Source organism: Schistocerca nitens, chromosome 7 (genome assembly GCF_023898315.1).
Source record: "Schistocerca nitens isolate TAMUIC-IGC-003100 chromosome 7, iqSchNite1.1, whole genome shotgun sequence".
In the NCBI taxonomy this organism is placed as follows: Eukaryota; Metazoa; Arthropoda; class Insecta; order Orthoptera; family Acrididae; genus Schistocerca; species Schistocerca nitens.
The window spans coordinates 53,936,885-54,008,973 of NC_064620.1; the positions used below are offsets into that span (position 1 = coordinate 53,936,885).

Here is a 72,089-nt window from a genome sequence, read left to right on the forward strand (position 1 = left end):
CCCGGGTTCGATTCCCGGCGGGGTCAGGGATTTTCTCTGCCTCGTGATGGCTGGGTGTTGTGTGCTGTCCTTAGGTTAGTTAGGTTTAAGTAGTTCTAAGTTCTAGGGGACTTATGACCACAGCAGTTGAGTCCCATAGTGCTCAGAGCCATTTGAACCATTTTGATGGTGCTCCACCGCACTTCCGTCATGATGTTCGGCATTACTTAAACAGGAGATTGGAAAACCGATGGATCGGTCGTGGTGGAGATCATGATCAGCAATTCATGTCATGGCGTCCACGCTCTCCCGACTTAACCCCATGCGATTTCTTTCTGTGGGGTTATGTGAAAGATTCAGTGTTTAAACCTCCTCTACCAAGAAACGTGCCAGAACTGCGAGCTCGCATCAACTTTTCATTAAATAAATACACAAACATGAAAAAATGTGAGGTGTTCATGCTGTATTCATTTGCTGTATAATTCTCGACCATACGATGTTCTGACAAACATTTTCATAAAGAAACGCTATAAAAACCGTAATAAACCAAGAAATAAAATAGAAATAGGTGTATTAATTTCAGAGGTGGTAACTATAGGATAACTCTATCATCTTCGGTATCGTATGTTGAAAGCACACTAAGTATTTATAAGTTGTTAACTCTGAGATTCATTGGGAAAATGTTTATTCACAGTGAAATATGAACTTCCGTGGTTTTATAGGTACTGAAATACTGTTGTGCCCCTGGACGCTACTCAGTTTTTCAGATCGCAGATGTGCTCAGTTTGCTTTAATAGTTCACTGTGAATTATTATGGAATCTTGAAGAGTTATAAGAAGCCATCTTCCGGCTTGTCTGACACTGTGCCCTTTCTTGGAATATTGTCTGTCTTCTTAAGCATCAAACTTCCCCATATCCAGATGCACCAGTTTCTGGCCACACGCTCCTTGTCTCCGCATCTGAGCACGTCTGGAGCAACCACATTATGTTTCCATCCCGCCAGCTCGCACCCAGCCAAGCACGCAAATTCAGCTCTCCTGAGTACGTGCCCTAGGTGGACGAATAACTCGCTCACGTACTTTCAACGTTACAATGCGACCATTACTTTCAGAAACTGCACATTCATTTAGTAAAGTCACTGAGGTCTATGTTCCCCTAGAAAGCTCCTCTTACACTTGGCTCAAAAAGCTACCAGTGCTGTTTAAGGTTCCTCCTTCCGCCAGGGAAGCGTTTTGCCGACATCCAGGTCAGTAAAATTATGGCTGTCATCGTTGCAGCAGAAAGCGAGCACCATACATATTGTATTCCACCGACTCGGCAGCGTGGATGGCTCCTTGCATGATGGACTTCGGACCCATCGGCAGTCATATGTACCTTTGGCCTGGCGCTTATCCCATCTAAGATCAGTGGGGTGGAGGAGTCAGGATTGTTCCTCTGTTCAAATATTCTTTCCCTTTGGGGCAGACACAGTTCACCAAAGGCGTCCTAAGCCATACTCAGTACACAAGCAGAGTCTAACTACAAATGAAGGAACGAAAAAATGAAAAGAAATCGCCTATGCCGTTAGATTAGATTAATATTTTTTCCATTAATGATAAATATCACAACTTAGTACTAAGTTAATTGTGTCAGATTAACAAAACTAGAGGCTTGTCTCACTAGGGGTAAGATAGATACTGCCTACAGCAAAATTAAAGAGACTTTTGGAGAGGAGAGAACCACTTGTATGAATATCAAGAGCTCAGATGGCAACCCAGTTCTAAGCAAAGAAGGGAAGGCAGAAAGGTGGAAGGAGTATATAGAGGGTTTATACAAGGGCAATGTACTTGAGGACAATATTATGGAAATGGAGGAGGATGTAGATGAAGACGAAATGGGAGATGAGATACTGCGTGAAGAGTTTGACAGAGCACTGAAAGACCTGAGTCGAAACAAGGCCCCAGGAGTAGACAACATTCCATTAGAACTACTGATGGCCTTGGGAGAGCCAGTCATGACAAAACTCTACCATCTGGTGAGCAAGATGTATGAGACAGGCGAAATACCTTCAGACTTCAAGAATAATATAATAATTCCAATCCCAAAGAAAGCAGGTGTTGACAGATGTGAAAATTACCGAACTATTAGTTTAATAAGTCACAGCTGCAAAATACTAAGGCGAATTCTTTACAGACGAATGGAAAAGCTGGTAGAAGCGGACCTCGGGGAAGATCAGTTTGGATTCCGTAGAAATGTTGGAACACGTGAGGCTATACTAACCTTACGACTTATCTTAGAAGAAAGATTAAGAAAAGGCAAACCTACGTTTCTAGCATTTGTGGACTTAGAGAAAGCTTTTGACAATAATAACTGGAATACTCTCTTTCAAATTCTGAAGGTGGCAGGGGTAAAATACAGGGAGCGAAAGGCTATTTACAATTTGAACAGAAACCAGATGGCAGTTATAAGAGTCGAGGGTCATGAAAGGGAAGCAGTGGTTGGGAAAGGAGTGAGACAGGGTTGTAGCCTCTCCCCAATGTTATTCAATCTGTATATTGAGCAAGCAGTAAAGGAAACAAAAGAAAAATTCGGAGTAGGTATTAAAATTCATGGAGAAGAAGCAAAAACTTTGAGGTTCGCCGATGACATTGTAATTCTGCCAGAGACAGCAAAGGACTTGGAAGAGCTGTTGAACGGAATGGACAGTGTCTTGAAAGGAGGATATAAGAAAACGAGGATAATGGAATGTAGTCAAATTAAATCGAGTGATGCTGAGGGAATTAGATTAGGAAATGAGACACTTAAAGTAGTAAAGGAGTTTTGCTATTTCGGGAGTAAAATAACTGATGATGGTCGAAGTAGAGAGGATATAAAATGTAGACTGGCAATGGCAAGGAAATCGTTTCTGGAGAAGAAAAATTTGTTAACATCGTGTATAGATTTAAGTGTCAGGAAGTCGTTTCTGAAAGTATTTGTATGGAGTGTAGCCATGTATGGAAGTGAAACGTGGACGGTAATAAATTTGGACAAGAAGAGAATAGAAGCTTTCGAAATGTGGTGCTACAGAAGAATGCTGAAGATAAGGTGGGTGGATCACGTAGCTAATGAGGAGGTATTGAATAGGATTGGGGAGAAGAGAAGTTTGTGGCACAACTTGACTAGAAGAAGGGATCGGTTGGTAGGACATGTTTTGAGGCATCAAGGAATCACAAATTTAGCATTGGAGGGCAACGTGGAGGGTAAAAATCGTAGAGGGAGACCAAGAGATGAATACACTAAGCAGATTCAGAAGGATGTAGGTTGCAGTAAGTACTGGGAGATGAAGAAGCTTGCACAGGATAGAGTAGCATGGAGAGCTGTATCAAATCAGTCTCAGGACTGAAGACGACAACATCAACAACAACAACAACAAAACTATTTTACATGTCATAATCATCTTAGATCTTTTTTTAAATAACTGTATGATTACTAATTTGTATCTAAATATTTATCTATTGACTAGAAGGAACGGTCATTCAGAAATTTTTTAAATTTGTTTTTAAGTAGTGGTTGGTTGATTGTCAGACTTTTGATGATATTTGGTAAGTGACCAAATACTTTTGAGAAAAAGATTTAATCCAGAATAGTGAAGATCATCCTTTTCCCTAGTGTTGTAGCAATACACATTGCTATTGCTTTTCAATTTGGACGGATAGTTAATAACAAATTTCGTAAGTGAATATATATACTGTAAGGTACTGCGAACATCGCTTGTTCCTTAAATATGTGTCTGAAAGATGATCTTGGATGGGCTCCACTTATTATCCTGATTATCTTTTACCCAATGCACACTTTTTTTTCCTTAATAATAAGTTATTCGAAAGAATTATGCCATACAAAAGCAGTGAATGAAAATAGGCATTATGAGATAATTTACTGTCACGTTTATTGCCAACATTTACAATGATCCTAAAAGCATAAGTAGATGCTCAACATGTTTCTTCCAATTCATTGTTTCTCATCAGTGCACATACCTAAAAAATGGAAATATTCAGCGTTAGCTACAGACTTCTGTTCAAACTCTGTATTTATTAATGATGTTATGCCATTTACTGTACATGATTGCATATATTGCGTTTTATTAAAATTTAATGAAAGTCCATTTGCAGAGAACCACTTAATAATTTTCAGAACGACATTTTTTACAGTACCTACAACTAATTCTTGTTGTTGGATGTGATTACTGTACCTGTATCATCAGCAAAAAGATGTAGCTTTACATCTTAGTGGTCATAGAGTGGCAAGACATTAACATACATTACAAATAATAGAGGACCGAAGACAGAACACTGTGTGACCCCCATTCTTGATACTTCCCCAGTTTGAGGCAACTATTGACTTTTCTGCATTGTGTGAAATATTTATTTCAATCTTATGGCTACAGTTCATACCCGCATCCAGCCATCCTGATTAGGGACCGTCGACACCGACATTGGAATGTTGATGACTGGAAACATGTTGGCTGTCGGACGAGTATCGTTTCAAATTGTATCGATCGGAAGGACCTGTACGGGTATGGAGACTTGCCCATGAATCGATGGAGCCTGCATGTCGGCAGGGGACTGATAATGCTAGTGGAAGCTCTTGAATTGTGGGGCATGTGCATTTGGATTGATATGGGACCCTTGATACGTCTAGATACAACTCTGACAGGAGACACGTACGTAAGCATCCTGTCTGATCACCTGCATCCATTCATGTCCATTGTGCATTCTGACGGACTTGGGCAATTACAACAGGACAATGTGACACCCCACACGTCCATAATTGCTACAGACTGGCTACAGGATCAGCCTTCCGAGTTTAAACACTTCGACTGGCCTCCAAACTCACCAGACATGAACATTATTGCACATACACACATCAACAAAAGTTTTACGTTAATAAGTTCTGGTGATAGACGTTGACTGTAGATATTGTATCACAGACACAGTTTGACTGTTCAGAGATGTCACTCAACCCGCTTGCAGCTGTAGACAACCATGCACGAGCAGCGCCTATTAGGCGGAGGGGGTCCGACAGCCGATGAGTTCCAGTCATTCCACCAGGAATGAGGTACACAGCTCGTGTGGTCTGTAGTTAAACCATGTCTAAACGGTCAGTAAAGCGTTTCGATCGCGTCTACATTGTTACTTTGTGCGCAGGAAGGGCTCTCAACAAGGGAAGTGTCGAGGTGTCTCGGAGTGAACCAATGCGATGTTGTTTGGACATGAAGGAGATCCAGAAAGTCAGCAACTGTCGATGACATGCCTCGCTCAGGCCGACCAAGGGCTACTACTGCAGCGGATGACCGGTACCTAACGATTATGGTTCGGAGGAACCCTGACAGCAACGCCACCATCATGAATAATGCTTTTCGTGCAGCCGCAGGACGTCGTGTTATGACTCGAACCGTGTCCAATAGGCTGCATGATGCGCAACTTCATTCCCGACGCCCATGGCGAGGTCCATCTTTGTAACCACGACACCATGTAGCGCGCTACAGATGGGCCCAATGACATGCCGAATGGACCGCTCAAGATTGACATCACGTTCTCTTCACCGATGAGTATAGCATGTGCCTTCAACCAGGCAATCGTCGGAGACGAGTCTGGAGGCAACCCGGTCGGCCTGAACGCCTTAGACACACTGTCCAGCGAGTGCAGCGAGGTGGAGGTTCCCTGCTGTTTTGGGGTGGCCATGTGTGGGGCCGACGTACGCTGCTGATGCTCATGGAAGGCGTCGTAACGGCTTTACGATACGTGAATGCCATCCTCCGACCGCTAGTGCAACCATATCGGCAGCATATTGGCGAGGCATTCGTCTTTATGGACGACAATTCGCTCCCCCATCGTGCACATCTTGCGAACGATTTCCTTCACGATAACGACATCGCTCGACTTGAGTGACCAGCATGTTCTCCAGACATTAACCCTATCGAACATGCCTTAGATATATTGAAAAGGCCCGTTTATGGACGACGTGACCCACCAACCACTCTGAGGGATCTATTCCGAATCGCCGTCGAGGAGTGGGGTAATCTGGACCAACAGTGCCTTGATGAACTTGTGGATAGTATGCCACGACGAATCGAGGCATGCATCAATGCAAGAGAACGTGCTTCTGGGTATTAGAGGTACCGGTGTGTACAGCAATCTGTACCACCACCTGCGAAGGTCTCGCTCTATGGTGGTACAACACGCAATTTGTGGTTTTCACGAGCAATAAAAAGGGTGGAAATTATGTTTATGTCGCTCTCTATTCCAATTTTCAGTACAGGTTCCGGAACTTTCGCAACCGATGGAATGCAAAACTTTTTTGATGCGTGTATATACCTGGGATAACAGAATGAAAAAAAAAAATTGTGTGTAAACAATTAGTATAAATAGTTAGAACATGTTTCCAACAAAAAAATGTTTTTTCCTCTTATACTTTAACAAGTTTTGTAAATACTCGTAGTTAAAATATGTTTTCAATATCTTTTTTTTTTCTCCTATTCTTTCAAATTTATACTTTCATCCCTTCTCTGCCTCGTGATGACTGGGTATTGTGTGATGTCCTTAGGTTAGTTAAGTTTAAGTAGTTCTAAGTTCTAGGGGACTGATGACCATAGATGTTTAGTCCCATGGTGCTCAGAGCCGTTTGAACCATTTTGAACTTTCATTCCAACTACCACACAATCTCGTATCAACTCCCGGGGCGGAGCTGGATACCTCAGGTAGTATTGCAATATAGCGTTTTCGATCCATGTCCACTTCCTCTACTTCCTGAATGTTTGGTCACACCTGTTTCTAAACACGCAGTTTTCCTAGTGCCCATGATTATTCAAACGTGATGGAGCTGTACTCTCCCCTTCTCTCAATGATGATGCGATCACCGGCTCCCTCGCTGTTATTTCAAACAAGTAACATGAGCAGCTGCGGTTGAAACATCGCTGTATTCGCTAAACTTTTATAAGAAATGCCGCATTGTGGAAACGTTTTGCAGAATATTACAGTGAGTGAAAGTCGTGTTCGACTTTAGTGTTATATTTACCTTAAATGTCAAACAGTTTTTAAACGCCGGAGTACAAGAAAGAACAGAGAGAAGATATCGCACTGCGCCTGATACACGCGTTTCTTTATCCGCGTCTGGCGGAAGACGTCGCTCCTTTGTACGCACAGGGTAGCAAATCAGATCTGGGCTCGCATGAAACGCAAAACTCTTGAGCGAGAATTCAAAAGGCTCCACGGCAACCGGCGAAAGAATTGTCGGCCGGCGCTCGGCTGCCCGTGTTTTGTTTATTGATTCCCCGAGTCCCGCGCGGTGCGTGGCGGAGGGTGGGTGGTCGCCACCGCCACCGGAGCGGCGGCCGTCGCTTTGATCTCGCGGACGCGCAGACCGCTAGGAGGGACAGAGACAGAACCAGAGGATGAGGAGGGAAAGAGGAAGCAGGAGGGTAGGGGATTGGGGAAGGGGAGAGGGGGAGGGGCAGAACCGCGAGGTCGGCCGGTCGGCCGCGGCCGGCAGAAATTGAAAAATATAATGGCGGTCGCGCGCGTCGGCAGCATCCCATGTTTTATGCACGACTGGCTGTCCCCGCCGACTTTCCCGATGCCTTCCGCGGAAACAAGGCGCCGTGGTAGTATCAGCCGTTTGAGGTGATAAACGGCCGCAATTAGTTGACAGTGCTGACACTGTGTGAGTGGCCACAGTTGAACGAGTCTGACCTATGAAATTCCAAAAATCTTAGACTTGTTCAAAAACAAGGGGTAATGTTTCTATTAATTTGCGCAGTACAGTTTCAATTCAAATAATGACATATTTGAAATTATTTCTCATATGTGGTTTTTTGCAGCTTCTATAACTTGTCTGAACTGCATGTGTATTCCAGCTGGCCCGTTATTTGTCCTACGAGTTGCGACAATAAAGTAATGAGACTGTTTTTCTTTGCAAGATGTGGCAACTCTGCAGGCTTGCGTAGGCACAATATCTTTGACCTTGGTCTATAAGCTGCTACTAGTCCAAGCGGTACATCGAAGCAACTGCTCAGTCGTGAGTTGTGCCGTAATACGTTAGCACGTGTTTGTGTCTTTCGTCACGGAAATGGAACCGCATATTATTGCACAACGGTATGCCATTTCTTTTTTGTGTTAAATTGGGTGAAAACGCAGCGAAAACTTACGGTGAGCTATAGAAGGCTTTTGGAAAGGAGGTTATGTCAAGGGCTCAAGTTTTTCGTTAGCATAAAATGTTTACTGAAGGCAGAACGAATGTTAAAGATGAAGACCGCAGTGGACGATCATCAACCTCACGGGTGGATGTCAACTTGTCCAGGGTGGGTGAACTCGTCTTGAAAATGATTGCAGAAGAAATGAACATCAATCCAGAAACGTTCATCTAACAATAACTGAAGATCTTGGTATCAGAAAGATTTGTGTAGAAATGGTCCCCAAAAATCTCACACCACAACAGCGAGAAACACGGAAAAATGTGGCAGCCGATCTGTTAGAGCAAACGGAAATCAATCCAGAATTGTTGAGCCGTGTTATCACTGGTGATGAAAGTTGGTTTCTTCTGTACGATCCAGAGACAAAACGCCCAAGTTCGCAATGGTGCTCGAAGGGATCACCCAGACCAAAACATAAAAGCTCACATGTCAAAGTCAAAAGTGAAATGCATGCTTGTGTGCTTGTTTGATTCCAAGGGAATTGTTCATAAAGAGTGTGTGCCACCTGGACAAACAGTTGACCAATATTACTACAAAGAAATTTTAGAAAGACTTCGTAAAATAGTTCTTCGTGTCCGTGCCAACATTGCTGATAATTGGATTCTGCATCACGATAATGCGCCATCCGATACTGCTCTGTCGGTACAGCAATTTTTAACCTCAAAACAAATTTCAGTACTACCACAGCCACCTTATTCACCAGATATTGCTCCGTGCGATTTTTTTCTATTTCCAAGAGTCAAAACGGCGCTCAATGGATACCATTTTCAAACAACACAAGAGGTCCAAAAAGCTGTGACTAGGGTCTAGGAGGATATTACAGAAGATGAGTTCCAGAAGTTTTACCATCAATGGCAGAAGCGCTGGAAAAGTGTGTGCAATCAGAAGAGAACTACTATGAAGGAGACAACACTAAACTTGACTGAAATGGGAGTAACATTTTTTTTTTTTCACATCAGTCTCATTGCTTTATTGTCGCACCTCGTATTTCATATTGTTTACTTTAGACTAAGACTCATTTACAAGCGGTACCTATGTAAAATATATGGACTGGAAGAAAAAAATTTAATACATACTGGTGGTAATGAATGAAAGTGTGGGAGAATGTTGCAAGAGGTCCCCCAGTCTTGCACTGAAAGTTCGACGTCACATCGTGAGGTCAGAGTGACTACCGCTCCAAATGACGTGGCTGTTGAAGGAGCGGGAAAGCGTGTGTGTCTATCAGTGAGCTATTGCGGTGCACTATGTTGGTGTTCCTCATTACAGCATGGCCCGGAAAGAACAGACGAATAAGTTCACACGCGGCAAAAGCATCCCGGAACTAGAAGGAGGACGAGGTTTGACAAATGTAGCCCAGGGGTTTGATATTGCGCACAATATTTTTTCACGCGAATGTGGAGAGTTCCGAACCAGGGGCACTGCTACCCGAAGCAGAACAGGTGGTCTGCCACGGTCAACTACACAGCATATGACTGCTACATTGTGGTACACACAGGAAGGGCCATGCATCAAACACCGTGTGCAGTTGCAACGACATTTGACAGGACTGGAAGGCACGCAATCTCTCGCTGCACAGTGGGACACCGACTCCATGGTGGGATCTCCTTACCCGCTAGCCAGAACGTTGCGTTTGACAGACACACACACATCGGTGGCACTACTGTATTTGGTGTGGCCGAGAGGTTCTATGCGCTTCAGTCTGGAACAGCACTGCTGCTACGGTCGCAGGTTCGAATCCTGCCTCGGGCATGGATGTGTTTGGTGTCCTTAGGTTAGTTAGGTTTAAGTAGTTCTTAGTTCTAGGGGACTGATGACCTTAGATGTTTAGTCCCGTAGTGCTCAGAGCCATTTGAACTACCGTATTTGCAATGGCGCCAAGATCACAGCAACTGGATGAACGATGAGGAGGTCGCCTGCTCTTCTTGGATAAGATCAGAATCAGAGTGAGTGTTCGTTCTGCACATACCCTCGTATGGCGGGAGCATGTGTTGCACCCGGGAACGTTGATGGACGTGAACATGTTTGCACGGTGATCAAGGTGTTATGGTGCGGGGAGGCGTCATGTTGTGAGGGCGTACTGGCTTTCATATCTTGGAGCACCGTTCACTCACCGATCAGCGTTACTGCAATACTGTACTCCTTTTCCATGAGCTTCTTTTCAGCTTTTATTTTCGTGGATGACAGTGCGCGACTGTATAGAACTGCGCAGGTGGGAGAAGCTGTAGGAACGAGACTATATTCGGCAGATGGACTGTCCGGCCCGTCCCTCGACTTAAATTTCATCGAGCTCATGTGAGATGCCTTACTGCAGCACGTCCTTACGTACCAACGATCATTCAGCAGTAGCCGTCCGCACTGTTGGAGGAATGGAACTCCGTTTCACAAAGAACTTCCTGCCAACTTTGTTGCCGCATGGGAGCACGTTGCACATCAGTGAACAATGGGTTGTAAGCTCCCTCCTATTAATCGACCTATCCTGCTTGCGATATAAAATATGACCGTGGTTCGCGTGTATGCCTAATGGATTTTTTCTAATTGTATAAGATTATCTTTCCCGAAGAAGTGATACCGATATGCAGGAGGAAAGTGTACAGCCCACCCTTCTGATGGAAAGTCTACTAAAAATAAAAGTAATTAAACCGAACAGGGCTATAATTTGGAAAATGAAAGTTCTTTGTGCATTCACTCACGAACAACATTGGACGGGAAGGGGTACCACTGATCATGAGTCCAAAAGTTACACTAATGAACGAAAAGGAAGTAATTAACGGTAGCCAGTGCAGTAGGGCAATTTACATCCAAAATCCTGTATAAGATGATGGGAAAGAAAAATCTGTATGATTAAACACTGACACGGCAACTATAGGTTGCCACTTTATTTTTATTTATTTTTTACTTTTTTGACATTAATTTTAAGTTAGTATGTAATGATAAAAAAAAAACAGAGAAGTCACTCTTACGTTATGTTTGGCATTACATTTTGAAAAAGTCAAATCGACTAATCATTTGAAAACATGCAATTAAACTGTATGTTAGTACTAAACTTCGTTACGTAAACAACGACTTTCAGTGATCTCAGCATAACGTCATCAACGAAATTTAGAAAAAAAAAGCAAGCACTTTTCACTTTGCCGTTAAGTATTTTGTAAAATTGAATTTCATATTATTGTCTGACCGACTGAGCCTTTTTTAACTGATTCGAACAGAATTAAATACTAGCATACGTACTAAACCACACAGCCGTGTGCTCCAGTCTACATGTAAAATAAATAAAATTCTGCACTCTTGATTTGTGCATTTCTTTAGATTTGGATGTTTTTCCAGTGATTGATTCTCAAACTTGAAAAATAAAATTTCTTTACTTTAGTCATATACTGAAGCCTCTGTTGTGCAACAGTTAATTGAAAGTAGACTGACAAGGGGGGGCCGCCAATTGTGAAATACAGATTAAATTCATACTGCGCATAATAAAAGCTCATGGCCAGAGGTGTAATGTGGCAAATCACCAAGATGCACTTCTCAGCCGTTGTCGAGAAAATCGACAGTTAAAATAAACCGTTGCCGTGAAATACTCTCTACGATTAATAATTTTCTACAGCGTCGTGGCGCAGTGGTAAGCGCTCAGGTTCGTAATCCGAAGGTCTCGCGCCATGCAACTTTTTTTTTTTTTTACTCGGCAATCAGTTGCAACAATTATGCATATAATAAGTTGTTGAAAGTCGTTTGTCGTGGAAAAACTGGCGACTTCGAACATCATTATGTTTTCCGCAAACAAAGTTGTATTTCACAAATGTTATTAATTGTATTCATAATGTTAACCACGTATAGTTAACGGAAGACGTAGAAACGATATTCCGAAACGAATACGTATAGCGTAAGTCAAACGTTCGAATTAGAATAGAAACCCCACGAAAACAAATTTGCTGTGGCAGGTATGAAATATAAACTCCGTTACTCGCTCGTTACACTTGAAGGACAGATGTTGAATGGGCCGAAACGAGCCGCCGCATAACAGCGTAGTTGCCTGCTAACTTCGAAAGAAGGTAGATGCGGTCCCTAGCGCAACTTATAACATCGTCGAAAATCAATACAGAAGTGAGAGCTTTGGTACACCCTGTTAAACAAACGGAAAAATGGAGGCGGTACAACTGGAGAGCGATCCGCCTTCACCAACATGCATAAGCAATTCATTAATAGTTTATATATATATATATATATATATATATATATATATATATATATATATATATATATATATATTACAAAAAACTAATAATAAAAAAAATGTTTCATGGCGCGAGATTCGATCCGGCGAACTTCGGATTACGAACCCGAGCGCTTACCGCTTCGCCACGACGCGGTAGAAAACTATTAATCGTAGAGAGTATTTCACGGCAACGGTTTCTTTTAACTGTCGATTTTCTCGACAACGGCTGAGAAGTGCATCTTGGTGCTTTGCCACATTACACCTCTGGCCATGAACTTTTATTATGCGCAGTATGAATCGAATCTGAATTTCACAATTGGCGGCCTCCCCTTGTGAGCCTACAATTCTTAGAAGAGAAATTATTCATTAATGAACTGGCTGTAACTATGCAATTTGTTTCTTATGACACTCAGTTAGCATCTTAGGAGAAAAAGGAACAAGGATCCTGTTTGGTAACAATGTCTGGGGACAATGAGGACACAATCCCCCTGAGTTTAACTGATTACTATTTAAATAAATCTTATCATCAAATCACATTCAGTAGTGCTGAACAGTCTTACTTCAGTGATGTGCATACGACGAAACCCGGAGCCGACGACGAATCTGTGTTGCTGGAACTGCTGCTGTTGTTGAAGACAGTAGCATATTGTGGAGCCACGGCTAATTATAGGAACGGTAAATCGTAATTAATACAGCGTCTTCCGCCCGTCCACTGTCCGTACTCCTGGTTTACATACCTGGCCGGCGCGTACATGATGCCGCCGAAAATAGTACTCTCTACTGCGAGAACGTTAACACCACACTACAAGCGCTGGCACCCCCCCCCCCCTCTCTCTCTCCGCGCGCTCTGCGGAACAACTCCCTACCCAAAGATTTTACAACGCACACGCACTGCTATTATCGTTGCTAATCGATGCAAATAACAATTCCTTTGGCTTTTTCCCAGAGCTTATAAGTTTCACAGTAAACCACAGATAAATTCAATGAAACTTGAACAGATTTCTACGTAATGTAGACATACAGCGGAGCAATGTCCTTACTTATTAACAGAAAGTATTTAAATTACAAATATTGACATACAATTCAGAAAAAAAAAATTATTTATCACTAGCAGGTGCCATGCATCCTGTATTTTCGGTGTTACAGAGTGACAAAAAGACAGGAAGAAATTAAAATGCATCCGTTTGAAAGGGAGTTTCCAAAAAGAGTAGAATGATGTACAGCGGAAGATCGTAAAAGAATTGTCGTTATCAGGAAATATTAGGTAATATGTAACCCAAACGAAAACATAAAAAATACAGGAAATTTGAAGGTACACCTAGACCTTAAGGGTGGAAAAGGACTCTCAGTGAAGATCTTAACTATAAATGCACTGGCAGAATGTTATGTCTGCGTAAGCAAAAGAAAGTAACGATCAAAGTCAGAAAACAATTTATTGGACTGTTCAATTAACCAAAACAAATTCTCCAAGTGTAACACCAACACAAACGGTGATCCGTCTTCGAATCACAGCTACATACAAGAATAATATAGAAAACAACTGAAATAATTACCTACTAGTCTCCGCCAGAGGCTTCTCCGATATACCAAGCGTAATCCAGAGATCAGCGAGAAGATCCAAGCCGGGCTGCCAGGGTGGCAGCTATCCACGTCTACTGGCGGTCGATGAACTGCCGATGTGCGGCCGTGCGCCGGCCTTCATAGCGTTTCGGCGGATGAGTGCCTCGGAACTATTTTCAATCATGTGGTTTTGATGTATGAAAATAGCTCCGGGATCTGCAGCGGTCTCTTCCTTATGTTTATTTGGACAGGTAGTGGCTCATGGTGGCCGCTGGTGTCTTTGCTGTGGCGTTGTTGTTGTGGTTGTTGCTGTCGCCGTTCATCAATATTGCCTGTCGGTTGTGTAGTGCTTCGGTGTGCCTTTGAGGCGGGCAACCCGCGGCTGCAGGCTGTCAGTTTGGTTGCAGATACTTTAGGCGCCGTGATGTCTGGTGGAGTAGGCCACAGCACAGAATAAATGTAGAAAGTGCGTACAGGAGATGGAAAACCGTAACAAGCAATTTGCATAAAGATTTCTAATATTCAACTAAGGCGTTTCTAGAACCATTTATACTTAAGGGGCTCCGGAACGCCCTATACTTGCAATGTTAAAATAACGCTAATAAATTACATCTTTCCTCACAAAGTATTTGAGGTAGGAAGTTGAACTTTTTACAGATTATTTATTGGAATAAGGGCTACAACTTAACAGAGGGATTTTACAAAATTTTAGTTCAGTTATTAAAGATGATTTTTTTTCAATTGTAATAAAAATTCACAACATTTTTTTGCAATTTTTTATTTATATATTAAAAAATATACAGTTTTTTGGAAAAAGGCTGTGTTAAATTATGCAGAAGGTACTGTGTAACGTTTACTGAAAGTTTGAAACAAATATGTTTGGAAGATCCTTAGAAAACATGTAATTAGTATGAGAAAATAAAAGTTTTGGGAATCGAGCGACAAAGATTGGATTAACTTTTTAGTGCATTCCAGGTTCATAGGATGGATTATCTTCATCCTCTGCAAACTCCTCCTCCAGCTTCCTCTTGTTCCTCCTCCTGTTTACTCTTGCTTGTATTTCTAGACTCTTTACAGCCCTGTCTGCAGCCCGAAGGCGTTCCTTGTCTAAAGCAAGCATCGCTCGTACCATGTTAGAACCTATCTTCATTCCCATATTTCTAAACACCTTTGGCTTTCCAACATTTTTTATCTCACATCACTAAAATGTACCTGATGAACACGGACGTTAATAATAACACCATTTGACAGCAGTTTAACAGCGCCACAGTGGGTCACGCCCATGTAGAACACATTTCAAAAAAAAATTTAAAAATAGTTGTAGTCTTCGGAATTGAATAAATTATATATCTATTAAAAGGTAATAGTCTGCAGATTCAGAAAACGCAAAAAAGTAAAAATTGAACTTTTCATGATTTTGAGCCTTTCCGGAGCCCCTTAAGATATTTTCTTGCTATCTTTGTGAGAAATGCATCTAGAAAGCTGGCAACACATACAGTCTGAGAATATAAACTTATCATGCCAGTGAGTGGTCACTGTTGTCATACGTATGGTGAGCTGAATAAATGCGCGACTTAAAACTTCCTTAGCGTTTCTCAGTTTGTTTCTACGGCTACGGAAGCGCGGATCCGGCAAGAAACGCTGCGCCAGCTGCAGAGAGGAGATGATGGGTCGAGACAGCGCCGTCGTAAATCGACAAGACGGCCGTCTGCGGCCCCCGTTGGCCAGCCGGGTCGTACAATGGAGGGGCGAAGACGCGACCTCTGGAGTCGCATCACGTAGCCGTGTAGGCCGGCCGGCTAGGGGCGCCGGGCGGCCCAGGCGGGAGCCGGGGTCACACAATCAGGCGGGCCAATGAGCGAGCCTTCCCCCCTTTTTTGTGCGCTCCACTGAGAAATAAAGCTGACCACTGGACGCGCAGCGATACTGCACGCCCCGGCCAAGGAGACGCTGCGGAGCTGCCTGCACCGTGTCCGCCAGACCAGAGAAGGCGAGACCCGCTTATACGAGGCTGGCCGTCGTGATTGCGACGACGTCAATGTGGCACGCAACGAAAAACAAACTGTGTACGTGCTCGGACATGCACACACTCACACACACACTGACTCAATGGTCATACCGGACTCGAGAGTCCATTACCGCAGCAACGTATTTTCGCCATCTGTCCCTGTATTAGCTACTTCCTTCCATTCACCTTCAATACCTAGGCTCCTCAAATCAGCCTTCACATTGTCCTCACATCTACGCCTCGGTCTCCCCACAGGACGTTTTCCCTGTAGGTGCCCTACCAGTACTGTGCGCGCTGGCCTGCCCTCTTCCATTCGAGCTACGTGACCCGCCCAACGCAGCCTACGTGATTTAATAATGCTGATTATGTCAGGGCTTGAATAGAGTTCGTGAACCTCTTAGTTATGCAGTTTTCGCCACTCTATGCTAATGTCATCCCTTTTTGCTCAGAAAATTTTCCTCAAAATGTTGTTTTCAAATACTCGAAACGGCTTTTCATTTTGCACAGTGAGAGACCAAGTCTCACACACATACAGCATAACTTGTAGAATAATAGTTTTGTATATTCTAATCTTTAAATTCCTAGACAATATCCGCGATGACAGTAATCTATTCAGTGAGCAGTAGCACGCATTTTCCGCCCTTAATCTCTTCCTCAGTTCTGATTCAATCTCATTTCTCGAAGTGATGTCAACACCTAGATACTTAAATGTGTTCACTTTCTCAAACTGCATGTCTCCTACTCTTAACATTTCCTGAACTACTGCTGTTGGCATTCTAGTAGTAACCTGGTATTTAGTTTTACCTTCACTTATCCTTAGACCTACATCTTCACTAGCCTTCATACACGCATTCGCATTTGCTGTTACAGATTCTTCCCTATCGCTGATGATGTTTAGATCATCAGCATACCCTAATATCTTAATATTTCCATTTAACTCCACACCCTTTGAATTATCTGCTGCCATTCGTACAATATATTCTGGGACTAAATTAAAAAGTAGCGGAGACAGGGCATCTCCCTGCTTAAGTCTGTTCATTATTAGAGGTAAAGGTGGATAAATGGGCCCCCACTTCGTTTTTTTTTTTATATAACACCTTTTATTTTTGGTATAATCACCCGAAATTAACATGAAGCATTTCTCTAGTATGTCCTGCAAATAGTTACGACGTGTTTTGGTTCTACTTTTTAATAGTTGAAACAAAATTTTATTTTTCCGGATAGTCTGCATTTTGTTGCGTCAAGAATTTGTGCTGGTAATATGGGCCCCAAGGTAGTTTGAAATAAAAAGAAACAAAAATTTGAAAAAATTGTTTTATTTAATTTTTGTATATAATGAAAGAAAGATTCACTCTGAACATTGTTAATTAGTCCACTAGTAGGATGATTTTCACAGCCTACGCCTAGTCTATTCACAATAATCACACACACAAGCATCTTTTTACACGTTACAAGCGATCCTCTTTCAGCTGTAGATAATGCACCAACTTGCCTTTTTCCCCTCAGGCCGATGACACGAGAAATTTTTCTTTGAACGACACTAAGACCTGACTCGTCTGCCGGCTGGGGTGGTCGAGCGGTTCTAGGCGCTACAGTCTGGAACCGCGCGACCGCTACGGTCGCAGGTTCCATTCCTGCCTCGGGCATGTATGTATGTGATGTCCTTAGGTTAGTTAGGTTTAAGTACTTCTAAGTCCTAGGGGACTGATGACCTCAGCAGTTAAGTCCCACAGTACTCAGAGCCATTTTTTGATTCGTCTACATTAAAAACTTTGTCTGCAGGATATTTGTAGTTACTGAACGCAGCTTCAAGCAAACTGAAGAAATTGTCGACAACTTGTTTATTAAACTCATTAGCACAAGAAATCGAAGTTGCGGATGGCTTCAAAATAGACAGAATATTTTTGTGCCGTGACATAAAATGGTCAAACCAAGTTCGACCAGAAACTTCGCCCTTTACAAATGGATGAGGGATTTTATTTCTTGTGCAAAGCTGGTAGGCCATGCGCCTGGCGTCATTTCTGGTAAGGCTGTAGAATTTGGATTCCATAATGAGAGGATATTTAACCAGATCGTCCTCAAGTCCCTGTGGTAAAACCGGTGGACGGCCCAGTTTAATATTAACTATTTCTTCGACCGGTTTATCGATTCGTGAAAGCCTTTGGAGCGTAGAACGAGGGACATAGTACACTTTAACCGCTTTTTTCAACACCATTTTTTTTCTCTTTAATAGCTACAATAGCATTTGACATATTTTCTTTGTCCCACGATTGCCGTTTCGATTTTTTTGGTGGTACAAGATGTCTTCGAGGCATCTGAAACATAAAGAGAAGCAATATTTGTAAATGGTCCCATTAAATCTGATTGATTTTAAGAGGCCCATAATACCAGCAGCAAAAGGGGCCCATATATCCACCCTCGACATCTTGGGAAAAACAATTTTGCCTACGGTTAGTTTGGTTCGCAACCGACGTTAATTAATGTAAAACGGCATCCCAACAACAAGCCAAATACGTACCTTACCTTAGTTTTAGTAATAACATGTTACAAATTTGAGTTTTATTCAAATAGACACTAACCTTTCAAACTTTTGATGACAGCGAAAAAATTCACAGCACAACTACTCACAAACCTTGACAGTTACTACGTCTGCATACTCTACAGTGAAGTTTGGCAACTAGTTCTAGTAGTTCATGTGCTCTCCGCTAGAATTCATGGCCTGTACTTCCAAATATGTAGGGGGCCCATATTACCAGCAGGGGCCCATTTTTCCACCTTTGGCTCTACAAATTCTTCTGACTCCAATTTCCCCACGCGTACTCTACCTTTTGTGTATTTCAAACTCGCTCCTATAACTCTAACATACTTCTTTGGTATTCCAAGTTCCAAAAGAATTCTGTACAATTTTGATTGCTTATACAAAGTTGGCCGTCGTAATTCCAACAACGTCAATGTGGCACGCAACGAAAAGCAAACTGTGTACATGCTTGGACGTGCAAGTGGTTTTTATTTCAGTTTAAAGCCATACTGACTGATAATCGACTGTGATTATATCAAAAACATGAAAAGTTTTCTCAAAAACTGTTCAACTGTTACTGATTTGGTGTTTGAAGTTACTTTTAGAAGTTTGTGAACAATGGCTGACAACTAAAGAATCACGTTCCGACCACATAAAGAAAGCCTTTTTAAGTAGAAGAGTCGTTTTGGTGCAAGAAAAGTGGCTCTGTTGTTGTTGTTGTTGTGGTCTTCAGTCCTGAGACTGGTTTGATGCAGCTCTCCATGCTACTCTATCCTGTGCAAGCATCTTCATCTCCCAGTACCTACAGCAACCTACATCCTTCTGAATCTGCTTAGTGTATTCATCTCGTGGTCTCCCTCTTCGATTTTTACCCTCCACGCTGCCCTCCAGTACTAAATTGGAGATCCCTAGATGCCTCAGAACATGTCCTACCAACCGATCCCTTCTTCTAGTCGAGTTGTGCCACAAACTCCCCTTCTCCTTAATCCTGTTCAATACCTCCTCATTAGTTATGTGATCTACCCATCTAACCTTCAGCATTCTTCTGTAGCATCACATTTCGGAAGCTTCTATTCTCTTCTTGTCCAAACTACTAGACCACGAGCTGCGTATTCAAGCAGGGAAAGATTACGCAGACTTCGCGTTCAGAAACTGCTTATGGATGTAGGTTATTTATGACAAGATACAATCACCGCCTCGTTAATGAACAACAGTGGAAGATTGCATAGGCTTCCGATGCCAGAGCTACACTCCTTGACGTAAAAGGTTTCTTGGTATGCTACTGCATCAAGTTGTAAAATAAAACCGTCGTAGTGAGAGTAGCACTGCAGCTCTCAGGGTTCCGTACAAGATTCAAAAATGGTTCAAATGGCTCTGAGCACTATGGGACTTAACTGTTGTGGTCATCAGTCCCCTAGAACTTAGAACTACTTAAACCTAACTAACCTAAGGACATCACACACATCCATGCCCGAGGCAGGATTCGAACCTGCGACCGTAGCGGTCACGTGGTTCCAGACTGTAGTGCCTATAATCACACGACCACTCCGGGCGGCCGTACAAGATTATTATCTATATATTCAACGATTCGGCATGGCTCCATGGCGTCGTGCAAGTCTTTCTATTGGACGCCACTTCGGAATCTGGCGTGTCCTTAACCAACCTCATTACCCGACTGGGGAAAGAGGATTTATAGTTTAATGTGTTGGGTCCGGCAATTCTTTACACAGTTCAAAGGTAAAGGTTACGTTAAAACGAAAACTGAAACATCAAGAGCCGTCCGACGGAGACTCGATCACACGATCTCTCGGTTTATAAGCACGCGCTTCACCGCTAGAGCACTTGGCCCGACATGCACGAGTATATAGGCAGTTTACGAATAGGTATTGAGGAGTAAGTATGCACCAAAGTATATGACACTATTGGGGATATATTTTCCATGTATTTTCTTAGAAGTTTCAAGTATTTACACTGCCATGGGACCTGACATAAATTTCAACTTGACGCCTACACACTTTCCTGAGAAAAAGAGGCCTTAAAAGACGGACAGACAGACAAACAACAGATGACAAAACAGTATTCTTTAGGGTGATATAATTACACATCACCAGTTGTCGGATTTGTTACCTTGCTTATAGTTTGAATCATTATCGCTTGCCAAATTTCATGATTACACGTCAACGACAAGTACCCTGTAGTTTTTGATGAGTGACTTCGCGAGTATCGAAATACGTGAAATACCTGTAAATCCCCTATCTTTTCATTCCATTCGCTTAGATGGTTAAATGTTTTCACCGCCAAGAGGACATATACCTTAGTATGGCACAAATATTTCTACTTGGTACCTTTATACATACCCGAGGAAATGGATCTTTACAGCCGGACAGACAGACAAACAGCGACGTGGTAATATTGTAACTAAGGTACAGAACTATAAAAACCATTAGTTTTGAAATCCACATTTCGGCCACCAGGCCCAGGTGAGGGCCACTGTAACAATGGCCGAAACACTGTATTCACATGTAATAACTGTTTATAATGCGATGCAGAAACCTTATCTACCACCAATGTAACAGTCAACCGTACGGATGTAAACTATCCCGCCAAGGACAGGAATATATACTCATGCTCATAAAATAAGGATAATTGCAGAATTTGGTGCCACACAGTATGGCATTACACAAAACTGGCGCTAATAGCATAGGCACAGATGGAACACACATGGCTCAGATTTGTAAGTCCACGGTATTGGTGATAAGCTGAGAAAACCGTCCCGAAACACATGCGCTACAAAACACCACTGTTTCCTGCGCATGTACCCCGACATCAATACGGGATATGATCACCATGCACACGTACACTGGCCGCACAACGGGTTGGCATACTCTGGATCAGGTGGTCAACCAGCTGCTGGGGTATAGCCTCCCATTCTTGCACCAGTGCCTATCGGAGCTCCTGAAGTGTCGTAGTGGTTTGAAGACGTGCAGCGATACGTCGACCGAGAGCATCCCAAACGTGCTCGATGGGGTTTAGAACTGGAGAACACGCAGGCCACTCCATTCGCCTGAAACCTTCTGTTTCAAGGTACTCCTACACGATGACAGCTCGGTGGGGCCGTGCGTTATCATCCATCAGGAGGAAGGTGGGACACGCTGCACCCCTGAAAAGGCGGACATACTGGTGCAAAATGACGTCCCGATACACCTGACCTGTTACAGTTCCTCTGTCAAAGACATGCAGAGGTGTACGTGCACCAATCATAATCCCACCCCACACCATCAAACCACGACCTCCATATAGGTCCCTTTCAAGGGTTTGGCATCTGGTTCCTCGTTCACACCAGATGAAAACCCGGCGAGAATCACTGTTCAGACTATTCCTGGACTCGTCAGTGTACATAACGTGGTAACAATGACCATATACTGTGTTCTTGACACCAGGCTTTACGGGCTCTCTTGTGAGCAGGGGTCAGTGGAATGCACCTTGCAGATCTGTTCAGTCGTCCGTAGACTGTGTGTCTGGAGACAACTGTTCCAGTGGCTGCGATAAGGTCCCGAGCAAGGCTACCTGCAGAGCTCCGTGGCCGTCTGCGGGCACTGATGGTGAGATATCGGTCTTCTTGTGGTGTTGTACACTGTGGTCGTCCCGTACTGTAGCGCCTGGACACGTTTCCTGTCTGCTGGAATCGTTGCCGTAATTCTGAGATCACACTTCGTGGCACACAGGAGGTCCGTGTTATGACCTGCTGTGTTTGTCCAGCCTCCAGTCGCCCTGGTATTCTACCCTTCATAACGTCATCAATATGTGATCTTTGAGCCATTTTCAACACACTGTCGCCATTAGCACGTCTGAAAACGTCTGCACACTTACTCGCTGCACCGTACTCCGACATGCACCAACACACCTCTGCGTATGTGGACTGCTTCCAGCGCCACCGTGTGATGACCGGAGGTCAAATGCACAGCATGGTCATATCCCGAGGTGATTTAAACCAGCCAACCGCCCACCAGAGCGTTGTTTCACATGTATCAGCATTATCCTTAACTTATGAGCATCGGGAACAAAGTCCAAAAGGGAGTGTTACGCAACGACATAAGGTCAACCTGATACAAACCAGTAACGAAACAACAACAGCGAAAGCTGAACTTGATAGGTTACATATGCCGAAAAATTGTAATTGTGGAGAGTGTAATCTTATCGAGACCCTGCCACACAGATAAGTCTGTGGAGAGAACAACGTCATATGAGAAAGGTGTAGACATAATCTGGCGTTGATCTCACTACTATCGGCGCAAAAGATAGACGAAATCTACTGTCCACAACCACCAAAACTACCCTTATGGGGGTCGTAGGACGTATTTTCAATTGCTTAACTACTGAGCAGAAAGATCGATATACCCGAGCTACACAGTACAAATTGCAACCGAGACGCAACTACTAATGAAAAACGTTAAATATGCGCAAAACTATGCAAACAATATCTTAATATTGAAACAAATGAAAATATGAAGCGTAAAAAGAGTCGGGAGCACAGCCTTGCATGGAAGTGGAACCTGGACGATAAACATTGTGGACAAGAAACGCTGAAGGTTCCAGAGATAAATTACAGGAATCGAAATGTTATCTGCAACTTGCATAGAAACCAGACTACAGTTATAAAATCGAAAGAAATGATCACGGTGCAGGGTTGGGAAAGGAGTGACAGTGGATTATAGCTTGTCCCACGCGCTCAATTTATACATTGATTGAGGTATGAACAAAGGCAAGGATAAATCATGAAAGAGAAATAATATTTAGGGAGAAGAATTAGGAACCTTGCGCTTACTCGATGACACTGCAATTCTGTCAGAGACATTGACTTGGAAAAGCACTTGAACGATACGGGTTGTGCTTAAAAAGAGGTTACAAGATGAGTATCAATATAATAAGGCGCTGTAGGCGAATTAAATCAGGATACACTAAGAGGACAAGATTCTGAAACAAGGCACTATAAATAGTTTATATGTTTTACCAATTCGGAAGCAAAAACTGACGATGACCGAAGCAGAGAGGAGGTGGGCTAGCCAGCGAAACATTTTGGAAAAAGAAGAGTTTCTTAACATCGAATTTAAAACTAAAGGTTAGATAGTTCAGACAATAACAGATTACCTTTTGAAATGTTGTGCTGCCGAAGAACGCTAAAAATTTGATAGGTCCATCGGAAACTTAATGAGTAGTTACTGAATAGCTTTGGAAAGAAAAGAACTTCATGCCATAACTTGGCTAAAATAAGGATCGACAGTTTGGTAAATGAGGGACGCAGGAGGAGAGCGAGAGATTAAAATATGTAGAGGGAAAGCAAGGGCCGACTACAGTAAGCAGGTTGAAATTAATGGAGGCTGCTGCAGTTGTGCGGGAATGATGCTTTTAATTGCTACGAAACGATACCCATCACCATACACAATGACACACATCTTACCAGATAAATCATAGCAAATCATAGAAGAACATACTTACCTAAAATTTACCACGGGCAAATATCAAATGTCCGCAGCTCGTGGTCGTGCGGTAGCGTTCTCGCTTCCCACGCCCGGGTTCCCGGGTTCGATTCCCGGCGGGGTCAGGGATTTTCTCTGCCTCGTGATGACTGGGTGTTGTGTGATGTACTTAGGTTTAAGTAGTTCTAAGTTCTAGGGGACTGATGACCATAGATGATAAGTCCCATAGTGCTCAGAGCCATTTGAACTATTTGAACCAAATATCAAATAAGATACACTGAAGAGCCACAGAAACTGGTACACCTGCCCAATATCGCGTAGGGCCCCCACGAGCACGTAGAACTGGCGCAACACGACGTCGTATAGTGCTAAAAGGAATTGATGCCATGAATCCTGCAGGGCTGTCGATAAATCCGTAAAAGTACGAGAGGGTGGAGAGCTCTGCTGAACAGCACGTTGCAAGCCATCCCATATACACACATCAAAAATTCTTTTGCATCCCCTCGGTTCCGAGAGTACCGGAACATGTACAGAAAAATGGAATAAAGATCTTTCCGCCCTTTTTATTGCTCATTAAAACCACACATCGCATGTTGAACCACCTTACAGCGAGACCTTCGGAGATGGTGGTGCAGACTGCTGTACACACCTGTACCTCTATATCCACGTCCTCTTGCACTGATGCATGCCACTATTCGTCGTGGCATACTATCCACAAGTTCATCAAGACACTGTTGGTCCAGACTGTCTCACTCCTCAATGGCGATTCGGCATAGATACGTCAGAGTGCTTGGTTGGTCACAACGTCCATGAACAGCTCTATTCAGTCTATTCCAGGCATGTCCGATAGGGTTCATGTCTGGAGAACATGCTGACCGCTCTAGTAGAGCGATGTCGTTATCTGAATGAAGTCGTTCACAAGATGGGCACGATGGGAGCACGAATTGTCGTCCATGAAGATGAATGCCTCGCCAATGTACTGCCGATATGGTTGCACTATAGGTCCGAGGAAGGCAGTCACGTATCGTACAGCCGTTACGGCGCCTTCCATGACCACCAACGGCGTACGTTGGCCCCACATAATACCACTCCAAAATAGCAGGGAGCCTTCACCTTGCTGCACTCGCTGGACGGTGGGTATAAGGCATTCAGCCTGACCGGGTTGCCTCTAAACACGTCTCCGATGATTGTCTAGTTGTAGGCATGTGCGATACTCGTCGGTGAAGAGAACGTGATGCCAATCCTGAGCGGTCCATTCGGAATGTTGTTGCGCCCATCTGTACCGCGCTGCATGGTGTCGTGGTTGCAAAGATGGACTTCGGCATGGACGTCGGCAGTGCAGTTGCGCACCATGCAGCCTATTGCTCACAGTTTGAGTCGTAGCACGACGTCTTGTGGCTGCACGGAAAGCATTATTCAACATGGTGGCGTTGCTGTCAGCGTTCCGTCGAGGCATAATCCGTAGGTAGCGGTCTTCAACTGCTGTGGTAGGCCTTGGGCGGTCTGAACGAGGCATGTGATCGACAGTTCCTGAAGATGCAGCTGTACATGCTACGACACCGGTAAGACCTAAGTATAAAAGGATTTTACACATGAAGCGGTTTCATTTCTCAACGGGATGGAATTCAATTAATAACAGTCAACTTCTAATCAAGGAGTGCTTTTCAGAGCAGTGTTAAAAAGTCATAGAACAGCCCCAACAACAGATTGATAATATTCGAGTAGTAAGACTAATGGTTTGCAATAAATGTTCTTTACCATAAGGATTTTAGCAATTGTGCCAATATTCATCGACGACAGCTTTTTTTGAATGATTTGTGCACTTTGTTTTCTATTCTTCCCGAAATACATTTTTCACCTGTTGTGCATTACAACATTACAAGGAACGTGAACAACACAGAAGCATATGTGACTTCATTACTGATTGAGAACGCAGATGCCAATACACGACAACAGATGCTTGAACAAACAAATAAGGACCTACCGTAGCTACTGACATAATTTTGGGAGATGGCTGGTGCTACTTTGTAGAAAAATAACAAACCTACTCCTATCCAGTCAGTTACGGCGGGTATGCAACCTCTGTCAACAGTACACTACTTTGGCATGCACCTTAAGTGTCACTGAAAATATCGGAATTACTGTTACGTCTTCATCTAGTGTAAGGTGTCCCCACTAGTATGAAACTCCTGTGATGGTAAATGACGTTATCTGCAGCCCTCTACCCGGCATATTAGAACTTGTAGCGATGGAACTAACTCTCTGAACCATCTGTTTATTTAACCGCACCCAGTCTTTTTATCAACCTGCCTTTCTCGCGAGATTCACATTTTGAGCCATGTTTACCTGCTGTCAGCAGAAACGACGTGTTCACTTGAAATTGTGACCTCTGGATTAGGAAACGTGCGGTCGCTGGAGAGAAGCTTTTAAAACGTGTCGGGCTTTTTATTTTGTCGTTTCCCCGTTTTTGCACCTGTCACCCCGGCGGGGCCTACGGCTGTCAGGTGAAAGCCGACAGCGTGGGTGGGCCGCCGCTCCCCCACCCGCTAGCAGTCGTGTTAATCCCAGGCGACGCGACGTGCGGCTCGGATTATGGCGCCCCTGGACAGGTAGGCATCTCTGCGACCCCAGCGCGGCAGAGCGTTTGCTCCTCTCTCTGTCAAATTCTGCGCCGGCAGGGCAGTCCTAGATAAGCAGCAACCTCTCCCACAACTGCTGGTGCCACAGAGAGCACATCATCGGACCTACCAAAAATGCACAGACTCACTTATATGAGGAATACAGCTACGATGTTTAGTTCCTGTATTAAAATTCTTTTTTTATGATTTATTTCTTTGCCGGCCGGGGGGCCGAGCAGCTCTAGGCGCTACAGTGTGGAACCGCGTGACTGCTACGGTTGCAGGTTCGAATCCTGCCTCGGGAATGGATGTGTGTGATGTCCATAGGTTACTTAGGTTTAATTAGTTCTAAGTTCTATGGGACTGATGACCTCAGAAGTTAAGTCCCATAGTGCTCAGAGCTATTTGAACCACTTATTTCTTTACTGCTTTCTAGAAGGGGCACTCAAATGAAACCGAGACAGGCAGAAATAAGAAGTAAAGTGTTCATTATTTCGGAAGTATTTGTGGTAACTGTTAATACATTTTCCCACTATGGGGCAAGACAGTCAATACCTTCACGATAAATACCTACAGTTGCCTATGCAAACATGGTTGTACGCAAACGTGCACCTTTTCGTCTGAAACAAATCGAAGACCACGGGAACACTTAAGGGCTTCCCAGCGAAACTTCTACAGCGTATTCGAAAGATGTTTGGCAATACATGGGCTTCCCGTATTGAGAAAGACAAATATTTTGCAAATGGTTTTTCTGTTATTTGTACTGTTGCAGCAACGTTTCGTTCAGTTACATTGTGTAACATATTATTTATGTAAATTGTTTTTATAAAGTATTGAAAATGGTTAGTGTATTGCAAAATTTCCGTTGTTGTTTTCTCCTGCAAATACATACTGATTTATGTTTTGAATTCCATCGACCTTGTCAATGAGATTAGTAGCTTCACTAATAACAACCTTTTTTTTATGCAAGCGTTATTCAGGTAGCGTGGAAACTACCTAAGTTTTTTCTGCACCCATTTCTTTATCTTCATATAGGGGGTGTAGTGGGTACAAGTTCCGTTGCGTTTATATGTGGGACCTTAATCTGTATGCACATGAATGTGTTGACTATTTTTTCTCTGTATTGAACACTTTCCCACAGACTTTACGATCCAACGTTTTCTGCTTGGCCATACCTGGACTGTGAAGTGAACAACGCCTAACAGTATACCAATATACTCTAACAATCTTGTTTCCATGCATTCACACTACTATATCTAACCCCCTGTTCGGGGAAAGTAGCCTTTAATAGCTTGTTTGTGCCACGAGTAGTTGAAGGTATTACCCAATCTTAAAACATACAGCTTGTAGTAGCTGTAATTTTTTGTCTGTAGATGATGTAAATATTGATGTAATGCTTTTCAGTACACCTTCCTCAGTCAGCAGTAGAAACATCTACATTTTTACCCATTACACCCTGTATACTCCACAAGATAGTGTACAGTGCGTGATGAAGATGAAATCGATTTTCTTTCAATTCCATTCGCGTTCTTAGTGAGAGAATAATTTTCCAAGGATTTGCCATTTAAGTTCCCCAAGTATTTGTATCACACGTTCATATGGGCCAAACTGATCTTGCACAATTCTACAAGCACATTTTGAATTGGTTCGTTTCTTGTTATCATGCCCACATGATGACTACTCCAAACACAGCTACAACGAGGCAGGTCACTCTAGCATCTTGTGTGCGATTCCATGAACAGTGCATCACATTTCCCCAGAATACTCCCTATAAATCTAGCTCTCTCTAATACTAATTTTACAAGTTTATCCCATTTCATGTCGCTTCTTATTATTATTCCTAGATACTACCCGATTTGACGTGCTCAAGATTTTCACAAGTAATCTTGAGATCAGTCACAATCAAGTTCTTTATATTTTTGTAGGCATTGTCTTATTTTTATCTACTTATAAAGGGAATTGACATTCATTACAAAAGTGAAAATTTTGTTCCAGTGTTTTCGTGTTTCCTTATGTTGGTCTAATTCCTGCTTAATAAATCGTCAGCGAACAACGTTACAGAGAAGTTCAGTCTATTATGTATAATGACAACATTGAAGATTCCATTACGCTTTCTTAAGGCAGGCCCTAACTAACTATATCTCGACCCAGTCACACAGTTTCGAAGACACTCGATATGGGCAAACACTGGTTGATAGTTGACGACGTGGAACGTTGTCGATCATTTTTCGTAAATCTAGCACGTAGGAATCTGCCCAATCATTTGCATCTATTTTTTACTAGGCGTCGTGCATGGATAGACCAAGCCTAGTATCCTACGAGTGTTGTTTTTCAGTCCATGCTACTTTCGTGACAGAAGCTTGTTTTCGTATAGGAACATCATAATGTTCATGCTGCAAATACGTCTTGGATCCTGTTACAGATGAACGTGAGCACCCCTTTTGCAAATAAGAGTGACTCATCCCTTTTTCTGGTCAGAAAGAACTATTCACTGAGTAAGAGACTATGGGCAAGCAATAGTTAGGAAAAACGGTAAATTCGCGACGTGTTCAAAGTAAATTCGAAGTGTAATGTCGTCAGACAGGGTGCATTGTCAGCTTTAAGTAGTCTCAAATTTATTTAGGGACTGTAGTGTTTCTACAAAGTCTGTGTTAGAAACAGATGGAATGTTTTCTCTATCTCTGGTAGAAATGTTTGAGTGGAGTGAGATTTTCAAAACCAAACGAAGTTGGTGTACAATTTGCAAGTGTGAGGTCACTCTTTGGAAAACGGAGTTGATGTTATTTAAAATAATCAGGGTGATTAAAGAAATATAATATATGGATTTGAGTGAAAATTTTTGTTCGAATTGTCACAGCCGAAGAAAGAGTGGGGAATGACTAACTGGGTGTCACACAGAACAGCACAAGATGCAGTTTTGCAAAAACAGATTTAATTGCCTGAAAGAAATTAGGGATAATTAGGAAAAACTTGATTATTGATTTGAGACAAAACTGAAATTTTTCAGGAACAACTTAAGTGTCGAGATGTTCTCTTCAAGGTCTAGCCTTTTTATACATACAAGTTATATTGGTGTAATATTTAACTGAAAAAAAGTTTCTTTCCCATGAGATCCTAACTTTAGGACATTAAGAGAATGTAAAACATTAGGAAGCAAATTAAGTGTAAAAAAAGTTCACTTATTTAGCGTAAAAATCGCATTGGAATGATATTTGAGTTTCAACGTGCCTTACTTCGAATCAGTTAGCAAATTTAGGACATTTCGAGAAGAGAAGGCATTAGGAACAAAAAGAAAGAAAAGTAGTAAAATTTTGAAAAATCTATCAGATGCCTCTTAAAATTATTCATCTAAAACCAGGAAATAAATTGGCACGCCTTTCAACGGCTCTCAAAATGATGGCACGTCAGATATTTTTCTGTTGCTGTTATTGTGGCCTTAAGTCCAGAGACTGGTTTGATGCAGCTCTCCATGCTACTCTATCCTGTGAAAGCTCCTTCATCTCCCAGTACCTACTGCAACCTACACCCTTCTGAACCTAGTTAGTGTATTCATCTCTAGGTCTCCCTCTACAATTTTTACCCTCCACGCTGCCCTCCAATACTAAATTTGAGATCCCTTGACGTCTCAGAATATGCCCTACCAACCGATCCCTTCTTCCAGTCAAGTTGTGCCACAAATTTCTCTTCTCTCTAATTCTATTCAATACCTCCTCATTAGTTGTGTGATCTATCCATCTATTCTTCAGCATTCTTCTGTAGCACCACATTTGGAAAGTTTCTATTCTCTTCTTGCCCAAACTATCTATCTTCCTTGTTTCACTGTCATACATGGCTACACTCCATACAAATACTTTCAGAAACGACTTCCTGACACTTAAATCTATATTCGATGTTAACAAATTTCCCTTCTTCAGAAACGCTTTCCTTGCCATTGCCAGTCTACATTTAATACCCTCTCTACTTGGATCATCATCAGTTATTTTGCTCCCAAATAGCAAAACTCATTCACTACTGTAAGAGTCTCATTTCCTAATCTAATTCCCTCAGCATCGCCCGACTTAATTCGACTACATTCCATTACCCTCGTTTTGCTTTTGTTGATGTTCATCTTATTTCCTCCTTTCAAGCCACTGTCCATTTCGTTGAACTGCTCTTCCAAGTCTTTTGCTGTCTCTGACAGAATTACAATGTCATTGGCGAACCTCAAAGTTTTTATTTCTTGTCCATGAATTTTAATACTTACTCCGAATTTTTCTTTTGTTTCCTTCACTGCTTGCTCAATATACAGATTGAATAACATCGGGGATAGGCTACAACCCTGTCTCACTCCCTTCCCAATATTATATCTCTTAAAAAAATAATGTAACTATTTATTTTGAGGAAACACTCTCCTAGTAAATTTGTTTGTCCTTTGATTTATCGTGATCTGTTACTGATTTTTAGTGGAGTTAGTTTTTACTTTTTGCTTTCAAAAAAATACAAAAGAGATATAATAGGCAAAATAATGAATTTCGTAGTTTGCCAATTACGTATTATATCTGGTTTTATCGAGCGCCAGGCTCGCCACAAATTACTGTAAATGCAATAGCGTAATATTACTCAGCTCCAGTTCTCTATCACAGAAAATAGACAAGTTTTAATAAAATTATTTCACTGGATTACTTCAATTAATCTCACTGAATATTTTTACATAATTTCTTCCGCTCGGGCTATAAGACATTGTGCTGTGAAAAAATATTTTTAAATGTACCGCGTAATGGCGGCTAATTGTTAACAATCAGAGATCACTGTTACTCGCTCCGCAGCAGCTGGAAACATGCTAAATAATTTTCATTAAATATTCTTTTCATAAGATAAATGTGGCGTAGGTTCTTGAAATAACACACGGAGACCACTTTATACTAATATTTTCTTACTAGGACATAGTTTATACCATTAAATATTTGCAATTACGTTACGACAGAAACAAATGCTAGCGCAGCACAATAGCTTGCGTACCTTATTCCAGCTAACACCAGAACGAACAGAACAAAACAGACTACACAGAAGAATGAACATTGCATTGTGGTGGTGGTGGTGGTTAGATTCAAAATGGTTCAAATGGCTCTGAGCACTATGGGACTCAACTGCTGTGGTCATAAGTCCCCTAGAACTTAGAACTACTTAAACCTAACTAACCGAAGGACAGCACACAACACCCAGCCATCACGAGGCAGAGAAAATCCCTGACCCCGCCGGGAATCGAACCCGGGAACCCTGGCGTGGGAAGCGAGAACGCTACCGCACGAGGTGGTGGTTAGAGTTTAACGTCCCGTCGACAACGAGGTCATTAGAGACGGAGCGCAAGCTCGGGTTAGGGAAGGATTGGGAAGGCAATCGGCCGTGCCCTTTCATAGGAACCATCCCGGCATTTGCCTGAAACGATTTAGGGAAATCACGGAAAACCTAAATCAGGATGGCTGGAGACGGGATTGAACCGTCGTCCTCCCGAATGCGAGTCCAGTGCGCTAACCACTGCGCCACCTCGCTCGGTCATTGCATTGTGTTTTATACTCTTACAGAGATGATAATAATTCTTTTAATTACTTACACATCATAATCTCATACACTAAAAATAATGTTGTTTTTTTTTGCATTTATCGATATATATTGTATATTTTTACAGTTAAATCAATGTTTACAATACATTTTCGGTCACATACAGTCATTGTTATTTATGTTTCACCTCGATAAGGATGAATATTGCAAAAGAGACACTACACCAACTACTGCTTCCCTTTCATGTCCCTCGACTCTTATAACTGCCATCGTAGAGGGAGACCAAGAGGTGAATACACTAAGCAGACTCAGAAGGATGTAGGTTGCATTAGGTACTGGGAGACGAAGAAGCTTGCATAGGATAGAGTAGCTTGGAGAGCTGCATGAAACCAGTCTCAGGACTGAAGACCAGAACAACAACTGATTGTTGGCGGGTAGTAGAGTAATAACGTAACACATAGTCTGTTAGGTACACTATGACAAGATTTTCTCTATTGTAGAAATTTTAAATTGAAATAGAACTACATTGTTCCCAAGTGTATGACCCCGTTGTACCTTTGAACAGTTTTTCCACATTTGGAAAAATGTCACTGTTGTAGAGTAGTTTTTGTTACAGAAAATATTGTAGCACACGTAGAGTGAATGTCATAATTTCAAAATGGAATAAGGAAACACGTTAAACTTCTATTACAAGGCTGGCCAGAGTCAAAAGTCTAAAACCCCCTTCCAAGGTACAACACTCCACACTATACATTTGATGTGTTAAGAAAAATGGATTTACGGACGTTTGTGCAATAGCCGTTTCAAGTGCTGGCGTTCTTGGCAGCGGCTGGTTGTGCAGGCGGCGTGGTGGGGGTGGCGCCACCCTGTGCCGCTGTTTCGTTAACTGCCCCGCTAATCTCGGGGGCTGAGGCCACACCTCCCGCGCCTCCCCAGTGGAACTACCCTCGCCTGGTCCGCCGGCGAGACACCGCGTGAAAAATAACACAATGATTTATTACGCGCCAGAAAAGCAATTTCTCGTAAGCCCTTGAGACAGTCGCAAACACGAAAAAAAGAAGGAGGGGAGGGGGAGGAAGTGGGTAGGGAGGGGGGACATCTGGTGACGGGATCCCTTTAACACCTCCACCGTCGGCTGCGCCTCGGAACAACTTTCTCCCCGGCAGGCCGGCGCACGGGACCGCGCCCGGGACGAATGCCTGTCATTAGGGCAGATTTGAGCTAAATGAAGTTATAAATAACAAAGTTGTCGAGATGTATATTGAGTTATGCTTCATCGCGGCGCCGCCGTCTGTTCTCTGTCTCTCCGTCGCCCTGTCTGCTGCTACGTATCTCGAGGTCGCCTCCCCGAATTAATTAATTCAACTTTATTAATTACACTGAACGAGGGAAGCGCAATGGGCATTCTGCGAGGAGGAGCAGGAGGAGGGGAGAAGACGATCTTTGGACGGCTCTTCTTGCGGCGGCGCTAATGTCTGGGGACGGCGGAGCACCACATGCGCGCACGGTCGCCTCCTCGCCGAATGGCATTTACTGTCGTCGCTTTACGAGCGTGCCTGCTGTACACCGCGCTACCTGCCGGTCGTAAAGGGAGCGGGTCGTAGCGTGCCTGTAGCCACAGTACGAGGACGCTGACGGTGGCATCCCGGCAGGCCGCTCGCATCGGATGGGGGCCTCGCTGATGAGAGCCTGCCAGTCCAGGGGCCAGCGTGTGCACGTGTTTGCCTCTGTACCCCCGCTGCACGTCCTCGTCATTTCATGATAACGCACTATTGTCGAAACCACAAGTATACTCAAAACCAGAGCTAGGGAGGAAGAGTGCGGGTAGCAACCCCTTTTACCCCTTAGTGCGATAATGGATACAGAGAGAAAAGATAGCGCATTTAGTAGTCGAAAATACCATGATGAGTCAAAGGTTCAAAGGTGTGTGAGATCTTATGGGACTTAACTGCTAAGGTCATCAGTCCCTAAGCTTACACACAACTTAACCTAAATTCCGGCAACAGCTAAGTCTGTAATCAGTTAGTGCGCCGTTTTGCTTAAAATATGCCGTGCATGGCGCAGTGGCGGAATCCAAAGCCGGCTTTGAGACAACCGTGGTGCATTAAGCACCAGAGATGATAGGGCTGAACGACTGCTTCAGAGATGTACAGGGGGAAATATACGTACAGCTGTTGACCAACTTACTACCCAGATGAACCAAGGGGCTACCAACAGCGTCTCCTCAACCATCATTCAGTGAACGGTGCTGCGTATGGGCCTCCGCAACAGGCGCCTGGTTCACGCATCCCTGCCATGCTGATTGCTGTTCATCGGGGAAGAAGGCTCATGTTTGCACCTCAACACCGCAACTGGACGGCCGTCCACAGAGTGGTGACAATTGGTTTTTTCAGGTGAGGCACGTTTTGAGCTCCATCGAACAGATGACCGTTGGCGCGTACGGCGTAAAACCTCTGCAAGCAAACACTCTGCAACAATCGTCGGAAGGGTCTAGGGCGAAGAAGGGAGCTTTATGGTCTGGGGAATGTTTTTATGGCATTCACTGGGTGATCTCGTCATTGAGAAAGGCTGAATGGATCAACAAAGATCTGTTCTTGGGGACCGTGTCCAGCCCTAAATGCACTTTGTTAATCGTCGGCAAAATGGCACCAACCAAGAGGATAATGCAGCGTGTCACACGGCTTGCATTGTACGTGCGTGCTTTGAAGTGCACCAGGATGAGTTTCCCATACCCCCCTGACCACCAAACTCCCCATATTTAAGCCCAATCGATGATCCGTAGCACCGTCTCGATCGGGCTGTTCCCGCCATTAATCCCCACTCGAGAATCCTAGCGCAGCTGGCCAAAGTATGGTTACCAACTCCTGTCGGTACTTTCCGGAACCTCAATGACTCTCTTCCTGATCGTCTCTCAGCTGTCAGCGCTGCAAAAGGTGGTTATTTAGGCTTTTGACAGGTGATCGCATTAATGTGAAAGGACTCTGTATCTTCTGTAAGTACCATGAGAGGGAAAGACACAGACACAAAAAGACAAAGACACAAAAAAAAATGTCTCTGAGCACTATGGGTCTTAACAGCTGAGGTCATCAGTCCTCTAGAACTTAGAACTACTTAAACCTAACTAACCTAAGGACGACACACACATCCATGCTCGAGGCAGGATTCGAACCTGCGACCGTAGCGGTCTCGCGGTTCCAGACTGAAGCGCCTAGAACCGCTCGGCCACTTCGGCCGGCACAAAGACACACACCCATTCACGAGGGAGGACTCGAACCTCCGCCGGGACCAGCCGCACTGTCCATCACTGCAGTGCCTGAGACCGCTCTGCTAATCCCGCGGGGCACATGACGAGTCAACAGGACACGTAGAGATGGGAAGATGACATTGAAATAGCTATGCCGTCAGCCTAGATCAGTCTGAACAATGCAGACACAGAAAATAGCAACGGTGAATATTAATCGTGCAGCCTCTCTAGCCTGAAAGAACCAGAGGCTGTTAGAGTTTCAAATGTAGTGTTAGACAACGTTTGACTGAAACAGAAGAAAGGAATAGAGAACAAGACGAAAGGGTGGATTTGACAAACGAAGTAGAGAAGGAAACAGAGAATCAAATACGTCAAATGTTAGTAGAGAATTTTGTATATCACAGAAGATTCTGAATTTATTTGATAAACGGATAAAATGTAATATTACAGTAAATGAAGCATTTGAAAGGGAATAGAAACGTGTAAAAAATGAGATTGACAAAAAATGCAAAACGGCTAAGCAAGAATGGTTACGTGACAAACGTCATGCACATCTAGAGGCAAGATAGATATCACATACAGGACAACTGAAGAGGTCTTTGCAGAAAAAATATAACTATATCAATATCAAGAACTCGGTTGAGAAACCGTAATAGGAAGGAAGGGAGTGTTCAAATCTGGCAGGAATATTTAGAGCAGCTGTACAAGGGAAATGAATCTGAATGCAGTAGTATAGGAAAGAAAGGGGAAGATTTTTTGGAGATACAATACTACTGAAAGACTTAACCTTAAACAAGACCGTTGGAGTACACGAATTTACCTCAGAAGAGCTAATATCCTTGGTGCCTAAGATGTATGACACAGGGAAATATCCTCATACTTTAAGAACAATGCAATAATTCGGATTCCAAGGTCCTAACAAGTATGAATTTTACTGAATTATCAGTTTAATAAGTGATGGGCCCAAAATAAGTAAGCGAATTACTTATAAAAGAATGGAAAACCTGGTGGAAGCCAACCTCGGGGAAGATCGGTTTGGGTTTCGGGAGAAATGCTGGAACACGCAAGGCAATACTGAATCTACTACTTATCTAACGAGATATGTGACAGAAAGGCAAACCTGCAGTTATAGTTTTTATAGAATAGAGAAAAATTTTTGACAGTGTTGAGAGCAGTACTTGCATGAAAATTCTGAAGGCAGCATGAATAAAATGTATGGAACCAAAGGTTATACACAGTTTGTACTTAAACCAGATTACAGTTATTAGGGTCAAAAATCAAGAAACGGAAGCAATCGTTGAGATGGAAGTGAGATCGTGTTCTAGCCTATCCACGATATGATTCAATCTGTACATTGAGCAAGCTGTGAAGGAAGCCAACAGAAAATTTGGAGATGGAATTAAAGTTCATGGAGCAGAAATACGAAAGTTTTGTCAGTGATAGCAAATGCGACTAAACTGGAATTGTCAGTGTGCTGCAGGAAGGCCACAAAATGATATTAACAACAGCGCAACGAGGGTACTGCAATGTAGTGGAATTAAACCAAGCGATAATGAGGAAACACGATTAGGAAATTAGACACTACACATAGCAGATAAGTTTTGCTATTCGGGTAGTGAAATAACCGATGACGCCCGAAGTACAGATGATATGAAATGTAGATTGGCAAGATAAATTATCTGATGACGACAAATTTGTTCACATCGAATACAAATTTAAAGTTAGGAAGTCTTTTCTGAAGGCATTTGACTGGACTGTAGCCTTGTACGGAAATGAAATGTGTACCATGTGCGGTTCAGACAAGAAGAGAGTAGAAGATTGCGAAATGCGGTGCTACAGAAGACTGCTGAGGAATAGATAGGTAGATCACGTAAGTAATGAGGAGGTACTGGTATAATCTGGAAGAACCTAACTAGAAGAAGGGATTTGTTGACAGGACACATTCTGAGATACGAAGGAATCGTCAGTTTAGTATGAAGGGGGAGGGCAGGGTGGGAATGTGGGAAGAGAAGAGGGAAATTGCCAAAAACTATAGGTCACAATTTAAAAAGGCTGGTGGTTGTTCCAGACAGTCGCTGGCTTAAACTTAGATTGCTTGTTAAGTGTCATGATATCTGACAGACATGTTACAAATTTCACAGAAACGCTAATGTCTTATCAAAGTTAGTTCTAAACAAACAGTATTCAAGAAAAAAACACTTTTTTATAGAGAAATACATACCATTTCATATTCAAACACATGAGGCTTGGAGTAGTCGTCAAATACTGTCATTACTAATATGTAGAATAAAAAGTAGCGCCATAATTTGCACAGTTCGACCCTAACTGTTGAAGTAGCATAGAAACAATGGCCAGCGCCACCGTGTGCGCTAGGAAGAGGGCTTGGTCACACTAGGAGGGTGACCAACCTTTTTGGCAGGCGAGCCAAATCTTCGAGACGGAATTTACCCACGGACCGCATTGCCAGTTTTTGTTTTATGAACCAAAGCAAGCAAGAAATATTAATTTATTTACCAAACGAAATAAAACAAACCTGGGGAAAGAACGTTTATCATACAATTTAATGGAATACAATGTTAGTGGAATGTCTGGCTTTGTTTGATTGAACTGAGTGAGTCAGTGTTGATGTCAGTCGAAGTTGTTGCTACACGCCAAGAGATTCCCAGATGAACATCAGTAATTGGTTCAAATGGCTCTGAGCACTATGCTACTTAACTTCTGAGGTCATCAGTCGCCTAGAACTTAGAACTAATTAAACCTAACTAACCTAAGGACATCACACACATCCATGCCATGTCGCTCGGCTCCAGACTGTAGCGCCTAGAACCGCACGGCCACTCCGGCCGGCGAACATCAGTAAATCGTCTTGTCATTTGTGGTCTGATGTAATTCATCTGGATTAAAAGCTATTAAGACACGTAAGTATTTCCACATTACGAAATTTTTAAAGCATGTTTGTAAAGCGCTGGCTATTTCTTCTTATCCAGATAAGTTTTATAGAACTCTTCCAAATCAACCTAATTAAATTTCCCTTTTAACTGTGCATCACACTGCATTTCGCAGCATTCCATTTGTAAATGTCCCGGTAGTGAACTCATATCTGCGGCGAACAGCGCAGCAAATACAGAAAGAAGCAGACGATTTTCTCAAAATCTTGAAATCGGTTTTAAAATTCTTATTTCAAGTCGGATATCAAGCATTTAATCGCTGCCTCCAATTTGAACATCGACTGCTTTGATAATGTAGGAAAATGTGTGAATTTTTTGCTCTTAATTGTTGTTCCCAAAGCCCAAGTTTCATTTGGAACGGAGAAATGAGTTCAGACATGACATTAATCAGCTGATCTATTCCTTTGAGTCGTATATTAACGTCATTTAGGTGGCTAGTAATATCAAGGAAGAACGCAAAGTCGGAAAGCCATTCCTTATCCTCGAACTCCATGAGTCTCTTTGATGTGCTTTCAAAGAATGATTTTATTTATTGCTTCAAATCAGACACTCCTTTCAACACTTTCGCACGGGCTAACCACCTTACTTCTGTGTAATACAAAGTGTTATCATACTCAGAATTCTTGTAACTGACGGTGATTCAATTCTTTCGCCTTAATAAAGTTCACTCTTTTGACAACTACCTACATGACATGGTCCATTTTGAGGAAGACTTGGTACATAGATTCTCTTGATGGGTAATGCAATGAAAGTTTAGCATTGACGTATAGCCAACTTTGCGTGCCTCGTTTTCAATCAACCTATCTGAACCTTCATGCTTACCATCCATTGCTGGAGCACCATCCGTTGTAAGCGCCGATATGTTGTTAAGTTCTAATGAAAAGTGAGTTGGTATGAATATTACTGCTTCCAACAAATCTCGTGACTTCGTGGTATCCTTAAGTGGATACAGTGCCGCTAACGTCCGCCTATTTAGCTGGGTGGTGACGTTCTCACCGCCCATGCAAGAGGGCCCGGGTTCGATTCCCGGGCGGGTTGGAGATTTTCTCCACTCAGGGACTATACGTTGTGTTATCATTTCATCCTCGTCACCGGTGCGCAAGTCGCCCAATGTGGCTTCGAATTTAATAAGACATGCACTTGTCGGCCGAACTTCCCCGAATCGATGCCCCACGCTCATTTCCTTTTGTTTTTTTCGCCGCTGATTCTTCTGTTGTATTAAAATGGGCATAGAAACCTGTGACATAAATCGCCACTTGTGTGGTAACCACCATATCTGTGTATTCATCCAAAGCTAGAGAATAAAATATAAACTCAGGTGCGTCTTGTCACGGTTCGCGCGGCTCCCTCCGTCGGATGTTCGAGTCCTACCTCCTGCATGCGTGTGTGTGTTGTCCTCAGGGTAAGTAGGACCTATGACCTCAGCAGTTTGATTACAAAGTCCTTACGACAAATTTCCAACATTTAAACTCATACGCACAAGTTTTGAAATTATTTTCATTTTCTCTTCCAACGTCGTCCACACGTCTATCAATAGGCTTAGTTTTGAGAAATCCTTTCTCATTTCTGGACACAGAATTTCACCGACGGTCTGTAAGCGTTCCTGGACTACATCGCCAACTGAATATGGCCTTGATTTGTTTGCCAGTACCAGAGTTACTACATAACTCGTTTTCACATTGCATGTTGACTCTGAATTCGCCCTTGTACATATCTGCTGTTGAGCAGAAAGTTTCCTTTTCAAGTCATTTCCCAGATATTGCCGAAATTGTCCCTTGTACTTATCAAACATAACTGCATGTTTAGTCCCGTAATGCCGTTTGATGTCATACTCTTTTGAAACCGAGAGAGGTTCATATGGGTTTTATTTTATATTCCACAAAATATAGTTAACAGTCGATTGTCTTGAAAAGTTCTCAGCTCCTCTTAACTTTCCTCGTCTTAGGTCCTAATTGTTTAATACTTGACGCCATACCATGTTTACGTCAATGAACTGAAACAGACAATTTTTTACCGTAAGTCGGAAACTAACAAAGAGACCACACGATAATCCGAGCTTTGTAATGTTTTGTATACATGATATGTGGAGTCCAGAATCAAATATCAGTTACCTAAAGTAATTCGATGCAACTCTCAAAAATTCTCTACAAAATCGACTTTAAAGTTCCCCGAAGTTGTTAAACATCGTAAAGCAAGTTGAACGTCTTGATGGGCTGCCTGCCCTGTGGTAGGCTGCCCAGCTGCCACATCGGTATCCTTCATTTCCCAGGTGTTGTAAATTTTTAAACAAAGGTTCGTGTTACACAGGCATTTCTGTGAAGCGTACGGTACATGAAGATGGAAAAAAGTTAATCACAAATGTTTTTATTTTTTTAAATAACCTCGTATGTACAGGATTTGTGATCAGATATTTAATATTTATATCTGCAATTAAAACTGAATTTTTGTCTTAGACATGCAATTAGAAATAAGAACACGTGCACTTTTCATAAAAATGACGATTGAAAATGTGCTAATTGACCTATATTCATACGGCATAGGTATTCGATCTGAACGGAAACAAAATGAAAACTTATGACCGAAACTAGACTCGAACTAGTATTCCAGTAATTACCAGTCTAGAGCGCTGGTTTTTGTTTCAGTCTTCATGCACTTCTCGGAAATGCTTTCACAGCATGATACTATTTTCTTAAATGTATAGCAAGTATGCACCTATGTTTAAAAATGCAACCCACGTGGGAAGCGAACTCTGGGCCTCCATAGGGGAGGCTAGCATCATACCACCTAGCCGAGTCATCGGTATTTCATTTGAATACTGAGAAGAGTGTTCGGACTGCTTTAGGAAATTGATATTTTAGTTCTGAACTTCATGTATGATGAATATAAAAATTATATATGCTTCACGTAACAGTCTTACTTTAAAATTTCGACGCCCATTTCCACTTCTTTTGTTACGATTGTTTCTTAAAACTATTCTACAGGTCAAGTAGATAATATTATTAGTTGCTGTAAATATGAGAGAAAGACAGGTGGATGAAGCTGCATTGGAAGCGTCTCTTTTCTACCTTTGTAATGTGAAATCCTTAAACATCATCAGTAAGAACGCATTATTACAGTTAAGTATTTATTTATTTTGTACTACTAAAATTAAAAGAAAGTTCAGAGGCAGAAACGATTGCTAATGTCGATTGGCGTCCATACTCACCATAATTGAATACATAAAATAAATGCAACCCTACTAAAATTAAAAACAAGCATCACAGATTAATTGTAAAAAAAGATAAAAGCTGGATTTAGTTACCTGAAATGATTATAGGTCTGTCGCGATCGAATTTGCACTACGTATACATGTGAACGACCGTAACTTTACATCCGACAGTGTTGAGTTTTCAGTGAAATTAAATATTGAATGATCGGCTATGTCTGGCACTCGCGCAGCGCAACAAACATATCCGCTTGCTCAATCCACACTACTGTTAATTGTTGGCTGCTTATCGGCAGGGCAAACTATGTTTTTTTCAAGATAGCATGAGCGCTTTTCAAAATAAATTCAATATTGTGATTTTTTTTCAAGCAGAAATATAGACGAAAATCTAACGATATTTCAGTGTATTATCTGATATATTCCTTTTATAATTTGATATGATGCGAAAGACGCTTAATGGAATGCTCTTTTTTGGGTTTTACGTGAAATAAAGGTTAAATTTTTCTTTTACGTGAAACAGTTCCGCGAGCAAAAAAGTAGCACCCTGGGGCCACTAGTGACCGGCGGGCCGCGGGTTGGCCACCCCTGCGCGAAATGGAGTAACTCTGTCGATAAAGAACCACCACACACTTTCGTGACGAATGTAAGTATTACATGTAAATTTTTAATAAACAATTGTGGAAAGTACGTGTCGTACATAAAACATTTAGAAACTTCTTGCGCCACATCGGCAAACTTCCTTTCATTTGTCTTCGTCTTATTTAAGAAAATGTCCGAATGACATGTTATCATAAAACAAGAGTATAAAACAGGGCTTAAATACAGTGTGGTCCATTGATTGTGACCGGGCCAAATATCTCACGAAATAAGCGTCAGACGAAAAAACTACAAAGAACGAAACTTGCCTAGCTTGAAGGGGGAAACCAGATGGTGCTATGGTTGCCCCGTTAGATGGCGTTGCCATAGGTCAAACGGATATCAACTGCGTTTTTTTAAAAATAGGAACCCCCGTTTTTTATTACATATTCGTGTAGTACGTAAAGAATTGTATGTTTTAGTTGGACCACTTTTTTCGCTTTGTGACAGATGGCGCTGTAATAGTCACAAATATATGGCTCACAATTCTAGACGACCAGTTGGTAACAGGTAGGTTTTTTAAATTAAAATACAGAACGTAGGTATGTTTGGACATTTTATTTCGGTTGTTCCAATGCGATACATGTACCTTTGTGAACTTATCATTTCTGAGAACTCATGCTGTTACAGCGTGATTACCTGTAAATACCACATTAATGCAATAAATGCTCAAAATGATGTCCGTCAACCTCAATGTATTTGGCAATACGTGTAACGACACTACTCTCAAGAGCGAGTAGTCCGGCTTCCGTAACGTTCGTACATGCATTTAGAATGCGGTGACGCACGTTGTCAGGCGTTGTCGGTGGATCACGATAGCAAATATCCTTCAAATTTCCCCACAGACAGAAATCTGGGGACGTCAGATGCGGTGAACGTGCGTGCGATGGTATGGTGCTTCGACGACCAATCCACCTGTCATGAAATATGCTAGCGAATACCGCTTCAACCGCACGCGAGCTATGTGCCGGACATCCATCATGTTGGAAGTACATCGCCATTCTGTCATGCAGTGAAACATCTTGTAGTAACATCGGTAGAACATTACGTAGGAAATCAGCATACATTTCACCATTTAGATTACGTACTACACGAACACGTAATAAAAAATGGGGGTTCCTATTTTTAAAAACGCAGTTGATACCAGTTTGACCTAAAGCAGCGCCATCTAGCGGGCCAACCATGGCACCATCTGCTTTCCCTCTTCAAGCTAGACGAGTTTCGTTCTTTGTAGTTTTTTCGTTTGATGCTTACTTCGTGAGATGTTTGGCCCGGTCACAATCAATGGACCACTCTGTATATACAGACGGCCATCTGTAAGTCTCTAGCGTTTAGACTGTCAACACCATGGAGTTGAAGAGAGTCTAAATCATACGCAATTCTACTGCAAGTAAGCCTCGGATGGACACACAACCAATTTACTGCAGCGCGAGATGTTCGTCCAGTGCTCTATGGTGTGTGGACACGGAAGGAAAAATTATAAAATTGTTCAAATGGTTGTGAGCACTATGGGACTTAACATCTGAGGTCATCAGTCCCCTATAACTTAGAACTACTTAAATCTAACTAACCTAAGGACATCATAGCCATGCCCGAGGCAGGATTCGAACCTGCGACCGTACCAGCAGCGCGCTTCCGGACTGAAGAGCATAGAACACTCGGCCACAGCGACCGTCGGAGGGACAGAAAGAGGTGGAAGGAGCAGATAGGCTGTTAGAAGGCTGCAATAATCTGACATCGGGCAACGCCAGGTACTTAGCTAGCTAAATTACAAACGTGAATATCCGCCCGACGATGAACCCGGCGGTTCGAAGGTATGATGTCCGGGCGACAAAAAACGATTGGAGACACCACTGTGCCACCTCATACTTTATTGCCTCTAGAAACTCTTCTCTCTTATTAAACGTGTATAAACTGTACGGAAATAGGTAATATTTTCTTCTCGATCTTTCACATGTAAATGACCTTAGTTAGGCACATTCCGCCGGTGTTTGATGTCTTAGATAAAGTGGACAGTGAGAGGTTTGGTCTTTAAAGATGGGAGAGAAATGAGAAATCGTAACACGAATTCAGACGAAATCTAAAACCGTGTGCGGAGGCAACCAGCCAGCAGCGGCGCGCAGCCTCCCGCTTGAGGGCTGGACTCGCCCGCGGCTGCGAATAATTCAGCCCGGGCCGCGCGACAACCGGACGGCCTGCAAGTTTAATGCGCGCCGCCGCCACCGGCTGTGTCGCCCTGGAGCTGCCGCCGCAACGCGACTCGTCACCGGGAGAGGCGGACCGTGCCGAGCAAGCGGCGAGAAAAGGGAAAAATAACTACTTATACCGCTGCGGCTGAAAGCTCTTGTCGAAGCACGCTTTCAGTACTTGCGTGTTAAATCTGGGGTTTTAAAACGCCGACACATTATTTACACTACTGGCCATTAAAACTGTTACATCACGAAGATGACGTGCTACAGACGGGAAGTTATTAACCGACAGGAAGAAGATGCTGTGATATGCTAATGATCGGCTTTTCAGAGCATTCACAAAAGGTTGGCGCCGGTGGCGACACCTACAACGTGCTGACATGAGGAAAGTTTCCAACCGATTTCTCATACACAACCAGCAGTTGACCGGCGTTGCCTGGTGAAACTGTGTTGTGACGCCTCGTGTAAGGAGGAGAAATGCGTACCATCACGTTTCCGACTTTGATAAAGGTCGGATTGTAGCCTATCGCGATTGTGGTTTATCGTATCGCGACATTGCTGCTCGCGTTGGTCGAGATCCAATGACTGTTTGCAGAATATGGCCTCGTATCACTAGCAATCGCGATGACAGGCATCTTATCCGCATGGCTGAAACGGATCGTGCAGCCACGTCTCGATCCCTGAGTCAACAGATGGGGACGTTTGGAAGACAACAACCTTCTGCACGAACAGTTCGACGACATTTGCAGCAGCATGGACTATCAGCTCGGAGACCACGGCTGCGGTTACCCTTGACGCTGCATCACAGACAGGAGCGCCTGTGATGGTGTACTCAACGACGAATCTGGGTGCACGAGTGGCAAAACGTCATTTTTTCGGATGAATCCCGGTTCTGTTTACAGCATCATGATGGTCGCATCCGTGTTTGGTGACATTGCGGTGAACGCACATTGGAAGCGTGTATTCGTCATCGCCATACTAGGGTATCACCCGGCGTGATGGTATGGGGTGCCATTGGTTACACGTCTCGGTCACCTCTTGTTCACATTGACGGCACTTTGAACAGTGGACGTTACATTTCAGATGTATTACTACCCGTGGCCCTACCCTTCATTCGATCCCTGCGAACCCCTACATTTCAGCAGGATAATGCACGACCGCATGTTGCAGGTCCTGTACGGGCCTTTCTGGGTACAGAAAATGTTCGGCTGCTTCCCTGGCCAGTACGTTCTCCACATCTCTCACTAACTGTAAACGTCTGGTCAATGGTAGCCGAGCAACTGGCTCGTCACAATACGCCAGTAACTACTCTTGATGAACTGTGGTATCGTGTTGAATCTGCATGGGCAGCTGTACCTTTATACGCCATCCAAGTTCTGTTTGACTCAATGCCCAGGCGTATCAAGGCCGTTATTACGGCCATACGTGGTTGTTCTGGGTACTGATTTCTCAGGATCTATGCACCCAAATTGCGTGAAAATGTAATCACATGTCAGTTCTAGTATAATATATTTGTCCAATGAATAGCCGTTTATCATCTGCATTTCTTCTTGGTGTAGCAATTATAATGGCCAGTAGTGTATTTATACTGGGAGCTCAAAAGAAAGAAAACTTTTCACTTGATTCTTAAACATGTTGTTTTCCTTCCCTGGGTGGCCTGTAGGAGGCAAGTATCGCAGGACGCGGCACACTGCATTCCGGTCGGGGGCTACAATTCCCTGAATTCTGAGGGGTTCATACAATAGGCTTAAGCAGCTGGCAGAACGACTGACGTCGGTCGAGTTTCGCCTATTGTATGCAGGGTGAAACGACCTGAGAGACGTCTTAGTGTCACCGCAACCGTTTCGGCCAGTCCGGAACGAAGATTCCTGGCACTGACTGACTGCATTGTCTTCTTGATTCGGAGAAAACTTGCGGACTGTGCCTTGCTGAGTGCTACTGTGTGGCACCGAATGGCCGGTGTTCTAGGCAGGTTGTTTTCGTAGCCAGTCAATTGACAAATTCAGTGCCCTCAGCTGAATAGCAGAGACATGATTGGACAACTTAAACTGAGGCTAGTTGACGTCATAAAGCCCTGCTCGAAATTGGAGGGAACGGTCGCTATTGGCGCGAATGATTCTCTGAGACAGTGTGGGGGAATTTCGGAGTCAGAATTGAATGCTGATTCTCAGTTTTTAGAGGAGACTAGGGAGTAGAGCAATATTGGCTTCGGTCATGCGTTGCGCGGGCAGGGGATTCGGGATATGATCTTCCTCGGAGTCGGACGATCTTGCGACTTGGTCGCTCGTTTTCGGAAGAACTTAAAATTCTTGGACAGCCTTCGTGGCCATGGGCTGACACAGAGTTGCTGCACGGCAGAAGTCAGCCCCTACATCATCAGGACGTTGCCTACCGACGACGTGCTGCAGATTTCAGTACTGGTACAGTATTTTGCGGCTCCGGCATTGTAGGACCTTACCAATTTTATACTGAATCCCTCAGCAGTTGGCGCGTTCGCTTTGCTACAAGTCCACCTTGCTTGTTTCTCCATGTGATGCTATTCGAGCCCTCACTACTAATTGCGATACTGCTATATAGTCAGGAGATTAATATTTGGCTGGCTCTGAGCACTATGGGACTCAACTGCTGAGGTCATTAGTCCCCTAGAACTTAGAACTAGTTAAACCTAACTAACCTAAGGACATCACAATCATCCATGCCCGAGGCAGGATTCGAACCTGCGACCGTAGTGGTCTTGCGGTTCCAGACTGCAGCGCCTTTAACCGCACGGCCACTTCGGCCGGCATTAATATTTGATTAAAAAAATCATTCACATGGCTCTTAGCACTATGGGACTTAACATCTCAGGTCATCAGTCCCTTAGAACTTAGAACTACTTAAACCTAACCAACCTAAGGACATCACACACATCCATGCCCGAGGCAGGATTCGAACCTGCGACCGTAGCGGTCGTGCGGTTCCAGACTGAAGCGCCTAGAACCGCTCGGCCACCAACGGCCGGCAACATTTGACTCATTAGAGCCTCCAATCATTATCGTCAGTCGTTTGCATCACAGAGAGTAGGAGCCCCTTGTTTTCGAGCCAACTCTTATTCTCATAATATTTCAGTATACCCTGTCCTTTAAGCCACTGTTTGTATCGATAATCATGTACATTTATGTTGTAATGTACATCAAATCTCATTGTAATATTTAATCCCCATATCATTTCCTAGATATATGCACAATCCCATTTAATGTTGTTTATTATGATTAAGTTCTCTTTTTTCTGAGTAGATAACGATTTTTATTAAATTATTGTGAGTGTGCACTCCTTATTTTACCAACTAGCAGGGTCCACCATCATTTTCTTCTGTTACCGTTGCGCACATAATCAGTTAGATGGTATGTAAGGAGGGGGTCGAGTGCATGTCCAGATCTCATGCAAAATTCGTCTGACTTAAAGAGGTACAAACTCTTCTCCACCCCGGCACCTCGCAGGGTAAAAGATCTTGGATTCGACCGGACCACCGATCATTTGCATAGCCATTCGAGCATCTGTCTTACTGCGAGTATGTTACATTATATTAAGCAAGGCCTGAATGACGACCGAGAAATTGTGCGAATCGATTAATTCCTTCTTCGAAAGACTTTAATTAAGCTGAAATTATTGCTCAACTAATGGCACCATTTCCATGTGCAGCGTTCAGCTTTTACGTGCAAATACAGTAACCCTCATTCGGATTTTACGTGCAAATTAGTCAACCTCAAATAACACCGTATTGGTGTGAGACTGATGTTTAAAATTAGGTCCACCGGGGTATCGGAACCTGTTGTAAGATTTAAGAGATTGAAAAATTCTTGCTTCGTTTAGATTTTACGCGCAAAAACACACGTTCTTCTGGGAGGTTTTAGGAGTTCACCAATTCTATACTTTAAACTTGCACGTAGCGATTCAAACACGTACGAAGGTAGGTAAATACATAAAGACAAAACGGTATTATTGTATTTAATGATCTTGTCGAGATACATGGTTTGAAGTCTACATCTGCATGTCTGTATCTGCTTGGATACTCTGTAAGTCACAATTAAGTGCCTGACAGAGGGTTCATCGAACCACCATTATAATAATTCCCTATTGTTCCAGTCTCGAACAGCGCTCGGAAGAAACGAACACCTATGTCTTTGTGAGTGAGCTCTGATTTCCCTTATTTTATTATGATGATCTTTTCTCCCTATGTAGGTCGGCATCAACAAAACAGTTTTACATTGAGAGGAAAAAGTTAATGATATAAATGTCGTGTGAAGATTCCGCCACAACGAAAATGCCTTTTTTTGAATGATGTTCGCAACAAATCCTGTATCATGTCAGTGACACTCTCTCTCCTATTTCGCAATAATACAAAATGTGCTGCTGTTCTTTGAACTTTCTCGATGTACTCCGCTAGTCCAATATGGTAAGGATCCCACACCGTGCTGCAGTACTCTAAGAAGACGCGGACACGCGTGGTGTCGGCAGTCTGTTTAGTAGATCTGTGACATTTTCTGTGTGTTCTGCAAGTAAATCGAAATTTTGGTCTGCTTTCCCCACAACATTTTCTATGTGTAGTTTCCAATTTAAATTGTTCGTAATTGTCATTCCTCGGTATTTATTGGAATTCACGGCGTGTAGATTCTACTGATTTGTCGTGTGACCGAAGTTTAATGCTTTCCTTTGGCTGAACTCACACTTTTCATTATTTACTGTCTATTGCCCATTTTAGCACAATACGGATTTGTTTCAAAATACTTTTGCAATTTATTTTGATTTTCTTATGACTTTAATAGACGATAAACGACAGCATCATCTACAAACACCTGAGACTGCTGCTCAGAGTGTCTGCTAAATCATTTATATAGATAAGGAACAGCAGAGGCCCTATAACACTACCTTGGGGAACTCCAGAAATCACTACTGCTTTACTCGATTAATATCCGTCAATTACTACGACCTGTGACCTCCCTGACAGAAAAGTCACGAAACCAGTCGCATAATTGAGACGATATTCAACAAACAAGCAATTTGATTACCAGCCTCTAGTGAGGTACGGTATCAACAGTTCTCCGGAAGTCTAGAAATATGGAATCAGCCTGGAATCCCTTGCAGATAGCGCTTAACATTTCGTGTGTGTAAAGAGCTAGTTGTGTTTCACAAGAACGATTTTCATAAATCCGTATTGACTGTGTATCAATATATCGTTCTCTTCGAGGTAATTCATAGTGTTAGAACACAATATATGTTCCAAAATTCTGCTGCATATCGATGTTGATAATATGGTCCTGTAATTTAGCGGATTACTCTTACTACCTTTCTTGAATATTGGTGTCACCTGTGCAGCTTGCAGCTTTTGTTACGGATCTTTCGTCGAGCGAACGGTTGTATATGATTGTTCAGTATGATGCTGTTGCATCAACATACTCTGAAAGGAACCTAACTGGTATACAGTCTGGATCAGAAGACTTGCTTTTGTTAAGTTATTTAAGTAGTTTCACTACTCCGAGAATATCTACTTATAAGTTACTCATGTTGGTATATGTTCTTAATTCGAATTATCGAATATTTACATCGTCTGTTTTAATGAAGGAATTTCGGATACTGTGTTAACTAACTTGCACAGTCGTCGATAGTATTTCCATTGCTATCGCGCAGAGAAGGCATTGGTTATGCCTTGCCCCTAGCGTACTTTACATACGACTACAATCTCTTTAGATTTTCTGCCAGCTTTCGAGAGAAAGTTAGGTTGTGGAAACTATTATATACATGTCGAATTCGAATCTGCGCTAAATTTCGAGCTTCTATAAAAGATGGCCAATCTTGGGGATTTCGCGTTCGTTTAAATTTGGCATGCTCTCTTTGATGTTTCTGCAACAATGTTCTGACCCGTTTTTTACACCGTGGGGTATTAGCTCCGTCGTTTGTTAATTTATTTGCTATAAATTTTTCAATTGCTATCGATACTATTTCTTTGACATCACGCCACATCTGTTCTACACTTACATTGTTAATTGGAATGAGGGGAGATTGTCTCTCAGGAAGGCTTCAAATGAAGTTTTATCTGCTTTTTTGAGTAGGTATATTTTTCGTTAACTTTTGGGGTATTTGGGGGTTACAACAATCAGTCTCGCTACGACGACCCTGAGTTCACTAATCCCTGTATCCGTTTTGATGCTCGTTGTGAGCTCAGGATTATTTGGTGCTAAGAGTTCATATGTGATTTCGCAACTGTTTACTTTACGTATGGGGTCGTCAACTAAGCGCTCGATACAGTTTTCAGATAATGCGTTTAGCATAATTTCGGATGATGTTCAAACGTGTGTGAAATCTTATGGGACCTAACTGCTAAGGCCATCAGTCCCTAAGCTTACACACTACTTAACCTAAATTATCCTAAGGACAAACAGACACACCCATGTCCGAGGGAGGACTCGAACCTCCGCCGAGATCAGCCGCACAGTCCATGACTGCAGCACCCTAGACCGCTCGGCTAATCCCACGCGGCAATTTCGGATGATGTTTTATGCGTACCTCCAGTTTTGAAAATGTATTTTCGCCAACATATCGATGGCCAATTAAAGTCACCACTAACTGTAATTGTATGAGTAGGGTACGTGTTTGAAATTACACTCAAGCTTTCTTTGAACCTTTCATCAACTGTATCATCTGAGTAGGGAAGTCGCCAAATGGACCCAATTATTATTTTATTTCGGTTCCCAAGAATGACCTCTGCCAATACTAACTATCTACTTAAATTTCGCTACAAGATAAACTACATCTAACAGCACTAAACACGCCACTGCCAACTATGTTTAGGTTCTTCGCAAAATTTTCGGCTGAGTTTTTCTGCGGTTCTTGCGAGCTTTCAGTGCCTATAACGATTTGAACTTCCTACTGGCGCTTGGAGCTCTGGTACTTTCTCAACACAGCTCCGGCAGTCTACAACTGTTACACCGATGGTTCCTGGATCTACGTTCTTCCTGTGTTCGACCTGCACCATTTAAGACTGAGACCCTCTATCCTAGAAAACCGCCTATTCCACGGCACACAGCCACTGGTACCCGTGAAGCTGCCTCCTGCGTGACGTCCACCTATTCAGCGGAACCCGAAACCCAAACACCCTGTGGCGCAAGTCGCGCTAAATATAGGGCGTAAACTTCGTTCTTACGTGAACTGAATGCCGCGTAAACGGTTAAAAATGAATAAAAAAAATTAATTATAACAGTAAAATTGAAAACCCGCTTTCAAAAATCTAGCTTCATTCGGATTTTACCTACAAAACGCGTTGTTTGTGAGCTTTATTACGCGCCGTATTTCTGTGTTTCAGACTTGCGCGAGTCAGTTCAAATCTTGTTAGAAGGTAGCCAAATAAATGTAATTAATGGTCGTTGTGTTGTTTTGTTTAATCTTTATCCGTTGCCACGATATAAGCAACACGGCTCGCAAGACAATACTAAAACCTATGTCATATCAGTCCTCGCCAGAGTCAGCAAAATTCTACATCGGTTGCCGAGCTGTGGCGGTCTAATGTCGAAATCCTGTTCGAGTAAAAGTTGGGAACGAGAATGAAAAATGCTCTTGCTGAACCACAAAGAAATGGAAAATTGTCCTGGGTAGAGTTAGGGATGTACAAGAGGAGAACTAGCTTTTCAACGTATACGACAGCTTCAAACACATTTAAATCAAAACCATCTTAGTATATTCCCGCTTTTTTACAAATTAATCTCATTTCCCCAGTGCAGCGAACTCTCTTAGACCTACCCCCTGTCACAGGTACGGCAAGGGGTGTAAGAACAATAATATACACAAATTTATGTGCCTCTAGGGAGTGGTATGCATCTACAACAGGAAATAAGCGAGAGTGGGGATGGATGCATTCCAGAAACTTTAAGGGAACGTTATGTCATACACGTGTTTGCCTACTGCTGCAATACTGCTCACCGGTGTGGGATCCGTACCAGATAGGGCTGATAGAAGTGATAGAGAAGATCCAACGGAGAGCAGCAGAATCATTTAGTAATTGCGGAAGCGTTACGGAGATGACAGATAAACTCCAATGGAAGACTCTGCAAGAGAGACGCCCAGTAGCCCGGTACGGGCTTTTGTTGAAGATTCGAGCGCATACATTGACCGAGGAGTCAAGCAGTATATTGCTCCCTCCTACGTATATCTCGCGAAGAGACCATGAGGATAAAATCAGAGAGATTACAGCCTACACTGAGGCATACCGACAATCTTTCCACGAACAATACGAGACTGGAATAGAAGGGAGAACCGGTAGAGGTACTCAAGGTACCCTCCGCCACACACCGTCAGGTGGCTTGCGGAGTGCGGATGTAGATGTATATGTAGATGACACGACGTGACAAACGCTATGTTGGATGACATAACGGCATCGGTCATTTTATACGACATGACGTAGTGTATCATCTTACTTTACATAACACGATGCGATGTATTACGTGACATGAGTACTAATACTGCAAGTAAAAAAGCGCTAACATATGAAGATATTTTGATTTAAATTTCTTTGAATATTCCAGATAACTCGAAAAGCTCGTTCCGTTCTTATACACCCTAATTTTATCCAGGAAACTTTCACTTTTTTTCGTGCCACGATAGAACCACTTTTCATTCTGTTCCGCTTATGCCTAAACAACATGTCATGTTTTTCGTAGTATTGTTCAACTTCGATGTGTTTGTTTGTTGGTTTATCGTGTTGATTCACTTCTGTCTCACCTGGTATCACACATTTTGATACTCAAAACATGAATGATAGGAACTTTTGCGCCACCTTATTTGCGAAAAACATTTTGCCACGTGTTTCACAAACTAATTATCCGTTGGTCCTATATTTAGGGGTAGTAGCTCATTGTTCCAGGGTAGCTGATGAAGATGTTCTTGTGCACACTGATAGAGACATAAATAACAAATAAGTTCAACTCTTCAGATACTTTACTTACTATTACTAAATATATACGATAATTTCCAGAACAAGGTTTAACCCTGCAGCGGAGTGTGTGGTAATTGAAACTTCCTGGCAGTGCGGGTGGCACAGGATGGTGAGTCATGCTTGAACAGAGAGATCGCTAAAACACTTGCCCGCGTAAGGCAAAAATCTCATAGTCGAGTACTGGAGCCGCGCGGGATTAGCCGGGCGGTCAGAGGCGCTGCAGTCATAGACTGCGCGGATGGTACCGGCGGCGGTTCGAGTCCTCCCTCGGGCATGGGTGTGTCTGTTTGTCCTTAGGATAATTTAGATTAAGTAGTGTGTAAGCTTAGGGACTGATGACCTTAGCAGATAAGTCCCATTAGATTTCACACACACACAGTACTGGTCCGAGACGCAGTTCCTATCTGCCAGGAAGTTTCATAAACAATAATTTATTCCCATTCATACCACACTAAAATAAACGAACATCAGGATCACCTTTGCCACCATAAACAACTTAAAAAAGAAACTGAGACATGACATCTCACATTCCACAGAGAAACTTACCAAATCAAGAATTTATAAAAATTACATGCAGTCATTGCAGCAAGTAATACATTGGTCAAACGGGATGAAATTTTAAAACCCGCTTTAAAGAACACATTAACTGTTTCAGACTTGGCAAACCGAATGAGTCAGCTATAGCGAAACATATAAATGAAACAGGACACAGTCTTACAATAGACAACGATCTCAAAGTACTACATAAATTTGAAAAGAGCTGGAAAATGGACATCTTGGAATAAATGGAAATATTCATCCATGACCACAGGGGGAATAACGACATCCTGAATGAAATGACAGACATCAAATATTCACATTTATTTTCCAGTTTCACTACTGCACTCCTAGAATAAAAGATACATACCATGACAGTCGTTTGACTCTAGTCCCAGCAATAGCTTAGAAATATGTAAAATAAATAGTTTATATCATGATGTGTTCAATAATATTGTAACAAGTGCTCAATTAGTAATGTATTTCGTCAACCTGCATCCGTAATACGATAACAAGACGTGCAGGAGATATGTAAACGACACCACACAGATCGACATATCGATAGTGAAATCGAAACCAGCTGTTTTTCGACCGCCATCTTGTCCACTGCACTACAGGACTGTTTGTGATCGTGCTTCCAAGTTACTGCTATGTTGGTGACAATTTGTGGACAGTGACCAAGAGAGCCACGGAAATTTAAACACCGCAACGCATCACAGCGAGACTGCCACGCCAGAAGAACAAAGTGAGTAACCGTTACATAACATTTTCGTGCAAACATCAGTCCAGCTTACAAAGTGACGTCGCCTCTTACTGAGTTTTCTCTTCTTCCACAGGATGACCACAGCATTTACGAAAAGACTATCTAACATCAGTATGACCCTATTGTAAAGTTGTTTTTTGTAATGCCATTTAGCCTGAAGATGAGGTTTAACCCTCGAAACATGTCGCTAAATAAATAAGTAATACAATAGTTCACAAAGTTGGTGACTGGTAGCGGTAATTTAAAAAGGCTCTGAGCACTATGGGACTTAACATCTATGGTCATCAGTCCCCTAGAACTCAGAACTACTTAAACCTAACTAACCTAAGGACATCACACACATCCATGCTCGAGGCAGGATTCGAACCTGCGACCTTAGCAGTTGCGCAGCTCCGGACTGAGCGCCTAGAACCGCTAGACCACCGCGGCCGGCCAATTTAAAAAGACCTTTACATATATCTTGAGACAGTCACGGTCGAAAAATAGTCAAAATAGCTTCAAAATAAATAATTGACAAATCTGTGTAACAAAACTGCACTGGAACTAGATACTACAGAATCAATCCTGAACAGCTACGGTGAACGAGCAAGCAAACTTAAGTTACTTTCCGGTTCTTCAATCTGACTTATTAACGAATCCAATTTTGTTACATCGTTTTGTCATTTATTTATTTGTATTAATATCCTGTGCTTGTTGATGTATTATTCTGTATATTTGGTAATATTATTTAATTTGTTTGTGATTGTATATTCTGTGTTCTGTACACATTTCTCAAGGGTAAGAACAGTAAATGTAATGTACTTAGGTTTCCGTAATTTTAAGAAAATGTTATAACCAGTGTTTATGATTGCAATGAAGAAAGAAACATACCAATTATGCACCGCACTATGGAAAATGTAAGTACAAAACATCCATTACCGTTACTCCCAGGTAAAGCATACACCAGAAATTTCTCTTTCACGAAAGTAAAAAAAAAAAAAAAACAACTCTCTCTCCTTTGTGGATTACATACTATCAAACTGTAAAATATACGAAAGCGTTTCATCATGTAGAATTCTATCCTTAAAATTAAATCAGTTTCAGGTGAGCAAACATTGGAAAATATAATGTACACGTTACAAGTTTTAAACCTGAAATCGATAACCAGTCAAACGTTTAAATAATAAAAATGACGCCCACCTCTAGATGCCGAAACACGTTCAACTGAGGGGAAAAAAAGGAGAAAAACCTGGTGTTACATATGTGGGAGAATTTTGGGGGTGCAATTTGAGGCACCTAGCTAACATTCTCACCTCGCACGGCGAATCATAGTTCCATAATTCCATAGATTTAAAAAATGCAAAAATAAATGGAAAAGGAAAGGGAGAGGATCACTGGACACGCCAGTGCACACGCATGGATGCAGTTCCCCTTCCTTCGCCCCCGCCACCCGGCTCCCGATATACGCACGCACTTCAAAAGAATAAAATAAGAGGTAGATATGGAATAAAATATTCAAATGAGGAGCTGAGCACAAGAAGAAAACGTACCACCATCGTCCGCATCCAAATGTTTATGGAAAACTTAACTGCGTTTTATGAAGCTTCTGGTATTCACCCGCCTTACGAAGGTCACAAGCAAAGCTGGCCAAAACAAATTGTAACTTGACTGCGCAGTGACACACATGAAAAAGGTTCTATAGGCGACGATAGCAGCTGTGGAAGCATACGCTCGCACATAAAATACATCCACAGAATAAAATGTTCTCGCGTTTCCAGCCACGTCAGGTGATTAAAATTACACGAGCTTTCGGCCAAGCACTCCTTGGCAACCATCAGGTGGTATGACTGTCAGTGGACTGCTAGCAAACCCCTACACACGTCAGCGGGCGGCTGAGATGTCACTGGTGCTTGCAGCATCGACATGTATGGGAATACGATGATTGGGTGTTCTTTGTTCCACCTTCAACCACTCGATCGCTGTATCCCACGCAATGCTCAGCTGCACGCCACCGTCTCTATTTAGGCTGTTATTGGTCATTTTTATTCCAATGACTTCTTCAATTACACAGTCTCAGAAGCCGTTAGTACGAGCCACGACAGAGGGTTCGTCATAATATCATCCTATGACCGTTTTCTGAAGCATGCTCAGCTAATGCACATTTCTCCGCGTAACGTAGGTGATGAAAGCTCTCATGCTCCTTCTTGCGTTGTTCCACTGCGCGTACTGCTCGCCCGACGTAAGACTGGCCCCATTTGCTAGACATCATATAGATCCCAGGTGTTCTGAGACCTGCTGCGTCTTCAACTGGTCGCAATAATTGACGGATTTTTGTGGGAGACCTGGAGATCGATCTGATCTTGTGTCGTTTCAGCAGTCGGTTTATCTTGCCCGCCACGAAGTAACGGAAGGGCAAGGAAGCAGGTTTCTTTTCCGGTCATCGTCAGATTATTGAGGTTCTTGCTAAAAATCACTTCATTTATTTGACGAACGCTGTGGCCGTTGTTCCTGAAGACAACGCATTGGTGGTTCACCTCGCGGACCGTCTCTAATGACCTCGTTGTCGACGGGACGTTAAACACTAATCTCCTCCTCCTCCTCACCTCGCGGAGCACGATGCACCAATGTTTGTAACACAGTGAACTTCCGTACTGGCTGATGGCTTACGGTGTGCAATTACAGATCGATGTGGGTAAGTATTTTATAGACGCAACAACCAAGGAATCTATTACGTATGTAGCGGACGTGGACTCGAGGAAGGGCAATGCATTGCTTTTTTCAACCTCCATGGTGAACTGGACTTTACTGTTAATTTCTTTGATTTGGCTAAAATGGTTCAAATGGCTCTGAGCACTATGGGACTTAACATCTGAGGTCAACAGTCCCCTAGAACGTAGAAGTACTTAAACCTAAGTAACCTAAGGACATCACACACAACCATACCCGATGCAGGATTCGAACCTGCGACCGTAGGGGTCGCGCGGTTCCAGACTGAAGCGCCTAGAACCGCTCGGCCACATCGGCTGGCCTCTTTGATTTGTTCCAACAACTTTTTATGTCCCTTACGTCCATAGGGACAAACGACGAACGTGTTGTCAAAGTATCGAAAGAAACAAGTAGGCTTCTGAATTCTCCATAAAATAGTTGCAACATCTGGAGCTAACGGGCAACCCATTGCAACGCCGTCCATGTGATGGTAATACTGATCGTTGTACATAAAATACGCAGACGTAAGAGTGTGCCTAAATTAAGGCTATTGATAATATATCGATATAGTGATATTTATTCCAGGGATGTTTATATGTATCGACGACAATTTTTACACCGATATGTTGATGGTGACAGGGTGATACACGGGCCGATATTTTTTATTTTATATTACATTTTTTTGCAATTTTCGGTAAATATTTGAAACTGTTCTTTTTAAATTGTAATATAACATAGTTTTACTTTCACTGTGCGAAAGAATCTTACTACTTTTTGAGCTTTCATTACGTCCATTGTCTCTCTTTGTCTGTCTGAAGCAAGTATAGGTGGCACAATGATTTAGTCCGATTGCAGTTGGGGTTGGCGGTGAGAATGGAATAACAAGATTTTCGGTTTGAAGAAATAGCACACCAGTTGCGTTAAAAAAAAATTTTTAACGCTATTTCTTCGCATCAGCATTTTTCAAAAACAGTTAATGAAACTGCTGAACAAAAATCTAAATGACAAGATTGGTCTTTGCGATGGGCCGATACGTGTGAGGTGAAATGCTGACGTCATTGGCGCTCGGTTCTACCAACAGAAACTGCAACGTTTAACTTAACCACGCAATTTCGACACTACGACTGCTAGGTCACTGGCGTTTGCCGAAATGAAAAAAAAAAAAAATCAGGGAAGCCGACTTGAAGTGTTCAGGACAAATCCGATATGTGACGAAACCGAACGATGGACCTATCGGACATCTTTTATTGTACCATGTTTATGCAGTTACAATTGTTAGCAACGTGGTTATCGCAAAGCATAAACATGAATCGTTTTCCTTTACTTAAATATACAGCTCCAAAACTCGAAGTATATTTACAAAGTGCAGCATACATCAGTCATTTTTTTTTTGTGGTCGATATTTTTCCGTCGACAAATCGATAATTTTTCCGATTTCTCGAGGGCATATAATAATATTTATTTAAATATCGAAATATCGTATTCCTGATATGTTACAAAATATCAACAGTCCTGTACTAAATGGCTCGACCACTTCACTTACAAAGAACTGGGATATTACATAGATACAAAGAGTAGATTCATAAACAGCGTTACCACATCAGAACTGACCATAATTTCACCCTCAATATGTCGAAGACAGCAATATCGCATGGCGAAATGTGGTATAAATTCATTTCTGAGGTGCCAAATTGCAGTCGTGTCTGTATGTGCCTGTATGTGTCGCCGTGAGATTGACGATGGTGCTCTGTGTGGATCTGCGGTCCCCACAGTGTTGTTGTAGCGAAAGGTGGCTGAACTTTCCTTTCTGTCTCTCTGTGGTTCATTTCTTTGATGACGTTTGCTCGTCACGGCGGCGCAGCAGGAAGGCGAGCGAACTCAATAAATTAGTCTTCTCGACACACAGCATCCCCAGACGTTTGACTCTGTGTCACATTTCCTCCCCGTAGAGGACTCTCACGGAGGCAACACTGAATAAAAACGCTCTGCAGTCTGATAACACAGTCACGTACCTCGTGTGTGTCTCTCACACACTGTTAATCATACAAGCACCCACACACAAGTGGAAACGACTGGTAAGTGCTGTCAGCAGTAGGCTCCGTTAGCACCTCTTGTCTTCTCTGATGTGCAGTGATGATGGGTACAATTCATAGTGACAAGTGTCGCCTCTGTCACGACCATCTTTGATGCTCTCACACGCGGGGTCGAAACTCAGTCAGCTTCTCTTACACCTTCCACAGCAGAAAAAACTGCCACCATATTTTAACAGCTCATATTGCGAGGAATGATTCCATATTTCACTACCTTCACATCTTGTTACAGATGTGAACTTTGTTTTTTGGCTTTGTCCCTCTTTCCCGTGCCACACGGCTTCCAGTGATAACTTCCAATAAACATAGCTTAAAGTAACTCTCTGGAGATAACAAATCACAGGGACAACTTGAATTCATGCGTTCCTCTGAACTGCTGCACGTGTTCGAAAACTTTAATCTAGAAGAAAAATCAGAGGGGAGTACTTCCGAAGGTGCAGTTGTATTGTTGGTACGTGGCCCCGAACCGACTTCTTGCGATAAAGAGTTTCTTGCCCAGCGATTAGTTCCTTTAATTCCGAAGGAATACTTTTTGCATTGAACTTCGCAAAATGTCTTTACTGATATATAGCTAAAATGCCGGAAATATATTTTTCGCTTGCTACAACAGCGGAGTAAATACCTCCAGCGCCAACTATACAACTGCACCTTTGTAAGTACTGCCTTCTACTTTTTCATCTAGATTAAAGTTTGCGAGCACTTGCATCAGTTCGGAGTGCGCAATGCTCGTGAAAGAAGTAAACGCAATACATCGCACTGTACAAACTTTCCAATACTTGGCAAGTGTGCACAGTGCGAAATGCTGAGTCTACTGCTTTCACGACCATAGCGTCTGTCCTTTCCGGGTACCTGGTGTCTCTCCTAAGTGTCGTCAGGGGCATTCCATCTGGTGTTTCGGTGGATAACTACAATTTTGCGTAGTTGGAGTCAGCTCAAACAATTACTGCTCTTCCCGTCTTTCATGCGACACCCAGTGACAACATAAAACGTCAGTTTGTTTCCCATTTCAAACAAAATTACTTTCAAATTGGAATTTCACGTGCCTATTCGACAGAGCATTCCAGAACTAGTCTGATCCGAAATTCGTTTACTGAATAGTATTAAGAGGAACAGTAAGACTCGAAGAATAAACGACAATCCAGGAGCGTCTCAGTAGCGCCGGGTGCTTCGCGGAAGCAGTCAGCACTAGCTGCTGGACTTTTGTTCATTCTCGGCGTTTTGCTGTCACTGTTACATCTACATCTACGTGATTACTCTGCTATTCACAATATGTGATTACTCTGCTATTCACAATAAAGTGCCTGGCAGAGGGATCAATGAACCACTTTCAAGCCGTCTCTCTGCCGTTCTACTCTCGAACGGCACGCGGGATAAACGAGAACTTAAATTTTTCCGTGCGAGCCCTGATTTCTCTTATTTTATCGTGATGATCATTTCTCCCTATGTAGGTGGGTGCCAACAGAATGTTTTCGCAATCGGAGGAGAAAACTGGTGACTCAAATTTCATGAGAAGATCCCGTCGCAAAGAAAAACCACTTGTTTTTTAATGATTGCCACTCCAATTCACGTATCATGCCTGTGACACTATCTCCCCTATTTCGCGATAATACAAAACGAGATGCCATTCTTTGTACTTTTTCAATGTCATCCGTCAGTCCCACCAGATATGGATCCCACACGGCACAGCAGTACTCCAGAATAGGGCGGACAAGGGTATTGTAAGCAGTCTCTTTGGTAGACCTGCTGCACCTTCTAAGTCTTCTGCCAATGAATCGCAGTCCTTGGTTTGCTCTACCACAATATTATCTATGTGATCGTTCCAATTTAGGTCATTTGTAATTGTAATCCCTAAGTATTTAGCTGAATTTACAGCCCTCAGATTTGTGTAAATTATCGCGTAATCGAAATTTAGCTGATTTCTTGTAGTACTCATGTCAATAATTCGCACTTTTCTTTATTCAGGGTCAATTGCCAGTTTTCGCACCATACAGATATCTTATCTAAATCATTTTGCAAGTCGTTTTGATCATCTGACAACTTTACAATACGGTAAATGACAGTGTAAGTAGGCTGTTTCACTAATTACTGAAATGGGACTGTCAGAGTCAAGTACTGCCGTAAATTTTAGCGGTGTGAGTCATTGCCTATTGTCTTTTTGTTGGCGCGCGTTGTTATTGGGATTTGGAGATCTAACTTCTACAAATTCACCTTGTCGAGAGGGCCTTTCCCTGTTTGAATCCCGCCAGTTCTGATGAAATTCAGGTCTGTCGTTTTGTCGGTAGTTTAGATAGTTTCTTTTTTGTCGGTCATATGGTGGAGAATTTCTACCGGTATCGTAACTGCGCAATGGACCGTTGCGTCTGACGTTATTCTGTCTCCCTTGATAATAATTATTTTGGTTTCCTATGGACTGTTTCTCTGATGGTCTCTGTGATAGTCATTACTGCGGAGAGGTGATCTTTCCCTGTAATTATTACTACTCTGCCAACGGTTGTCATACGGGTGGTGTCTGTTTTGGTCACGATTTACGTTGTAAGAATAGCCTTGTCGTGTCCAGTTATTATTTCTTTCATCGCGGAATTGTGACGGATGTGGCCTGTAATTGTTGTGTTCCTGTTTTCGCGACCCGCGATTGTCAGTGTCAATTTCCAGTTCTTGTAGCAGTCCCTGAAAAGCTTCAATGTCGTCTTTGCAACATCCTGCAAAAGAATATGTCGTAAATGTTCAGGCAATTTCATCAAGCAAATGCGGATGAGTTCTGAGGGGCTGTATGGGTTTCACAGGTACTGATTATTGTGCAAAATGTCTTCAAAATATTTCACAAGACTGGAAAATTCAGATTGTTCGAAATGTTTCATCATTATGATGCTATGTTTTACTCGGTCTTGTGTAGCTTGAGATCAATATGCTGAGATGAAGGCATGATAAAATTCTCCTACACTGTGACTATCGTGAGTGACCGATCGCATTCTTACAGCTGGTTCATTCTCTAAATAGCCGCACATAAATTCTAATCTGTGCTCTAATGACCAGTTGGGAGGAAAACGATGAGAGAATTGATGAAGCCACGCTTGCGGATAAATGTTGTTGCCGGAATTCTTAAATGTTTTGAATTTACGTGTAGTAATAAACAGCTTATAGTCAAAATCATCATGTCGGCGAGTCGCATGTCGGTCATTGTTACGTCGTTTCGGCGGTTCCATCTCAAAATTCGGTGTACCTTGCCAATTTCTTTCATAATTTCAGAAGTGGCCTGTGTTATTATTTTGTGGCTGTTCCGTATTTCTATGTCCCTCTTCCTGTAGTGGAGCGCGAGTGTCCTATGAAATATGTAATTCTTGTATTACCTTTGTCAACTGATTTTGTACTTCCCGGATTTCTCTTTGGTGTTGCGTATTAATTTGATTCTGATTTTGTTTGAATTTCCTGATTTGTTCGTACTCTTTTGTATCATTAAAGACTACCGGTCCTGTGTCACTCAGATTATCATCTACTTTCGTAGATAAATTATTTAGCTGATCCGAAAGTTCGACTAATTTCTCTGATAATGAACTAATTTACTTCACGTGTAATTCTGAACCAATTTTTAGAGTATCTACTGTGTCCTTTAAGTTTTCCTGAGATTTTGCAAGTTGCGTAACCGAATCGGTGGATGCAACTGAGTCAATTTTAGCCCGCAAGGTCTCGTGATTTTCATGAACAGTAGTTTGCAGTTCTTTTATGGCTGTTTCGTGATTCTGTAATGCATTTTCATGCCGCGAAAAAAATAGGTTGAAAATGCTCACAAATTTGTGTTTTTACATCATTACAGACTTTTTGACATTTCGATTCGATGTTATGTAACTCAGTAGTTAAATCTTCACGTGTTTGTTCAAGCGTGGTGTCTAAGTTTTGAAGATTTTGTTCCATTGTGTCTAACTTTTGAAGCTTTTGTCCCATTTGTTGTATTAACTGTAATAACAATGCACTGGTGTCTCAAACATGTTCCTCAGTGCTTTTCGGCAGTGAATTTGCACCGGCAACATTCACATTTTGACAAGCAGAAAACGTGTCTTGACTTATTTGAGAAAACGGTGAGGACCCAAAACCTGAATCTACAGTATTTGCGAAATTGTGTCCTGTCATTTCGGTTTCCTGAAGCGAGCTGTTGCACACCGATCGATCGATAATGCTTCCCTGTTCACTAATTGTTTCACTGTCTACACCATTATTTGCAGTCCGCTCCATTTCCCTATGCACAATTACCAAATTACTAGTTTGAACATTAGCTAATTCATTACTCGGTGGCGCTAACACACTGCTTTGGTCTTCACTGTCATTTCTCAGTTTACTTTGGAGCATAGTATTACGTTTTTCACACGCTATTATTGTCACAATATTTCACACGGTAACACAGAAAAGCACAATTTGAAGAGCAAAATAGGAAAACACATTAACATAGCACTGAAAATAATATCTAGTTAATTGCAAGCGCAGCTGCGAAATACTTGGTACAAATATACATACATGCCACAACTGCTTTACTGTACAACAATGAAAAACTACAACTACAAAGGAAATTCTCTCTATAATTACGCGCTAGCAATAAACAATAGCTACACTAATTACACAAACTACAAGAAAAAAATCAGAAGTTTCCAGTGAGGTATCCTCAGCTAAGGGTCGACATATGAAACGTCCCCTTAAAAAAATTAATGAATTACTGTGCTGATAAACCACTTAATTATTTGAATTTCAAACAGCTGAACAGAACTGAACGTATTTAGACATTTCGCTCATTACCTATTCTGATCAACACTAAACTGACAGCCAATATTTTTAGGGCAACGCAACCTGACTTTCAATAATCCCTACAAAAGAATGGCCCTGAATAACATTAACTTATTCGTTTCACAAATCACTTACCTCACAAAAATCTTCGTTACTCTAACTACTGCTATACAGCGAGCGCCACTACTGCCAGCTAAATAAAATATTCAAACTACTGAAGGCACTAACTACTGATAGGCATAGTTAGCAAATGAAAGATTTTGATAGAGAACAAACAATGTATTTACCTTAATAGTGTTCAAAAGTCATAATACATATATCAGTTCATGACATCCAGTCTTACAAATTTACTGTCTCTGATGGACACACGTCCAGATCATCCGCTCTCAAAACTCCGCCATCTCTCTCCCCACATCCACCACTGCTGGCGGCTCACCTCCAACTGCGCAACGCTACGCGCTGTTAACAGCCAACTGCCCAACACTACAATAGCATATACTCCAACAATGCATACCAACCACAGCCTTCGCACAGCACAGTCAGTGACTTTCATAATGAGCACAACGTGGCGTTACCAACATAAAAACCTAAACAGCCTACTTACAACAGCATCATCTGCAAACAATCCGAGACGGCTACTCAGATTGTCTCCTATGTCGTTAATATAGATCAGGAACAATAGAGAGGCTATACCACTTCCTTGGGGGACGCAGGATATTACTTCTGTTTTACTCGATGACTCTCCGTCTATTACTGCGAACTGTGAACTTTCTGACAGGAAATCACGAATCCAGTCGCACAACTTAGGCGATGCTCTGTAGGCACGCAGTTTGATTAGAAGACGCTTGTGAGGAACGGTGTCGAAAGCCTTCTGGATATCTAAAAATATGGAATCAATTTGACATCCCCTGTCGATAGCACTTACTACTTCATGAGTATAAAGAGCTAGTTGTGTTTCACAATAACGATATTTTCTGAATCCGTGCTGACTATATGTCAATAAATCGTTTTCTTCGAGGTATTTCATAATTTTCGAACACAGTGTATGTTCTAAAACCCTACTGCAAATCGATTAGTGATATAGGACTGTGATTCATCGGATTACTCCTACTTCCCTTTTTGGGTATTGGTGTGACTTGAGCAATTTTCCAGTCTTTAGGTACGTATCTTTCTGTGAGTGAGTGGTTGTATATAATTGGTAAATATGGAGCTATTTTATCAGCATACTCTAAGAGGAACCTGACTGGTATACAATCTGGACCTGAGGCCTTGCCTTTATTAAGTGATTTAAGCTGCCTTGTTACACCGAAGATATCTACTTCTATGTTTCCAATCTTGGCAGTTGTTCTTGATTCGAATTCAGGAATATCTACTTCGTCTTTTATGAAGGATTCCCGAAAATCGTGTTTAATATCTCTGCTTTAGTGGCACTGTCATCAGTGACTTCACCGTTCTTATCGCGCAGTGAAGGTATTGATTGTGTCTTGCCACTGGTGGGCTTTATGTATGACCAGAATCTCTTTGGGTTTTCTGCCAGATTTCGAGACAGAATTTCGTTGTGGAAATCATTAAAAGCATCTCGCATTGAAGTACGCGCCATATTTCGAACTTCTGTAAAAATTTGCCAATCTTGTGGATTTTGCGTTCTTTTCAATTTGGCATGCTTTTTTCGTTGCTTCTGCAACAACGATGTGACCCGTTTTGTGTACCAAGGGGGATCAGTACCATCACTTATTAATTTATGTTGTATATATCTCTCAATTGCTGTCGATACTATTTCTTTGAAAACATTCCGTCGGCCGAGGTGGCCGAGCGGTTCTAGGCGCTACAGTCTGGAACCGCGCGACCGCTACGGTCGCAGGTTCGAATCCTGCCTCGAGCATGGACGTGTGATGTCCTTAGGTAAGTTAGGTTTAAGTAGTTCTACGTTATAGGGGACTGATGACCTCAGAAGTTAAGTCCCATAGTGCTCAGAGCCATTTGAACCATTTGAAAACATTCCACAACTTTTCTACACTTACATGATCAGATCGGAAAAAGTGAAGACTGTCTCTTAAAAAGGCGTTAAGAGCACTTTTATCAGTTTTTTTAAATAGGTATAATTTGCGTTTCTTTTTGATGGTTGCAGGAGTTACGGTATTCAGCCTAGCAGCAACTGCCTTGTGGTCACTAATCCCTGTATTCGTCACAACACTCACTATTTGTCCAGGAGTATTTGTTGCTAAAAGGTCAAGTATGCTTTCGCAACCATTTACGCTTCGAGTGGGCTCATGAACTAATTGTTCAAAATAATATCCTGAGAAAGCATTCAGTATAATTTCGGATGATGTTTTATGCCTGCCGCCGGCTTTAAACGTATAATTTTTTTAGGATATCGAGGGTAGATTGAAGTCACCACCGACTATAATTACATGAGCGGGATACTTATTTGAAATGATACTCAAGTTTTGTTTGAACTGTTCAGCAACTATGTCTTCTGAGCCGGGGGGGGGGGTCGGTAAAACGACCCAATTAATAGTTTAGTCCGATTGTCAGGTATAGCCTCTACCCATACTATTTCACATGAACTATCTACTTCAGTTTCGCTACAAGGCAAACTGTCTCTGACAGCAATAAATATCCCCCACCAACTGTATTTAATCTATCCTCTCTGAACACTGATAGATCGTTTAAAAAATTTCAGCTGAAGTTATTTCCGGCTTTAGACTGCTCTCTGTACCTACAACTACACTCCTGGAAATGGAAAAAAGAACAGATTGACACCGGTGTGTCAGACCCACCATACTTGCTCCGGACACTGCGAGAGGGCTGTACAAGCAATGATCACACGCACGGCACAGCGGACACACCAGGAACCGCGGTGTTGGCCGTCGAATGGCGCTAGCTGCGCAGCATTTGTGCACCGCCGCCGTCAGTCTCAGCCAGTTTGCCGTGGCATACGGAGCTCCATCGCAGTCTTTATCACTGGTAGCATGCCGCGACAGCGTGCACGTGAACCGTATGTGCAGTTGACGGACTTTGAGCGAGGGCGTATAGTGGGCATGCGGGAGGCCGGGTGGACGTACCGCCGAATTGCACAACACGTGGGGCGTGAGGTCTCCACAGTACATCGATGTTGTCGCCAGTGGTCGGCGGAAGGTGCACGTGCCCGTCGACCTGGGACCGGACCGCAGCGACGCACGGATGCACGCCAAGACCGTAGGATCCTACGCAGTGCCGTAGGAGACCGCACCGCCACTTCCCAGCAAATTAGGGACACTGTTGCTCCTGGGGTATCGGCGAGGACCATTCGCAACCGTCTCCATGAAGCTGGGCTACGGTCCCGCACACCGTTAGGCCGTCTTCCGCTCACGCCCCAACATCGTGCAGCCCGCCTCCAGTGGTGTCGCGACAGGCGTGAATGGAGGGACGAATGGAGACGTGTCGTCTTCAGCGATGAGAGTCGCTTCTGCCTTGGTGCCAATGATGGTCGTATGCGTGTTTGGCGCCGTGCAGGTGAGCGCCACAATCAGGACTGCATACGACCGAGGCACACAGGGCCAACACCCGGCATCATGGTGTGGGGAGCGATCTCCTACACTGGCCGTACACCACTGGTGATCGTCGAGGGGACACTGAATAGTGCACGGTACATCCAAACCGTCATCGAACCCATCGTTCTACCATTCCTAGACCGGCAAGGGAACTTGCTGTTCCAACAGGACAATGCACGTCCGCAGGTATCCCGTGCCACCCAACATGCTCTAGAAGGTGTAAGTCAACTACCCTGGCCAGCAAGATCTCCGGATCCGTCCCCCATTGAGCATGTTTGGGACTGGATGAAGCGTCGTCTCACGCGGTCTGCACGTCCAGCACGAACGCTGGTCCAATTGAGGCGCCAGGTGGAAATGGCATGGCAAGCCGTTCCACAGGACTACACCCAGCATCTCTACGATCGTCTCCATGGGAGAATAGCAGCCTGCATTGCTGCGAAAGGTGGATATACACTGTACTAGTGCCGACATTGTGCATGCTCTGTTGCCTGTGTCTATGTGCCTGTGGTTCTGTCAGTGTGATCATGTGATGTATCTGACCCCAGGAATGTGTCAATAAAGTTTCCCCTTCCTGGGACAATGAATTCACGGTGTTCTTATTTCAATTTCCAGGAGTGTATTTGAGCTTCAGTGCTTTCTACTAGGGCTTGGAGCTCTGGTTCTTTCCCAACACAGCTACGACTATTTACAACTACAATACCAATCGTTTCTACAACTACCTTACTGTGTTTTACCTGCTCACTTTCTGACGGACACCCCTTCTGTGGTTCCCTGAGACCATCTAACCTAAAAAAAACGCCCAGTCCCTTCCACACTGCCCCCGCTACCCGTGTAGCCACCTCCTGTGTGTAGTGGACTCCTGACCTTTTAAGCGGAACCCGGAAACCTACCACCCGATGACGAAAGTCAAGGAATCTGCAGCCTACACGGTCACAGAACCGCCTGAGCATCTGATTCAGACAATACACTCGGCTCTGCACCAAAGGACGACAGTCGGTTCTGTCGACGATGCTGCAGATGGTGAGCTCCGCCTCAATCTCGGAAGAAAGACTGGCAGTCTTTACCATTTTCGCTAGCCGCTCGAAACCAGACAGAATCTGCTCCGATCCAAAGCGACACACGTCATTGGTATCGACATGAGTTACTAAACATCAATAACATAGATACCACACTAGACTAATCTGGAACCACTCTATCGAATGGGTATGTAAAATCCGCCTTAAAAACCATTTTGTTTGTGACGGGTAAAAACCGACCCCTTCCGATGACACTGGGCGTCGTATCAAAGACGTGACGAGCGGTATTTCTTTGCGGTGACGCCAGATACTCAGTACAACAGTATAACACCGAAACTGTAAATATCAGCTGAAACTCCAGAGAAAACGCGCCTGGCGACTCTTACGAGGCACATCCTGTATAAAGTAGTCATTCTAGAATCAGCCCTGGATATAAATTTGTTCGGTAGACACAGCAGAAATGCCAAGATTCAGTCAGTAGACATGTTTAAGTATATGTGTGTGTGTGTGTGTGTGTGTGTGTGTGGTCGAAATAATTGCTTTACTTGTAATGACATGCATAGGACAGTATGGAATATACGTACTGCTTTAACGAAATAATGATGACAGACAATGTGCATCAGAGTAATAGAAAACTGATTATTCTACCCGCCGTTGCTGCTTTGAAGTATTAAAAGGATGGAACACAGTTAGCAACGGAATTATTTTATTATTACTTTATGTAACCTGGCCGTATTAAAGAGTAAGGATATGTCTTACCTTCAGCCAAACATCCTGTCACAATTAAGATCGCATTCTTTGTAGGACAACAGTTCCACGACATAATAAAGTGAACAATAATAACAATAGTTACAGTAATGAATACAGATATTACTATGGTAGTAGTGTTATTTTAATTGTGCTTACTAATTTCCTCAAAATATAATGTGTTTGTCATTCGGCATAATCAAATTCTATTAGAAGTACAATTGAGACGGAAATCAAATTAAGAGAAAAAGCGAACTGACTAGGGGAAGAGTGAGCAGTAATAGTGTAAACGTAAAGGATGAGGTAGAAAGTTCAAATGGCTCTGAGTACTATGGGACTTAACATCGGAGGTCATCAGTCCCCTAGAACTTAGAGCTACTTAAACCTAACTAACCTAAGAACATCACACACATCCATGCCCGAGGCAGGATTCGAACCTGCGACCGTAGCAGCAGCGAGGTTCCAGACCGAAGCGCCTAGAACCGCACGGGAGGTATAAGGAAAAAAGAAAACAGAAGTAGATAGGGATGAAGAAAACTACGCCAGCTGAAAGATGTACATAAGAAACCAGTTTTATGTGTTGCACCTGCAACAGGAAGCGAAACTGTGGGTATTACATGCACTGATAATCCATAACATTACGACCACCTGATCAACAGCGCGTTGGTCCACCTTTGAAACGCAAAACAGCAGCTAATCTGTGTGGCACGGATCTGACAAATTTTTGACAACGTATCGGGCTGTCTAGCATTGCTTCGCGAGCACTACCACCTGGTGTGTTGATCTCCTAGGCTGCCCTTGTCAGTGGTAGCACAGATCGTGCCCTGCCACTGCTGCCAACCTTCGACCGGTATCGTCACTCAATAACGTACTCATTACTTCCCGTACGGGGCCACATAACTCCAACGATGTTGATTCATTATGGGCATGGAGCTGCGGCTGGTCAAGTACCTAACAATGAAATTCGCCAACAACCGTACAATTGAGATGTTATTTTATTTTATTTTGACTACCAAATTCGGCATTCCATTATGCCATCTTCAGGCCCCACATGCATCTTTCAAAAATAAACAATATTGGTATACTGGGACCATATGTTAGTAGACGTCGTGAATTCTAAACCGGATCGCAAGTGCTTCCTTCAAAGACTTCTTTGCAACTGAGCACACCTGCAGTCCAAGATTTCGGCCACGTTCTTGGACGGCAGGTGTGCTCATTGGCAGCGGCCCTTGTGGCAGCAAAAACCGTACTTTTACTGATTTCGCTCCGTCTGTCGCCACCAGCAGCCATAATGGCAGGGAAACCTGAAGATAGTCTGAGGAAAGGGTCGAAACCGGTTGCTAAGAAATAAGCAGAGTCTGAAAACAGACTGTTTTTATTTTACTTTCAGCATTTTATACCAATCGCTGTGCTTCAATTACAGAGAGCTTTCTAAAAGTTTTAATCGTCATTAGAGACGAAGGGATGGAGAAGGAAAACGACCGAGCCCTTTCAAAGGAATCACTCCAGCATTTGCCTGAAGCGATGTAGTGAAAACAGGGAAAATCTAAATCAGGATGGCCGGACGCGGATTTGAAACCCTCATCCTGCCGAATGCAAGTCCAGCGTGCTAACCACAGCGTTACCACGCTCGGTCCGCTCAGTAAGCATTGTAATACTTGTGCTGTGTGTCATTACTAGACTTGTGTTGCTTCAGGATGGTTCGGACAGCAATAGCATACCGTCAAAGGCTCCTTATAATCACTCTAATGCAGCATAGAACGGAACAAACTTTGAAACTTGTGGTTAGGACTTATGGGACCAAACTGCTGAGGTCATCGGTCCCTAAGCTTACACACTACTTAATCTAACTTAAACTAACTTACGCTAAGGACAACACACACAAACACACACACACACACTCATGCCCGAGGGAGGACTCGAACCTCGGACGGCGTAGCCGCCCAGGCCGTGACAAGACGCCCTAGACCGCGCGGCGGGAACCGAGTAGGTGGACGTCGTAGGGCTGTCGCTGTGAGTCAAAGTGATGCCTCTAGAATCTGGAACAAATTTCTGGCGACAGAATCAGTTGACGATCGTCACTGAAGTAGCCGAAGAAGAGAAACTGTAGGTTTGCAGGACCAGTACCTGCCTATAACAGAAATCAGAAACCCTTAACAGTGCTACACGTCTACTACGGAAGTTCCAAGCAGCTGCAGGAGTGCAGTTATCAAAACAAAAGAATCGAAATAGGCTTGGCGAGCGGGGATTACGTGCTGGAACACCTCTCAAAGCTCCTCCTGTCCTTGGGTCTGGCGAGGGTCTCGTGCCGCATGGACACGAAAATATTCATTGTGGGTGAGACGCAGTGGGACACAACACTCTTCTCTGATGACGCCTTATCAATCTCCACCCTGACAACACTGAGATTAGTGTGTGGAGGCAACGAAGACAACGTTTACACCCTAACTTTATCGTAGACCGCCACTTTTATTAAGACAGATTAGTCATCGTAAATGGCCGTCGGACAGCCCTTGTGCCAGTACACGGCAGGAATGGAGGATGACTGCTGTGTGACGACATCCTAGCACGCGTTTTTGCTCCATTTGGTGAACATATTGGAGCGGGATTTACGCTGATGGTCGACCATGCTCGCTCCGATCGTCACAAA

The 72,089-nt window shown here is 42.9% G+C and overlaps 1 non-coding gene across 1 annotated transcript; it reads right to left on the reverse strand.

Moving 5' to 3' along the window:
- Positions 1-32,029: 32,029 nt before the first annotated feature.
- Trnaa-cgc (transfer RNA alanine (anticodon CGC)) lies at positions 32,030-32,102 on the reverse strand. Its single transcript has one exon. It is a non-coding gene; the product is annotated as a tRNA-Ala (tRNA).
- Positions 32,103-72,089: the final 39,987 nt, after the last annotated feature.